The sequence below is a fragment of the Magallana gigas genome, chromosome 10 (genome assembly GCF_963853765.1).
Source record: "Magallana gigas chromosome 10, xbMagGiga1.1, whole genome shotgun sequence".
Classification (NCBI taxonomy): domain Eukaryota; kingdom Metazoa; phylum Mollusca; class Bivalvia; order Ostreida; family Ostreidae; genus Magallana; species Magallana gigas.
In genome coordinates this window covers 19846226-19918314 of record NC_088862.1, presented here as the reverse complement: position 1 = coordinate 19918314, position 72089 = coordinate 19846226, and the positions used below count along the sequence as shown (strand labels likewise).

Below are 72089 nucleotides of genomic sequence, written 5' to 3'. Positions count from 1 at the left end.
TTTAACATGGTCTATATAGCAAACCTAGGGTCAGCTATTTTGAATTGCAATGCATTAAGAATAACCTTTACTCAGAATGAAAAAAAAAATCCTTAGATGATAATGAAAAATAATCGACTCTGTAATAAATGTCTATAAACCTTTGATTGTAGTGTTATTTTTTAAATTTCAAATAAGTAGGACAATAACCTACTTTTTCAGTGAATGACCATTAATTTTGAACATCAAAAAATAAACAAATTTACGCAAAGTATTAAGTTTTCAGTGACAACTCAACCCCTGAGTAAAAATTGTTGAAAGTTTAGAGGTGACAATAAAATACATGTAAACACGTCAAAAAAGATATGAGTCTTCTTTAATTTCAAGAATATATATTTAGCTCACCTGAACCGAAAGTTCAAGTGAGCTTTTCTGATTACCGGTCGCCCGTTGTCCGTCCGTCTGTCTGTCCGTCTGTGAACTTTTCACCATTTGACTTCTACTCAAAAACAACAGGGCCATTTTTAACTAAACTTGGTACAAAGCATCCTTATCAATATGTGAAGGGGATTCTAAATTGTTAAAATGAAGGACGTAACCCTTTTTAAAAGGGGGATAATTGCGAAACACTGAGTATAGGGTGCGTGTCTTTAAATATCTTCTTCTCAAGAACCCCTGCACCAGAAATACCAATATATAAACAAAAGCTTGTATATATAGTGAAGATTCTAAATTGTAAAAAGCATGACCCCAGGACTAAAACTTGGGGCACAGACAGGGTTTAAAGTTTAACATATATACAGTTTGTGAGATAACCATGCAAGGGTCCTTAAATAGTGAAAATTCTAAATTGTAAAAGCCGTTACCCCGGACGAACACTGGAGCCCCAGAAGGGGTTCAAAGTTTAACATAGAAGTATATTGAGAAAAATGTTTAAATATCTTCCTCACAAGAACTACATTGCTACCATTTGTGAGATAACTACACAAACATTCTTAAAAAGTGTAGATTCTTAATTGTTAAAGCCAACCCCCAGACATTACTAGGGCCCCAGAAAGGGGTTGAAAGTTTATAATAGAAATAGCATATGCTATGAAAGGTGAGCGATGTGGCCCATGGGCCTCTTGTTAATTTTTTAATTAATTTTTTTGAAAACTCTTTATCAAATTCATTGAAAGGGGTATCATATTATTTCATTAAATTAATGGCTAATTGTAGCACAAATGAAATTGAAAAGTATTACTGGAATTTTTATGGAAGTAATGCATTACATTACAATTACCTGTAAATTGAAAAATGAGTGCATTTCAAATTACTTGCATTACTTTCAAAAACACGAAATGATTACAATCCATTACCACTGCACATAGCCATTACCCAAGGTCTGTATATTAGTATATTAGAAGTATGCATGTGTACAGAATCAAATAAACGTGAGTTAAATTGCATGGAGTAGGTCAAACTATTTATAGCCTCTATTGAGCACTGGTGCTTATCAGAGACATGCATTCCGGAACAGACCCAGTCTCAGTTATATGTTAAAATATGAGTAAAGATAATGCTTGCTTCTGTGATCTGTTCATTAGTTTCGTAAACTGTGATTTTTCTATGACACCTTAGTCACTTAGGTGGCTATTGCAGTTGATGTTCCCCGTTGTCGTGCGTTAACAGTTTTGCATTTTTAACTTCTTCTTGAAAACTTACAAGGCCAATTGTTACCATTTTTTAATGTGAAGCATTTCTATGGTAAGAGTAATCTCAATTGTGAAGTTCATGGGAGGGGGATGGGCACAGACGGGGCAAAAAAAATATGCAAAAAAAGCCAAATTTTCAAAAATCTTCTCTTCTCCTACACATGTTAGGAAAAAACTAAATGCATGGTTATAATGTCAATGAAACCCTCTACCAAAATTTGTGAAATTCATGGCCCCTGGATCAGGGGTTCATGCTATTGGTTTGGGCCACTAGAATGAAAAAAGTCCAGATTTTCTATTCTTAAACGCCCCCTCTACCGATTCCGGTTTCAATACACAACCGAAAAAGAAAGTTTACGGGGATTTTGCATTGCAAACAATATTAAGTACCCGGATGATAATGTTAAAATATTATTCGAGGTGTCCCGAGTATTTCCAAATGGAAAAAGATTATAGACTATAGAAATACATGTAATTATACTTTAAAGATGTAAAATTCCATCTTACGAGAATGACACGTATGCTGTACACTCTGCTAGTCATCAGGAGATTATAAACAGAACAATTCCTAGAACACCCGAGGGATCATATGCAGAATGCACCATCATAGTTAATGGAACAGAGCAGAAGTGTTCTGAATGGATTTATGACCAATCACAGTACATTCGAACTGTGACGTCAGATGTGAGTACAAAATTATATTAAATTATTTTATAGATGTAAATGAACCCTTGAGGTTAAAGAGACTTAGACACGATTTAAGATAAAAGTAAGTAACATTATTAACAGAAGAAAGCAACATTTAACTACAACAAATACCAATAAAATAGATATGTAAACAATAACAAGGCTCGAGCTTTGTTTACAAAACAAAGAATTCCAAATTCTGTATCTTGCTTATATCTCAATATTTGACTTTCAAATGACAAAACATTAAAAATACGCATAATAACCATTCTTGTTTTAATATTTTGAACTCTAATCGTGTCAAAGTCCCTTTAAAGTATACTTTTTTATGCTGTAAATAAAACTTTGAGAAATTTCGGAAGTGTGCCAGAACAGTATCGTCCTGTTCATATTTTTTTTAAAGGTTTGTGAACGAAAATGAGATCTTTACGGCAAACCAGTTTGTCATTATCGCAAAATGAACATAAGAAAAAAGTTGTTACATTTTTGTAACAACTTTTTTCGTATGTTCATTTTGTTCATGTATACATATAATGTATTTACATTGAGAAATATTAAATTGTCCTTTGCTTTTGCTAATAACTTTTCTAATCAAGGTTTGTCTGGCATTTGTCGTTGTTGTCATTGTTTGCAACAATAACTTTTAAGTACCTTCGGTAGAACATTGTCGCTAAGGTGAGCGAAATGGCTCATGTTATCTTTTAGTTTAACCTTGTGTGCGACAATATTTTCCTTCGTTCCCATCTCAAAACATCCTATTTGTTTGGATTTCTGGTGGCATCAGTGGTATCACAATTATCTGACATGTAAGTTCAATGTTCACGAGATATTACAAACTTGAATAATTTTAGTTGATAATTTTGCCCATCTTTTAAATGAAAACCGACATTTTTTAATCAAATGAACCTCAAATTATTCCAATTAAACCCTGGTGTATTGATAATTCCTTGAATCAAACGAAGTTTGAAGAAGCTCATGATACTTATATAAATATGATATTCAAGTGAACACCAATCAGTTATATTAAATTTATTTCCTCGATGAACCCAATGGATCACAAAACCAACAATAAAACAATGAAATGGCATATCTTAATATCCCAGTGTTCTTCTTTTAAATCCTTCTAAACATCAGTTATATACCCAATGCACTCTAGATATGGACCTATGTGTACATGTTATCAAATAAAATCCCAATAAACTACACTAAGGACGAATTGACACTAATATACTCACTTCCTGATTTTCAGGGATATGACTTCAATTTATTCTCTCTCTCTCTCTCTCTCTCTCTCTCTCTCTCTCTCTCTCATATACATTCATGTATCTTTATTTCTTTCAGCTTCGGACGTAGACCTATGCTGCTTGGTCTGTGCACATTGAGTGTTGTGGTTGTCTTTTCCATCCCGTTCTCCGTCAGTATCCCTATGTTTGCAGCTTTGAGATTTTTTGAAGGGCTGTGTGCAATGGCTTTCTACCAGGTTGCATTTGTAATAGGTAGAACGAGTTTTCTGCAATGTTTCAGTCACTGTTAAATTACAATCATCGTTGCAATTCTAATTACATCAACAGGAAAGAACCCTTGGTTTAATTTAATTTGTTATTTGATAGTTTATCGTTCTGTACTTCAATTCACACAGTAATAGAACTGGTCGGACCGGTAGACAGGGTCTTCGCCGCCAACCTATCTAAGATTCTGTGGTGCTTTGGAGAATTTCTTTTAATTCTACTGGTCTATTTTGAGAGAAATTGGTTTTATTTGATGTTGTGGCTTGCCATACCAACTATTCCACCTCTTGTATTTTGGATGTAAGTCTCTTTTCTTTCTTTTTTATACTAGTAAACAGTCTACAAATACATTATTGATGCTGAAGTCATCACTGTTGTTCATTTGAGTTTTGAATTTTTCATTATCCAATAATGTTTAAGGCTACTTGGTGTATTGGCGTATAAAATATGTACCTTATTTGTGTTCAAATCAAGACACAAAAAATCTGGTGGAGACAATTGGAAGACATGTAGAGAAAAGAAACTTTTGGCTATCACCTTATCAGATCGATATCAAATTGAATCATTTTATTATTACATGCCAATTAATGTGCGTTCTTTGCAAATTAAAATCAAAGTACTGAAGAACTGATGGGAGTTGATTTTATCGATTATTGTTTATTTAAAATCAATGATATGTTATTTTGCATGGCAAGTACTTTCCTATATGTATTTGAATTACGCACATTTTTTATAATATGAATTCTCCCATGCACAGGAATTTCGTGAAAACCCAAAATGAATCATGTTGTATATAATAATATTCAAAGATCTATTCCATCAAACTACGTATCAGTAATCGGAATAGTTATGAGAAATTGTTTGGATCGAAGCAATATTGAACTCTAGTCTCGTTCAACCAGACTCTTAGCTGTATCCGTTAATCACCGACAAGCAAGAGAGAATCGCTGCTTGTCGGAGATTTACAGAGACAGCCGAGCGTCTGGTTGAACGAGCTCTGGCGTAGGAATATATAAAATGTACGACTTCAAAAATTATCTAAATTGTTTGTATCATTTAAAAGCTGACTATTTACAAGGAATCTATAAATAAGTTTCCTTGAAAAACAATGCTTAAGAACTCAGTAGGTCCTACATCGAATTTATCGATTAGAACTAAATGATGTCAGCGGTGTTGATTTGTGCTTAGGTCCAAACACTGTTTCACTTTCGGTTTGCCTGAGTAACTGCATAGGAGAGTTGATTAAGATCAACTCCCAAGAAGCATATAAATTTGCAAATATTTTTTCTTTGAAATGATAATAAAGTATACCATCTTATTGTCAGCGTTGAATTGACCAAAATTAAGTTATTTTGTTTGTTTGTATTGTATTGACATTTTGTGGCATCTTTGTTGTTTATAAGCCCTGGTGTGATCATAGAGTCTCCAAGATGGCTGCTGGCTAGAGGAAAGATAGCTAAAGCTGCTCAAATACTGACAAAAATAGCCAGGACAAACAACGTGCAGAAGGAATTTGACGCCAGTAAAATAAAAAAGGAACCGGATCCCGGAATACGCGTCATACTACGTGAATTATTCCATTCAAAACTCCTACTTAAAAGACTGGCAATCATCACCAGCAACTGGTAATACAAAATGTATGAGTTGTCAAATTTAATTTTGAATATTGTACACAGGTACAAACAAAACGTCTCTGAGGATGAAAGCAATTGTTTGTTTTTCACTGTGATCTGAAAGAAGAAACATGCGAGTCAAATTAACGAAAGGTCTTTAAATCCGATCTCAAGATATCTTTTGACCATAAATAAGATCTTAAGAAGAATCTTGTGACTGCTTTATACTAAACAATTTGTTAATTAAATAATGTGTTTTTTTCAATCGGCGGCATATTTTATTTTAGTCAAATGTTATATCATAGCACATGGATCCTACTTGATTTGCATTTGGTTCCTAGCTTGAGGATCATGAAGCAATTTTTGACTTGAGTAAAAATTTGTACACTGTTAATCACATTGACAAAAAATTAAAGTGCTCTTAAAGATGTCTTGACATAACGTTGTTAGTTACAAATTTTAAAGGTTACCAGTATAATATAATAAATATTCATTATACGACTGACTAAAATGTTGACCTGAGTCTAAATTTGCTTTATTGTGACGATGCCTATTTACTAGACATGGCTTACAATTTTGTTTTAAACAATGTTTTACACAAAAATGATAAGACTTTGATTTTATATGTAGTTATGGACTTGGTTCTACCTTAATTAAATCATTAACCTCTCAATTTATGATTTATTTTACAGATATATATGTAATGTTAACAAGAAGATACTTTTGATAGATACAATACCGGTATATTCACAGGTTTGTGGTCTCCTTCATTTATTACGGGTTGACAATGAATGTTGATTCGCTTGGCGGGAATTTGTACGAGAACTTTGCACTCTTGGTGCTAGTCGAGCTGGCCGGATACTGTGTTGTCTTCTTTCTTAACTTCACCGGACGACGACCTGTACACTTGATGTCCATATTTGGTTGTGGTATTGCATCTATAGTGTCCGTCCTGCTAATTCAATTTTCAGAACAATGTACGTAACCATATTCAAACATTCAATCTCTATACTGTAGTGACCTCCATTTGTTTTAAAAGTTATTTTGTATATTTTATAAACTGTTCAGTCTCTCTCTCTCTCTCTCTCTCTCTCTCTCTCTCTCTCTCTCTCTCTCTCTCTCTCTCTCTCTCTCACACAATACATTCACATTCATACTAAACTTATTATTTTTTAATTCACAGCTCTTTACTGGCTTCACATATTGGTAGCTTTGGTTTCGAGGTTTGGAATTTCCGCGCTTTTCGCCGTTCTCTACGTGTACACGGGCGAATTGTTCCCTACAGTCATCAGAAGTATTGTGATGGGGACCGTCAGCATCGGAGCCAGAACCGGATCTATGATTTCTCCTTATTTGTACGACATTGTAAGTAAGACATTATATTCGTGGATCTCGTTGATTCTTCTCGTTTACCATTATGTACATCGACAGTGAACTGTGCAATAGATAACCGTCACTCCGACCATACAGGCATTAATATAAGGCATGCAATGATAACCCCACCAACAAGTGAAAAATAAAATCTACAAACATTGGCCTTCATGTGTTTAAATTATGCCAAATTATACAAAGTATATTGTTTATATATACCACAGTTTATTGATAAGAAAGCTTATTTACTGTTTTCTTAACCAAAACAAAATATCCTGTTCTAAAGATACGTTCGTTTTGCTTACAAAATTTCCAAAAAGTAACTATTTCATGACTTATCGCTTGTGTCCGTTAACAGACTAAGGGAAAGCTGGGTAAGATGCTGCCCCTGATTGTGTACGCGGTCCTGACTATCACTGTAGGACTGGTGTCCCTCAGACTGCCAGAGACAAACAAACGGAAACTGACTGAAACCGTGGAAGAGGCAGGGTAAAGGTTAACACAGTTATCTATGTATTAATTTAAGTAAAAACTATTACATTCGCAATTGGAAAACGTAGCTTACCTGATAAATACGGTTTCACAATTTGAGAACTATATTTGACAATCTGATACATATAGTTTACTCTTTGTAATAGTATAATTTACAATTCTTAACGGTAATTTAACGAATGTTTAAATATGTTAATTTATATTTATCAGAAAAATATTGTGTTAATATTTACAGACAGATAAACTCGAACTAGCATTCGTAAACAATAGTTAAATATGGATTACAGATAACAATTATAGTTTACAAATTGTTAACTATAGTTAGCAGTTCATTTTAAATATATTAATATATTTACAACATACGGATAAGTTGCTATTTCATAGGATCGCTTATTTTTTGTATGCAGAATATGATTTAAATTACAATGCAAATTATTTTACTTACATCAGTATAATATGGTAGAACTGCCATGATGGTTGTTGAAATTGTATAGACATGGAATCTTTAAGTTACTGCTTGATGTATCAATTTATCAAACATATAAATATAAACGTAAACAAAACATTTCGCATGATATACTGCAATAATAATAACAAATCTTAATTTTCCCGTTCAATCAATAAAAAGAAAATATTTATTTGGTATTTGTGTTATCTAATGCTTTTTCTCACCACGCAGCCTCACGGTGGACATCAGAACCAGTGAAGAGTTAGACCTAGATCGGGTACCGGCTGAGTAACTGGAGGTTGCCTGTCTGTAGCTCTAAGATACCGTGATATATCTGCTCTTTGTGTTGTTCAATCAATAAACGCATTTTCAAAATCTCGTTGTCTGCGTGGCATGTATACATGTGTGCCAGTTTGTTTTTTTTGTTAGCTCATCTGAACTGAAAGCTCAAGTACGCTATTCTGATCACATTTTGTCTGTCGTCTCTGTCTGTCTGACCCTCTGTAAACTTTTCACATTTTCAACATTTTCTCCATTACCACTGGGCCAAATTCAACCAAACTGAAGACAAAGCTTCCTTAGGCAAAGGGGATTTAAAGTTGTGAAAATTAGGGATCACGCTCTTTTACGAAGGGAGATAATGGGGGAATTATTGAAAATTTTGGAAGAAATTTTCAAAAATCTTCTCAAGAACTATTAGGCCAGGAAAGCTGAAAGCATCCTCAGAAAGTGCAGATTCAAAGTGGTGAAAATCATAACCCCTGGGCCACAACGGGGGGTCGAGTTTTCACATAGGAATATATAGAGTAAATATTTAAAAATCTCAGAAATTAATCAGCTAGGAAAGCTGAAATTTATGTGGAAGCATCCTCAAGTAGTGTTCAATGTTGTGAAAATCATGACCCTCGGGGGTAGGGTGGGGCCACAATGGGGGTCGAATTTTTACTTAGGAATATATAAAGTTAAATCTTTAAAATGTTCTTAAGAACCATTTGGCAAGAAAAGCTGAAACTCATATAAAAGCATCTTCAGGTAGTGTAGCTTCAAAGTTGCGAAAATCATAACTCCTGGGGGTAGGATGGGTCCACAACGGAGGTCGAATTTTCACATAGGAATATATAGAGTAAAAATTTAGAAGTTTTCTTCTCAGAAGCCAATTGGCAAGGAAAGCTGAAATTTGTGTTGAAGCATCCTCAAGTAGAGTAGATTCAAAGTTGTGAAAATCATGACCCTCAGAGGTAGGATTGGGCCACAATAGGGGGTCAGATTTTTACATAAGAATAGAATTTATATAGAAAAGTCTTTAAAAATCTTCTTCTCAGAAACCAATTAGCCAGGAAAGCTGAAACTTGTTTGTGTGAAAGCATCGTCAGGTAGTGAAGATTCAAGTTTGTTCAAATCATGATCCCCGGGGTTAGGATGGGGTCACAACGAGGGGATAAATTTTTATATAGGCATATATAGAGAAAATCTTTTTAAAAATGTTCTTTTCAAAACCCATTAGGCCAGGAAAGCCCAAATTAGCGTGGAAGCATCCTCAGATAGTATAGATGAATCAAGGGGGGCAAGTTTTTTTCCTGTTAGAAAAGGGACTAATCATAATAAAAATAAGAATATCCAGGGGGAAATGGATTTTTATTTATACAAGATCTACATGTATTGTACTACATTGTCCAGATAGTTTGTATTATAACTTCATTAAGGTGGAATAACACATCATCACAAAATGGCTGACCTCTGATCGAAACGACATTTCGTTTTATTAAAAGGATTTTATCGACGATAACATGTCACTTACTCCATAGCCTAGTGGATAAAGTGTCGGGCTTATGATCTTATGAACTTTTTAGATATTCATTTTTTATCCCCAAATTGTAAATTTTCACTTATTTGACACATGTACAGTTTATTTATGATTAAATCTTTGATAATCAAATAATTTAATGTTAATTTGATCGACTTTTTCCAGGTGTGTCATTCTACCTTTAGCTGATTTCTTCATACCTATTGTTCCTCGGGTGAGCGATGTGGCCATGTTTGTGTTTACATTTGTGTAATAAACACAATTTTATTATTTAGAAAAAATCCATAAAACTTGATCTTCCATTGTCTTGAATTGTTATAAAGGCAGTGTTTACGAATAAATATCCTCTGCAGATAAGCTGAATGGCTAATGTTATCAACATTGAATCAACTGGCTTCACAGTCTAAAAGCTGAACTTGTACAATCGCTCCTCTGCGTTAAGATAGAACGTATCGTAGAGAGCGGCTCTAAAAGTCTAATTTTACATGTTATTAGATTGCTGGCTTCTTTGCGTATCTTCTCAGTTAATATTTTATTCCTGATGATGTGGACAACCAAAGTCTCACAGGAGACGATTTTGTTGTTTCTTTTAGTTAATGTGCTTATGTACGTTAACTATAATTTAGTGAATTTTACTTAATTTTTATAATTAATTTATTAATTAGTTTAAAAAAAGATGTTAATATAAACAATAAAATGCTTTCTATGATGATCCATGCGGGTAATGAATGTAGCGATCATTGCAGAAAAAAATTACATAACCCGCTTATGTATTTTTTCTGCAATGGTCGCTACCTTCATATCTCGAATGATTCATCAAAGAAAGCATTTTATTGTGTAAGTATAATGATGAATAAAGTTTGCATTTTGGTTTTTATATGCCACAGGCGCATGATGCCGATTGAAAATGATTTTTATTAGCGGCAGTAGATAAAATAATGTTATCCAGCTGATGCGACGGGTTTAAATAAAGATGGCAGCGATGTGTACCTTGTGTATTATTAGGTAGACGGATTTTATTTTTTAATCAGTTGCATGTGCTATATGCCTAGAATTTTTTGTCTGGAACATAATACTGAACATTTCAGCAGTTTTTCTGAAATAGGTTTTACACGTTTTCGTTGACGTCGCAGAGTTGTGTTGCAAAAAATTGATAAAAAAAAAGTTGATATTAATGAAACAATATTTAATTCACAAAACCCTGATGTTTGTGGGTCATTTCTCTTGCCTTGACAATATTGCACACATGTAAGTTGATAAAACGATTCAGTTTGTAAAAGTTCTTCCTTATATTTATCTTTGTAAAAATAGGCCTTCGGTGTCCTTGCAATTTCTGTCTGCCCCCTTGAAATCAATGCAACGAATCTGTGACAAAAAAACTAGTTTTACTTGATTTCACGAAGAATCCCTCCGCCTTTCAAAGGAGTATTGCATATTAAATGTTATTCCATAAATAACTTGCTTTGTATAACATTGAAAATACATTTAAATTACATTTCTTTATTGTCCATTATCTAAAATACCGTAAAACAACAATCAACAACGTAAACTCCCATTTGCTAAGAATGTACTGAGGGTGATTCTGCCTGCGACGGTTGTTGAAAATGAGAGATAAAAAACAACATGTAAGTTGTATGACCCCTACATCACCAACATTTTGAAATTACTGAACTAAGTTCTCAACTCAAATTCATGAAAGACGAGTGCGTAATTCTGAGGTAATTTGATTCTCTCAGTTAGATGAGGAGATCCCGATTTCCCCAACATTCGTAATATGACGAGGCAACATGAATAATTACTGTATACTTAACCATTTTATGGTTGTTAGTTTTTAAACAAATTAACTATATATTGTGAAATTCAATACTCTAGTGCAACCAGCAATTCTCTGGAGGTTACTAGCATGCACCAAACACCAAACGACAGCGAGCACCTAAATTAGGGATTCTTTTAACTCCTAACACCCTTTGTGCCTTATATTTTTTCTCAAATTATTTTTGATGATTGTGATGATTACATGTATTGGGTTGTTTGTTTTACTTTTCAAGGGGGGGGGGTGCAACTACAATATTTGTTTTCCATCATTAAAAAATTATTCAAAAATATTCCATTCATACCATTGTCGTTCTGTTTAGTTAAGCCATCCGAAACCAAACTTTTCCAAAACAAATTCACTTAAACAATAAAATGCTTTCTTTGGTGATTCATTCGGGATATGAAGGTAGCGACATTGCAGGAAAAATACATAACCCGCGTTAGCAGGTTATGTAAATTTTTCCTGCAATGATCGCTAGCTTCATAACCCGCATGAATCATCAAAGAAAACATTTTATTGTTTATATTAACATCTTTCTTTAACTAATTAATAAACTGATTATGAAAAGTTAGTAAAATTCACTAAATTACTGTTAATGTACAAAAGTTCGTTAGCTAAAAGAAACAGCCAAATCGTCTCCTGCCAGACTTTGAGTCTGGCATCGTCATGATTATTTCGTGCAGTCCGGGATTTTACCAAGGTCGCTGTAGGTTCAAACCAATCGATAAACAGGGCGTGTCAATTTCAGTCCTGTCACTTTCAGCCGCTGGAGATTCGACCAATCGATAAATTGGGCGTGTAGATTTCAGTCTGGCGGTTTCTGTAGAGCTATGAATTAACTATAAGTTTCCGTAAGAAATAGAGGAAATTATGCTTGGTAGATGTAAATATAATGCTTTTAACAGCGCTACCCGTACAATAGATTACAATGCTTTTCTGCTGCGCGTTCAGTATGAAATAATCAAAGCTCGTGATATTCTGGTGGGTTTTTATCTACTTATATTTGCAATAGCATCAGAAGCAAGTTTTTCTCTTCAAGATATATCAATTGTAATAATTGTATTTTATAAATAATAATGATTTTAATCTTGAAGTGTGACCCTTGGTACTGATTTTCAAAATGTTCACCTGAAAATCGTATACATACAACTTTTATATTTTTGCCAGTTTATTACTGTAACGTACTGAATTGTTACAGAACAATTTTAAATCCATTGATCAATTCATTTCATTAAAATTACACTGAATTTGTCTTCGACTGTACGCAGAGCTACATATTCAATTTGTTTACTCGCTTCGACGAACAGCGCTACCCAAAACTGTACACTTCCGCTCCTACACTGTGCACCAGTAAAAATGACAAAGCTTGGAGTGATGACCCACTGCCTAAAGTCCATTTTTAAATAGTGGATACAAAGCTGTCCATTCTTAAAAATAATGAACAGACACACAAGTTACATGTAAACTCTTAACTCAGTGGATTGCTATAGGTAAGTTGGAAACAAAAATACGACACTTAATTTGCAAATAAAGAAACATTTTAATGGCCCAGATAACGCGATACAGCAGAAACAACAACTTCGAAAAACTAATATATTGTCAAATATCGTATTTATGTACTCCATTTCTCAGAATCACGAATCAAAAATCAATCCAGGTAATCACAATAGTTACTTGTTACCACAAATAACACCAGGTAATCACATCAGTTACTTGTTACCACAAATAACACCAGGAAATCACAATAGTTACTTGTTACCACAAATAACACTAGATATGAGTACACGGGCCGCCATCAGTTTTTTCTATTACAGAATAGACAGTTTTTGGCTTATATCCTTTACACTAATATTAAATTAACATTCTACTTAACCAGTACGCTTCTGCGCTCCTGTTTTTTTTTCTGATCAATTTTTACATATACTTGGCGGAATGTATGACAAGGCCAAATACGGAGAAGTGCGTTTTCATTTTTAAAAATCTATATATCAATTTGCAACCGTTTTAACCTAATGAACATATTACATCTTTTGAAATTATTAAAGAAGAAAGTACATATATTCAACACAAAATTGATTACAGACAAGGATATGGTGAATCGCAAAGAACAGTCAATATTTTTTGTGCAAAATCACCAATTAAAAGTATCGACTGACGTGTTCAACTATTCTTAGGATGTAGCTGAATTATTCAAAGACTTAGAGTGTTCATGTTTACCAACTAGATTACTTAACATATCCAATCATTAGATTACTTAACATATCTAATAATAACAGAACAACGGATTTTTTCATTAATATTTATAAAACATAAACAACATGTTTGTTATGATGCACATAAATAATTCTGACCATTGAAGATACAAATATTTATAACTTTAAAAAAACGACAAAAGATGCCATACCACTGTAACAGAAGTAAAAACCAACAGCAGATTAAAGTCCTCTTTACATTTCTACAATTGAAACTCTGTATATTTATGTTCAGTGTAGTTATTTGTACGACAGAAAATGCTTTAAAAAAACATTAAAAGCCGGTCAATCAAACTTATGACAAAAGCAATTTATATACCATCCAATGTACACTGCAATGGTGGTTTACTGCCCATGAAATTGAATATCTTCTTGTTTACTGAGAATGACAAAATGGAATAGTGATGGTGAAAACTGAGGTATATATATATATATATGTATCCATAAACTGAAATTGCCCTTGGAACAAGAAATGAGCTGATTGTGCAATTCCTTCCAAAAGAAAAAGAGAAAGGGCATTATCCTGAAGCAGTGAAAATTTGAATTACAATGGCAAACTCTAATTATAAAAAATATCATAGTTATATTACAAAATTTCCAAATCAAATTTTTGTAATGAAAGCAATACCTGCTGACTAACTTGTTCATTGGGAGTAGGGAGTTAAGGGGGTAACCTTTATTTAAAAATCCAGTTCATGATTGTCTTCAAATTAGGCATACCATGACATCCACTATGACAATATCTAATCATACATGTTATTTTGCTTTTTCCCATGCTTTAACATTCTTACACTAGTAAAACAAACAATAAACAAAACAAAAAAACCTACGGAATGAAAATTTGTAGGAAACTATTATAGATCGGGGGGTTTTATATAAAAAAGAATAACAAAAAAAAGTGAAAATTGCTTGCACTACAAAAATGACTGAGCAGATTGGTGAGAATTGTCTCCCGAAACAGCTAACACAGACCTCACAGTGCAAAAGAAAGAAAGCCAAGACTAAATCTGAAATAACAAAATAAATATCAACATTGATAATATCTCTCTCTATATATATATACACTTAAACATGAACACAATGGAATGATGCAAGCATGTGTTACGAATTCAGAGATTAATCTACTGTCTAGCTGAGGTTCAAACTAATGCACACTTGTTCTAAAGGATAACTTGTTCATAATCTACATACAGATTTGTTTCTACATGCAAACAAAAACTGTAAACATTTTCACATCATGTAGTCTTTTATGCTTTCCTACTGCTGTAAACAACATGTTCAGATTACACGTGTAGTTTTAGTTCATTTTCCGCAAGTTTTGTGTAACTGTAATATATATACATACATATAAAATCAAGGATACATAATCTGTACTGGCATAACACATGTATAGGTATAAATACACAATTCACTTCACAGAATTGCGGGTAAAAATCACAACACAGGCGTACAACGAAGAGCAAAAATCAACTACAAAATGAAACGCACAGGCATATGCCAATACCCATTCTTATCTTACTCTTTTCCTGTTTACATTCAGACAAAATTGTTCGTTATTGTATTAACAGTAGGAGAGTGTTTTGTTCCCATTAAATATAATACATGTTGTAGAAAAAAGTTCAAAAAATTGTGTTAATCAGTTTAGGAGAAGAAAAAGAAAAAAACAACAACAAACAAGAATTTAAAGTATTCTGTACCATCTTTTCATAGTTTATTTGGCTGATTTAAAGCAAGTAACCATTTAAAACCTAAATATTGTTAGGTGTTCTTATTGTGTAAAAACTAATTATAAAATAAAAACATATAAAACCGTATGCACTGTTTTCTTGTACAAAAGAATCTGGAATAATGATAAAGCTTTCTTACACCATATACCTATGCTTATAGCAACTATCATCTGGGTTTTCGTCATCCTACAACACTGAGCTTTTTGCATTGCAGTGTTGTATCACTGTTTTTTATTCTGCAACAAATAAGGAAAGTAAAGCACAAGGATCTTGATGTCTATGCAACTTTGGTTTCATTATCGGTAAATTGCACTCAGTGTATTGCTTTATTTACAAATATTTTTTACCAAAATGAAAGAAAGGATTAGGTATTGAAGAAACAGGTACATGAATTACTTTCACCCGCATCATCAAAGTGTTTACGGGCATTTTGTAAATTAATGAAAATCCATGAAATTGATGAAAATAAACAGCAGTTTGATATACCTGGTACAAAAAAAAAATCAGAAGTCACTTTGATTAATAAATACTCAGATCTGATGCACAATGACATCATCATCATCACAACCATTAATTACCACTTAATTAAATATTTGATTATGTTAATTAATGCCAACTCAGGACAGTTAGTTGCCAACAACTGTAATACTTTGTCATTTACAGTTGGAAATCATCCTTTATGCTTTTCCAAATATATTCCGATAAACATACTATTTAAGCATCATTTACATAAATGCACTGTACCTGCATACTTTTGGAGAGGAACAGTGTAGTTATAGATATATGTTATTTTATACATTTTAATCAAACAAAGTCAAAATTATGCTAACACTGCATGCATCATTTCATAAATAACCTAAATTTTAGGTTAACATTGAAACAAATACACCTGTATATCTTCATTAGGTTTCTTAACTTGGCATATCACATACAAAAACTGACTAGAGGCCAAAACTCATGGTCTTTAAGATGCTTTGCGACAGTTTCCAAAAACTATAGAAATTATATTAAGCTAAAAAGCCATTACACTGAAGGACTGTGCTTTACACCAAAATATTTCATATTCACTGATAAGTCCATCAATGATAAAAGATTGTACAATAAAAATAAAGAAGAACATTGGTAACGCACAAAGATGTGTTGTTAGGGGTCAAGAGGCCCATCAAGTGATCTGTGTCCTCAGGAATTAATGAACACATTGACACATTTTATGACCTTGATTATTCAATCCCAAATGTGCTTGTTTCTTCCACTGCTGTGACCAACTTTTCAAACAGCATTTCAGATGTAGTGTAAGCTGGTAAATCCAGTCGATTAAAGCATGTGTGTGCTCTGTAAAATTCAAAAGAAAAGTTAATGTTTTTTGACAAAGGGAAATGGAAAGGGTCTGAGATTTAACTTCATGTTTAAATACAGTGATTGTCAATAAGAATCAAAAATAACAATAACAAAAATAATGAGAATCAAAAATAAATTAGCCATGATGAAGGAGCACTCTGTACCGTTACATGTATACAAAAAGATACATCTTATCATTCAAAATCACTAGCAAAAAACCTTGATATGCTAACAATCAAACAATAAATTATTCCGCTAAACCTCTCCATCTCACAAAAAAAATGAGATATGCATGAGGGACCAGAAATCAATGCAAAATTTGACAAGGGGACAAGTTTTATGCTCATTATTATAACACAGTACAAACTGACCTTGGAAGGCTGCTAATTTTGCCCCATTTTTCAATACAAAATTTACGGGGTCCATTGCTTCCTCTCAAAGCTGCGAATCCCTCATATGGGATGCTGGAGGTGCCCGTCACAAACTGAACAACAAAACATCATTTACTCAATTATATGTTCTTTTAAAATTCACTCAATAATCTTTTACACAAAGTTTAACTACAGATATTTTTAAACAACTTTTTTTTTGGAAAGAATTTATACTAGGTGTTTCATCAAAATTTTATTCAATATTGAAACACCGAATGTGTTTTCAAAACTGTCAACCAGAATCTCAGACTGCAGTGATGTCATAGTCTACCTGCAGTAGCCTGAGTCTCCTCTCATTGTCAAACTTCTCTATGGCCTGCCAGAACCACTGAATCACTTGATGCTGGTCGTGGTACCCTGTCAACACAACACAACAATTTGTCAGGGCTGTGATACAAACTTCATGTCCCTGCATCGATGATTACAGGAAATCAGGAACAGTGATCTTCAAGTTTATCATTTACAGAGCTTTTAAAACTGACTTTTTCCCCAACCATCCTTGTATCTACAGTCGCACCTGTTTTAAACGGCCACTTGTGGGACAATGGCAAACAGGCGGCTTAAGACAGGTGGCCTCTTATTCCAGATTTCAAATTAATGAAAAAATAAACACCGAGTATATTCATTTTTGCTCTATTGCACAGATTTATTAACAGCATCTGTAATGGCTGCGTACACAGAGATGGTGAATGCACAGCTCCGATTGCTGAATAAACAGTTTATATTAATTTTGAATGGCCATTTTAATTTAATTTTTCCATCAAGGAATTAAGAGCAAAACATTTTCTGCTAAATACGCCCAAACAATAATTTTCAATTGATTAAATGCAGTAAACAATCAGAAGTAGCGTTTCCGTACAAAGGCTAAGTACTGAACTACGATAGCCAATGTTTAAGCTCTTAAAAAGTGTAAAAATTCTATTGGGGTGTATAATAAGCACCTCTGTAATTCTCTCAAAGAAATTTTCTAGAAAAAGTGTGTAATATCGGCAAATAATTGTACATGTAAAGCTGTTAAGCGCAAGACTGGCCATTTAATAACTTTGTAATGAAGAATATAAGTATATAAAGATGTACATGTATATAAAGACACAAAACAGGTGTTATAATCAATTATCTCATTAAATCTCAGCAGACTTCAAATAACACATTGAATTATTTGTCATTAACTCATTATCAGCTGTCAAAGTTTGGCTTTTTTCGATACAGGGTCACATGTCAGAGTCAGAAGTCATGTGACAATATAGACAAAATGGCCGTTGAAAACAGGCATGATTAAATCACGGGACCTTAAATCAGTTAAATTAAAGTGAGAAACGGGCGGGATTAAAACTGGCAGCTCATAGCCGCTGATAAAGGTGGCCGTAGCTGCAGGTGCAACTGTACTTGCATAATGCAAGTTTTATCTAAGAAAAGAATTTGACTTATCAAAAGTTACTGAGCTTGTTAAGTATGGCTGGCGCCCGTTACTTGGAGCCACAGACCTGATCTATACTCTGTGTTCTTCCTCCAGTCCTTCACATCTATCTCCACAGTCCCTGCTATCACTAACTCCAGCTCACGGGCATCAAACATGGAGATCAGTCGACTGTCTATCACCTACAGAGAACAATGGAAGTCACAACTAGAACATTACTGTAAGGTGGCCTGTGGCTTCACAGCCTGGTTGAGATAAAAGAACAAAAGTAAAAGCAATGTTTAAGTTACCGGTATTTTATTCTGCGGGGTAAGGTTTAATTGTCAAGAAAATTATAGCAGCTGCCATTCCACCATTTTTAATTATTAATAAAAAGATGTCTGGTTTTTATGGAAATGTTAGACCGAAATGGCATAAAGAATAAACATATAGAGTCAAGGACAGATAAGTTCACCGACCTCGTGGAATCCCCTGATGAGGCTCTCGGTCTGCTCAGTCACGCCCCGCTCCAGCCTCCATTTGGACATCCTCTCTATGTATTCCTTTTTGTTCCTCTCATTGACTGGGATCACCTTACCATTGGGCTTCAGTTCTCTCTCTGTTACCTATAAATGTGGAATCATTGTACAAAATAAATTAAAGCATCTACAATAAGGCGGCTTAAGGCCTCTTTAAGTGAGAATCTATGTCAGGTAATATATAAAGTTACATGTAATTTCCCATAGTATCATTCCCTTACATTACATGTCAGTGAAAGCCAAATGTTAGTCAAAGTATAATACTGAGGTCAATATCAATGTCAGTGGAATTGTATCAACAATTTTTACAGCAATTCAATTATGTATCTGAACAAGTGAAATCAAATACAGTATATAAAAACATTAAAACACTTCTTTTTATTAATTCATTACTTTCAATGGAAATAGAGAGTTTTTACTGCAATAAAGCTATAGCTAGTCCAGGGCCCTTTTCGTTTGTTACACTACAGTAGTCTGTACCTGTCCAAACACCTCCTCATTGACAGAGAAGGTCAGGTCCATGTCGACCTCTGAGATGTCATTCTCCTTGATCCACAGCAGACTCTGGTGGAACTCTGCGTCCAGTGTCTCCACGTCCGTCAATGACCATGGCCTGCATAAACAAAGCTTGTCAATCAGTGGATTCTATTCACCACAAGCAAACTCAAAATTTACTTAGAACATGGCCTAAGACATGAATTGTGAATTACCGTAATTAAAAAATCTTGGGATTATAGTTTAAACTCAATACATTTGTACATTAAAAGGAAAAGAAAGTAAAATGACTAAAGTATAAAGAATCCATTGTACTAACAGTCTGAGTAGGGCTTTGTAGAAGGGTCGAGTAAAGAAAGCATCCAGCAAGTACTGGTGAACCACTGCCAGGCCTAACACTCGGCCAGCGAAGCGGAACCTGTAAACAAACATCATTATCACTGCCAGGAAGTCAAGGCTCAGCTAGTCACTTAATGCTTTACCCTGATAAACTTTATATCAATGATTTAATGATGATAACAAAACTTGATGACTAAATATATTCTTTTAATACAAATAACACCTATTGGCATGAACATTTCCTTCACTTCTAATGTAAGAAGATTTAGTGTTCTCATTTGAAAATAATTGTCTACTTTTACAAACATCAGATGATAAATTTTGAAAGTCACCATTCATGTGCATCCTCGACAATTGTGGACATTGGACTAATCTGGACTGTGTAAGTATCATTGGCAGAATATTCAAACAGTCCATAGTAAGGATTGAACAGTTCACGGGACAGCAGGAAGAAGAACTCTCGAGATGGACCACCATAGTCCAACCTGTTAACAACCAGTCACAATAGGTTCATCATTTTCAGGGTCAATAGTTTGTAATTTCTTTGTGTTTTAAAGTATGCAGTCCTAACTAATGATAAAAAAATTTCTATACATCACACTGATCTATTTTCTTCTTTGTGTAAGAAATTAACCTAAATCTATTCATCTTAGGCTGATCTTAGTTTTGTTATGAAAGACATGATATACCATTGTTTGTGCTGCCTACTTAATCTTCACTGTCTACTCTAATGAAGGTCTCCCATTAACATCTTTCAATAAAGCTGCTTTCTAACTCTAGTGAAGTTTCTTTCAATATAACTAATTTTTATCTCAACAGATTTGAGGTAGAATCAATGTTCTTACCCTTCCTCTCCCACAAAAGTGATGTACAGCTTGCTTTTCTTAAGCATTTCTTTCTTTGTGATTCCCATGACTTTATTAAAGGCATCCTCTAAAACATGATCTCTTCTCACCATCAGTCTATTTCAAAAAAGAAGAGTAAAGTTTCAGTTAAACTATTGCAATGTTGTCATATTTAACTGCTTACAGATACATGTACATGTACATGTAGATGGTGAAAGTTCAGTTTCACAAGTAGCAAGAAAAGTGTTAACAATCTTCTTTATCCCTGTTTCTTTCTGTCCACCTTCATGATATGCTTCATCTGTATGTGTATATGTGCAATGTACACGTCCTTTTACTTGCACATCATAATTGTTACCAAGAAGAAAATGAACAGAAACTGCAAATAATTGGAATTTTTTCATATGCAAGATCGAATTTGTCTTTATATTATTATAATAAATATATATAGCAAATTTCACTTCAATATCTGCAACCTCTGTGAAGAAAATGAGCAGAAACTGTGAACTGTAACCACAGGGGCATCGTATCCGTTCTACACTGATAGTCTCGATGACATATATATAAATAATACACAAGGTGTATTATTTAATTTGTTATACTTTCATGTTAAATACTGAAATCTGATTGGTTTAGACGCAGTTCACAATTCTTTCTATTACCCTCAGCATTAGCAACGCACTTAGCAATGGGTAACATTAAAAATTGTTACATGCGCGAAAATTATATGCGTACGGTTCGCCGTAGAATTCACGTTATTTCTATGTAAAAGCAGTAAAGTTTTCTTTAAATTTAAGACATTCAGTATAACAAAATAAATAGTGCCTGTTTGGGAGGATAACAGTTGAAATTGACACCCCTCGAAAACCATTGTCAACCTCCGCTTCGCGTCGGTTGACAATGGTTTTCTCGGGGTGTCAATTTCAACTGTTACCCTCCCAAACAGGCACTATTTATATAATATGTCATCGAGTGTAGAACGGATACGATGCCCCTGTGCTGTAACTGTAAATAATTGGAATTTTGTCCAAGGGACATAACTATGTTGAAAATTGCTCGATCGTACCTAAAATAAAACGTGAAGTAGACATTATTATGATAAATCTGTATACCAAATTTCATTTCAATAATTTCAACCTCGGCAAAGAAAATGATTTGAAACTGTCGTTGGACTGACTGACAGACTGACCAACTGACAGTAGCAAAGCAATATGCCCTCTCTTCTTTGAAGGGGGCCATAATAAATTTAACAAAATGGCTTAGAAATGCATTTTGTAAATAAGTAGTCTAGCAACATCGAAAATATTTGGACAAGTATGATAACATTAAGTGAAAAAGAAACCGATATACAAGTAAATGGACGACAAAATGCTATACGACACATTTCAGGGAAACAGATAATACAGGGCATGTTTGGAGTCTGCAGATCGTTTGTTCTTAAGGAGAATTTTAAAAACAAAACTAGAAATACATGGAGAATGTGCACTCAGGGTACAAGTTCAAAGAAAATATTATTTTCAAACACATTTTCAGAATTGCATGTAGAACGTGAATAATAATGTGAATAAAGTGAAGGGTTTAACAACGATTTAAGGGCTGGCTATTTTTGATGTAGCATATAGTGGCGCCTGGCAAAGCCGCTTATATAAACTATAATGTTTCTCAAAGAATATATTTAGCATGCATTTGAATTTTAGGATACTGTTTGACAAAGGATCAATGATCAAAATACATACATTTGTCTGAAGAAATTACAGTGAACATAATTGAAGCATTGTCCTCAGTTTACGATATAATCGGACAACCCTCGTATTTGGCCACAGTTTCATTCAAAATCCACTTAATCTGATTTTGCTGATACATGTACAAATGTTTTTGTCAAAATATCTTCCATATACAAAGGCTCAAAACTATATCTTTATAGATGTGAATATTTTCACTTGTTATCATTTTAATTATTGGATCCCAATATGAAATATTATGAGTTGGTGACTTATAAATAAGTATAAAAAACATGTTTCTTTTTAAAAAATGCTAAGTAACAGTGGTAATTTTCTGAATATTCTGATGTAATTATCTCTACATTGAAAATTTTCACATTTTACAAAACCGGCACGTCAAAAAAGATTGGAAGTGAGAAAAAAATATGGAAGCTGCATGTAGTTCTCACTTGAGTTTTGAGGGTCCCTGTCCATAGCCCTTGCTTTCTAGCTTCCTGTAAAAGCTGCGTAACTTCGCCTGGAAATCTCTTTTGTAAGGAGCATGTACTCGCACGTTGGACCTCTGAATGTCTGTGAAACAAAAACATATTTCTGTCAGATGAAAATTTTTTTGTTAATCTAAAATATCTAGAATATCTAACATCTGATACAATATTTATACATGAATAAAAAGCCTGTCATATTTTGTTGTGGTCACTTACTGGGAGATCCTTGAGGAGTTTCCCCGGGGGAATCCCCCAAAGGGTTCGCTTGTAGAAGGTTCTGAGGCACATACGACATAATCTCATTTTCAAACAGACTGTTAAGAAAAAAATAAGATCTATCAAATTAATGATGTCATATGAATTTCCTCCTTGACAATGAAGAATATCTTTAACTAAGAATAATGTGGCACATTAAAGTCCTTTTGATATTTTGTGTAAGGGAGGTAACTGGACCTGAGCAGGATGATGAGGTCAACGTCATTACTGAGGCGGTCCAGGGCATCTGTCCCCTCCCCCCGGATCTTGTGGATCTTCTCTTTTAACCGGGTACTGTTGTTGTAGGAAGAGTATTTTTCCTGAAGAATTTCTCCAATGTTGGGCTGTCGCAAGAAGGCGACAACTTTGTCATTGTACGCTAAAAATAAAATCATAATTTATTAACTCACTGCATTTGAATTCTTGTAAACACTATCAGACATTTCTTTTATCTAGTGCATGAAAAAATCTAATAATTAACAAGTTTTATGGAACTAGACAATTTAACTAGACCCTATTAAGCAATGTTGAGAATGTCAAATATCATTCACATGGAACTTTCAACCGATGTGAAAATTCACAATCTGGAAGAGAACTGTTTTATCTGAGTGTTTGACTTCATGATTCAATAAGTTTTACTGTAAACTAATTTAATTTTTCAAAAATACATCATATATATTTTCAACATATATCATACATAGCTATATGTATATATGTAAGTTTTCTAGTCTGACATTTAAAAGTAGCATCTACTGTACAGAGTAACATTATAGATAAATCAAGCACAAATAGTTTTCTCTGATTATCTGTTTTTCTGTTGTTAACTATAAGATGGTTGTCTAGATATGCACATTACCACATACCATTCTGTCTTCTGAGATCTAGGGATACACATGTTCATAAAGTATTTGATAGAAAAATAATTTGAATTCATTTAGCTGCTGATATCATACTTTCATGTACCGTAATTTAGTTGAATCTGATTGGTTGAGAAATTTTTGATAAAAACTATTTTTCATCTGAATGAGAGAATCATGGGGGAAAATTTGCAATACATCCCTCACTAACATGCAATATTTGTAAAGTGGTTGAATTTTCAACAAGGACATTTCTGTGAAAGAGCTATTTCTTTTCAAACACAACTGAGCAAATTTAAAACAAGTCTATTGGAAGCATAAACCGGAAAATAAACTTCAGACTGACAGCAATTGATCTTATTTATGAGGCGAGGAATTTAGTTGATACAGACAGTATCCTGATCAATATGAGCTGACTCGGTTGTCCTTACCTGTGGGTACAACAGAAGGCTCCTCTGGGGGCTGAGTCCTTGGGGGAGGCATAGGCTGCAAATAAAAGTCAGTCAATTTAATCTCAGGTCAACTTCTAAAATAGTTCACAAATATCGAGTGAGGTTAACCATCAATACATACTGCCTGGCTTGTTCTGACAGGGCTGTCGCTGCCTTCTCGTCGCCCACGGTTACGAAATATTAATGAGGTGTGCAAGAAGTCTGTGTTGATAGGTGGGATGTCTGTCGGCAGTCGGGGGTCAATAAAGGTCGTAAGTTTCAAATTGTGGTCGATGAAAAACATCTGTGAAAGATCATTTAAGCTGAACATATTTTGTAAAATCAAATTCACCAAACATGTAATGAATGCTGTACATTTCTGAAGATGCAGTATTAACAAATTCCTGAAAGAATGAGATGAGATGAAAAATATAAAACAAATGGGTAAAGATTACATAATTTACATTTGACTTCATTTACAAGGCTTCGTCTTTGTACATATATGTAACATTTGTTGAAGAAACTTATCAATTTTTATGTCCAGAGAATTTTCTTATTTTTATCCATATCGGGAAGGAACTCACTGACCTTGCCCCCTCTGTCAAATTTCATCTCCCAGTTAGCTGGCAGTTCCTTTGAGTTGTCCGCAAAGTGATTCAGAAAACATACCAGATCTCGATTATGTTGATACCTAACAAAAAACAAGTTAAATGAAAATATCAAATTTAATAGATGCAATACTCATACAGGATACATTTAAACACAGTACATATTCATGTATTGGCTTGCAAAACTGAAAACTTAAAATGAAGGTGCATTTTTGTAAACGTTTGAAATACATTGTACAATTTATATTCTCTGTATAAACATTCTAAGACAGCCTTATTCACATGTTTTTCCTACCTTTCAAAATTGTGAAAATCTCGTCTTATTTTTGTAATCATGTGTTTCAGTGTTCCATTTCTGTTATATTCTGCCATTGCTCTCTGAAATAAAAAAAAAATTGCAAATGAGATTTTTTGACAATCTGTTTATCAGCTCATCTTAATTCTACTGAAAACATTTCAGGGTCATATGTCCATTATAAAATCTTTTAAAAGTAAAACATATCAAAATCAAAATGCTGTAGATAATATTGTTTACATCATTGCCCTGGAGAAGAGGCAGGAAATCTGAACGCATGAGGAACTTGACAGCTGGGACTCTGTTGTCGCTGGGGTCAGCAGTGGGGGGCTGTTGTGGGGGTGGGGGGGAGGTGACAGGCAGAGGCACCCTGGACTGAGCTGATGTCTGGGGGCTGTTATCACTACCGCCTGTAAATTTCACAAAGTTCAGTAACTCAACCAAGCAGAAAATATAGGTACCACTATTGTGGATTTGTTTACAAGTTACAGTTCTGACACGTTTATGATATCTTTATATAGGTAAAAAAAATTATAACCATTATAACCATAAGTTCTAAAATTTAAAAATGAATATCTATACTACATGTATCACAGAACATGTTCACAATCATAAATCATTTAATATATGATTGCTAAAACACTTGTTAATTTATATTGCGACATGGAGACTGACCTGAAGAAGTACTCTCTGCTGACGTTTCTTGTTCAGATCGAGGCTGGTTGATTGTTCGACGAATACTCTGATACCTGAAATAGAAATCAATGTAATACTATGTATTTTAGCACGTCTCATTTTTTAATGCAGAAGAATTCCAAATATTTGTATAACTTAATTTAAGTAATGATAAACATTAAATCCTTTAAGGCAGTCAGGGACCGTACATGTCCCCTGTCCCCACTTCAAGTACTGACCTTCTGTCCAGCTGCTGGCGCTGCTCAGAGCTGATGGTGGGGCGCCGCTGGATGGTTCTCTGACCATTCTGTGGTTTCTGCCAGGTGGTGGTCCTATTCGTGTGGTCTATGTAAAATATTCTACCATGGCTGTCAATACGGGCCTCCCAGCCTGCAATGGACAACAATTTAAATTGTATAAAAATAGTATCACTTTTTCAATATTAAAGACCATTTAATTAATCAATACATTACTTTTTTTACCTCATGTGGCAGTATCCTATAAACAACAGTATTTTTATACAGTATACTCCATATAAAATTATGATAAAAGTTTGGCGTTTGCGATTGTATATACAGTACTTGTGATTTAATAGAAAACAGCAGAATCGCTGAAATACATTGCAAGTACATAAAATCAATAATCTACAGATACAGTACAAGTCCACAATGTGAAGTGTCTTAGTTACCAGGAGGGAAAGTGTTGTGATACAGTAACCAGACAAGGTGGTGTGTGTCTTACCTGGGGGGAGGGGCTGGTCCCCTGGGGGTGGGTCCACACGGTGGTACCTCTTTCTGGCAGGGAGCTTGGGTAATGGGGACTGACTGCCCTCTGTTACAATAAATTGTAGTCATGAAATGAGGAGACAAAGCTTGATTATATCAGTTCACTCTTACTAATACTAAATATATTTGTTCTTTGCAAAACGTTTTTAAAGTCTATTTTATTTCAGATATCAGTCCATGTTTTTATTTCTGATGACAAAAATCTGTACAAAACGTCTTGATTCGATCATATAATGTTGTTTTTTACTGTAGTTTATATAAAGTGTCTGAAGCTTTGATATTTCTATTAAGATCTTTTCATCTTTGAAGTTTAAATTTAAATTCATAGTTTTCATGTTCATGATGATATACAGAACTGAATCTCTTTGATCAAAATGAAAAAAGAAAGCAGTGAAGACATTCACAGACTTTGAGACTGTACACACATGATACCTTTTGGTGTAGATGGAGTGGCTGGTGGCTTTGGTTCCGATTTGTTGGTTGACTGCCTGAGTTGCCAAACCGATGACCTTGAATTTGATTCTGGTTTAGGGCTAGCCCCGGCTTTGGCACTAGAGGGTTTACTAGACTGTGGTCTGGGTGAGTTGCTAGGCGTGGCACTCCCTGTAACCAGGGGTAACGGTTTATCTGGTTTATCACTGGTTGTCTGATTTTCACAACCAACATCAGTTGATAACACAGCACCTGAATCTTCCTCAGAATCTGGCTTTGTTTTCTCTTTTTGCTTCTGGGTCCATAGTTGTAGCTGCTGAACGATTTGTTCACGGTTTTGTTGTTTCTCTTCTTCAGATAACACACGACTGCGGGCATTTCTTGGAATTATGCGGGGTGGGGTACCAGAGTCTGATACCGAACTGGTAGACCTGTCGAGGGGGGCCCTCAAGGGGGTATTAACAAACATCTCATTATTTCTAAAGTTCCTTTCAGTGGGTACCGCAATACTGTGTCTACTTGCATATTTCCTTTGTTCGGCAACCGAATCACTGTATGAAGTTTGCATAGAAGGACTTGGACTTGTGCGTGGACTGCATTCCACAGAGCGACTGACTGGACTTGAATTCCTGAATCGGTTGGGAGATACTGCACTTTCAATTCCTGGTGTTTTCGCTACCTGTGAAAACACAGAGTTATTCTGTGACATTTGCCTGGCTGGTAATTTAGTCACAACACATCTAGGTTTATTATGCAAATCAGAATCAGATCTTGTAGTCTTTGGACGGGATCTCCTCCCTGCGTCCACTTCATCATTTGTATCTCCTAATGGAGTTGAGATTTCCGCCTCATCTGTGTTGGCTGGTTTTGCTACTTCTGGACCTTCTCCAGATGTTTCCAAGTTTTCCGTACTGCTGAAACTAGTTGTCTCTCCTTCCTCTATTTCAGTTTCTAACCCCTGTTGCTGGGAACTAGTTTGAGAAACAGTTATTGGACTATAGGTGCGGGGTGGCAAGGGTGGAGGTTCTAAAGTATTACATGACCTTGAACTATCAGCACTGGGGGGCCTGGGGGTGGGGGTTTCTGTTGGTGACTCTGACCCAGTTTCTGGTGGAATTTGGACTGCACCCACTCCACTACCTGGGAACAGAGGTCTTTCCCCCCGTTCAGGTGTTCTAGGTGGTATGGGTGGGGCATCACTAGACCTATAACGAGGGGGCAAGGGGGGAGCCTTGTATGTCCTCGGGGGGAGCACAGGTGGCTTAGAAGGTAAATCATTCATCACTAAATTTACCTCACTGTCTAAAGAGCAATCTAAGACTTCTGGTGTTACTTCTTCCTTGTTTTTGGCACAATTGAAAATTTCTGGTAAAGTTTCACCATTTGCATTCACAGTCTGAGGGGAAACATCAGACCCACTCGAAGTTTCTCCACTAGATGGCACTGAAGATGACAATCCTGAACTAATATCACATGTTCCTCCCTGATTTAATTCCTCAGCCTGAGTATCCTCTGTCTCCTCAGAAGAATTGCACACTATGTCTGGTATTGTTGGTACATGATTATCGTCACTTCCATTCTGAACATTTTCACTTTCAGTCTCGTTTATATCATTGTCTTCAATATCACCACTGATACGGTCCCTTAACAACTGTGTCAAAGATATCCCAGAATCCTCCTGGTCATCTATCAAGTCATCCTTGGACACAGAACCATTCTCAGAGACAGCTTCTGCATTTTCAAGGTTTCCATTTTCTTGATACGTTTTGCCTTGTAATTCTCCTTTGCCGTTCTTCAGGCCATCTTGTAATTCTTGATATAAATATCAAAAAGAGACAAATTTGTAAATATTCTCTAAAGACTGAGCTTACAACTTAATCTTTCAAATTATTGCAATCAAATGACAACGATTTATCAAATTTTATAAATCCTGCAAAAGAGACTCTTAAGACCAAAAAGATATAAACAATAACTCAATTGAATGGAAACAATACAATTTGGACAGCCTTTTGACAGGGACTGAATGTTCTCCTGTCTAGGACTATTCAAGTCTTACCAGATCTACACTCATGGTCTATTATGTCTTACCAGACCTACACTCCAGGTCTTACCAGACCTACACTCCAGGTCTTACCAGATCTACACTTCAGGTCTATCATGTTTTACCAGATCTACACTCCAGGTCTATCATGTCTTACCAGATCTACACTCATGGTCTATTATGTCTTACCAGACCTACACTCCAGGTCTTACCAGACCTACACTCCAGGTCTTACCAGATCTACACTCCAGGTCTATCATGTCTTACCAGATCTACACTCATGGTCTATTATGTCTTACCAGACCTACACTCCAGGTCTTACCAGATCTACACTTCAGGTCTTACCAGATCTACACTCCAGGTCTATGACATCGGCCTCAAACTTCAGCGTCCCACTCACACTGTCTGTAGGAGTCCTCTTATTTAGGTCAAGGCTGAATTCAGCTGGCCTATAACAAGTTAACATGAATGGTCAAATACCAATAACATGCAACCAATAGTAGAAAGGGGATCAAAAGGGGGACAATCCAACATAACAATTCAAATAACAGATACTAATACATTTAAACCTTCTTATCACATACACAATGAGGCTGAGGAAAAACTATCTGATATTTGGAGATATTTCATCTAAAATAATTTAACAATGGTTAGGACCTCAAACCCACTTCCACATACCGGTAGTACATTCGTGTTATTTGATATAACAAGATACCAATGTGTAAAACTTGCTAAATAATCTTAACAATAAAAATACACAAACAGGAATAACTCAAAAATATAGATTGCTTTCTCCATGTTCTCTGCTATATCTCGTGTAAAAACCTTTTAATTCTAAAATGGACTAAAATGGTGTCTCCGTTACTGCACTACACAGCTGTAACAAACAATGAGTAGCTCTAATTCAATCTTTAAAAGCACAATCATTAGGGTTTTAGCTTACAAGAAATTTTTTCTGCAGTTATTACAGTATAAATAAAAGGTTTCAAGAAAAGACCTTCACCTCCAAAATCCAATAACAAAAAAAATCTCTTTAAATCCATAAACATTTGCTGGGGTACCCTTACAAAGCTTTGAATGAATCCTGTACCTACCAGTTAGATCAGTGAAGCTTATTCTAGTGAACATTAAGGAAGTAATGTGTATATGACTTGGATAAGTGTGTAAGTAGTGTCAAACAAGAGGATGGAAAAGATAACGCTTCCTGATCCTGTTCAATGATGACAGATATCTTACAATAATCAAGGTCACGCTTCTTATGTGAGAATGACAGCACAAAGCATGACTTTAACTCAAAGGTAACTCTTTCAAACTCCATCTTACAATGTTTTATTGATTATGAGTTATTTTTCACATGCATGGGTTCTATTTTTAGATTTGAACAGTGTAACTATGTTACCAGTAAATGTACAAGTATGTAGCAGGAAGGAAAAATGATAATGTTTACTATAAAGTATATCATGTGTGACTCAATGAATAAATGAAGTCTGCCACTCATTTTCTTCATTTGCATAATAATATTATTGGAGTACAATGAGTAACTCATAAAGTTAGTACATATAAATTATTTTGTTTTTAAATTCAGCTTTGACTTCCATTATGGATTGTAGATACCAGTATTAATGATAAAAAAATCTCTGCAATGAGTTTAAAGTTAATCATTTGCTTGCCTTATTTAAAGAATGCATCAAAGACTATGAATAAAGTAAACAATTCTAATTTTATTTTCTGATAAATTAGTTTAAAATATGAATGTTTAGAGGCTGTCACAGAAAATTAAACTTTCTCCAACATTTTTATTCACAGAATTAAGATCCACATCAAATATAATATCCAAGAGTACTAGATAATTCATTTTGTTTGACATTATGCTCTGGCACAAGATACCCAAAATTACAAGTACCGGTAAATTCTATTAGTAGGACTCTCTCTACATGTCAGTATTGTTTAGGCCGACACTTACTCTTGATCCACTTTGTCGATCACTCTCTGTACAGCCAGTGTGGCCTTCCCCAAGAATCTGTTGATGGAGGGACGACTCTTGGAAAACTTATCCTTGATCTCAAAATCCAGGATATCGGTGGGGATGGACTCAAAGGAAAAAGTCTGCAAGATATCAACAATCATAGATTGCAAATAATGAATAACAGTTCACATTTTTACATTCTTAACACCATGAAGTTTGCATTTTTTTTTTTTATGTATTCTAAGTAAAATGACATTACATGTACAATCTATTACTTTAGAACGAACATGAATATAGGGCAATCTCATTGTTTCATAGTTTTAAAACCTACCATGTATTTACCATCCAATTATTTAAGGTTTCTAGAGAAGTTTTTGATTTCATATGCCTCAATAAGCACAAATTGTAGTTATCTTGAATAAAAAAAGTATATATAGCGAATTTGCTATAATTATTATAACAAATTCTTTATACAGATTTAATGAATTGAGGTTCCAGGGTTTCTAGGAAGTTGCTATAACAGACTGTACTCTGAAAGACATTCCTCCATACATATACAATGTACAATGTACCAGTAACTACCAGTATCTACTTTTTTTCATTAAGAAAAATTACTCGAGTATTCACTTACGCAGCTTTTTGACATTTATCATATTCACACAAATAATTAAGAATAACAAATTCTTTGACCTTGCCCCCCCCCCCCCTTACCTCTTCTCCCCCTTTACTGACTACTGATTACTGACCTGGTCCCCTAACTCATTCCTTCTCCTCCCACACAAAGACTACTGACCTAGCTTCCTCACCCCTTCTCCTCCCACAAATAGACTACTGACATGGAACCTTATGTCACCCTTTTTCCTCTAGCACACAGACTACTTACTTGGTAATCTACCTCACTCCTTCTTCTCCCACACACAGACTACTGACCTGGCCCCTCCATGCAGGATTGGTGGTAGAACTACACACACTGGTGCGTACATCTTTTACATGGTGACTCATCTGGGGACACATTCTTCCTGGAAGTACTGACATCTTTACGTAAGGGTCAGGGTTGAAAAACATTCCCTTCTTTAAGTTCACTGCTTCAATATCTACCAAGCATTGAAATTGGATGTCAGTATTTTCCTTTACATTTTTACCATAATGGTTATAACATGTAATTCTTTGATAATGAGCTTATTAAGAATATGATTTTTCATTTCATTTCTTCTTGTTCTTTTATCATATTGTCATCAAAATATTAGATTTTCGTCTGGCTCAGTTAAGCTATAAACATAGTAATTACCAGTATTAGTACATGCAAAAGTACATGCAATTCTGTTATAAAAAAAGTACATGTACTAGTAATCTCTAAAGATCTAAAGAATACTCTATCTGCAGTCTATTCTGGACCAGCAATGTGCTCTACTTGCTATCTATTCTAGGTCAATAATGGGCTTTACTTTTAATTAATATTAGGTCAGCAATGTGCTTTACCTGTAATCTATTCTAGATCAGTAATGGGCTTTATCTGTGATTAATACAAGGTAAGCAATGTGCTTTACCTGTGATCTTGAGTTTGATCTTCCTGTTATTATCTCGAGGGCTGACTCCATTCTTCTCTGTCACCTCCTTAAACACATAATTCTGAATCTTAACATTTTCATTTTAACACCAATTTTTGAATCCAAATGAATTTCATCAACATTTCTAAGTAAAGAAAAATTAATTTTGTATGACCATGGCAGGGTAATAGCAGATAACAGATTTAGGGAATTATTTTGCCCCCCCCCCCCCCCCCCTCCCAATATTCTTAACAACTCCAAAAGATAAAGTAAAAGATATATCCAAACCAACTCTTAATCAATAAAAAAATTTAAGTTCATTAAAGATTAAGAACACCACTTGTATAACTTTCGTTTTTTTTTTATCAGTTTCTTTTTTATCTGCAGTTTTAGTAACTCTACATTTTTGTCTAACTGGTATCCATTTAACCAGGGTGATTAAAACCTTCCCCCTTCTTCTTACACATGTACAGAGAAGGGGGATGGTTTTAATCAGACGGACATTTTAGTATCTAAAAATTCAATTATCCTTATTAAACTGTATATCTACATGTATGTTCAGTACTCATAAGAAAGAAAACATGTACATTGCAAATTTGTAATACAGGTACTTATACAATTTCAAATGAACCATACTCATATTACAATTTATGCCTATAAAACAATATGGATAAAGCAAAATAAATCTACAAGCTAAAGTCCCCTTGACTTCACTGTAACAGAATTTCTTTGTATTCAAAAATACAAAGTAGTAAGACTTTTTTGATGAATGCTCTCTGTACAGGGTGACACTTTAGAGACAGCATGGAGGCCTAACCTACCTTGGGGGTAGCTGGTTTCACAACTTTAACTGATGGGCTGGTGGCCACAAGGTCCTGGTTACTGCCCAAGTAGTACTTGAAGCAAATCTTGGTTTCATCTGCAGACACAAACAAGAGGCATTGCAAGTTCTCTTTTGTCATTAACCATAGCAAATTTTTTCTCATTCAAGTCAAATTTATTATAATTATAAAACAGACTTGTACCCCTTATAAACAATGACAAGTAATGTAAAATATCACTAAAAACAATACAGAATTAGAATGAAAATTCTAAGAATAATTTCATATCTGAAAGTATTGTACATAAATTTGAAAGTATGAATCATAATCATGATTATATATCTTCTTTAGTCATATTTTTTCAAATATCAGAACCCAATTTTTGAATGATTGTACAGAAGAACATTAAGGATGCACTGACAGCCAGCACGTACCTGTGGTAAAATTGTGCATGATGTCAGACAAATCCCACTGGAGATCCCCTGTCTGTCCACCATTTCCTCCCCGATTCTTCATGTCCAGGAACTTTGATGGATCTGTCTCTCCTGTGAAGAAAACAATTCATGAAGTACATGTTAGTGATCAAGTAGTGTTACAATGTTCACTAAAGTGCACACTGGTTCAGTACTACTCTTTTGCAAGGTAGAATGATATAGTTTGGCAAAGTTTTTGTTTTCAAATAATTAAATGAACTTATCATGCTTATTGAAACAATTACTGTTACATCATATTTCACCAAACTATATTTAAATGTAATGTAAACAAAAACATGGCACTAGCCTTATTTACATGACCAAGATGAGGGACCTCTGTTTCTTGCTTACATACCTCGACATCTCACATTGAAATTTTTGCTGACCATTTGTAAATTATGCTCAGATCAAATAATGACAATCAAGCATGTCTCTCTAGCTTTTTCTTTTTCCTGCTCATTAGTTTACATGGCTTGTTATGCAAGCTGCTCACACATTTAAATGCCATGAAAATCGTACCTGATTGGTAAAGTCCTATCCAATCGTCTGCACCAATCTCTTCCTTAATGTCCCAGCTGACCTTGACACTACATATTTTACTGAGGTTAAGGATATTCTTATCCACAGCAAGATAAGAAAGCAATCCCGGAGATTCTGCAGCCAGATCAGATTCACTGTTGCTTCGTTCCCGTACATGTCTGTACTCAAATGACTGCTTTGCGAGTGGGGAGGGAGGTGAGGGAAGGGAGAGATCGTCCGCTGCTCCAAACAGAGGACCTTTGGAGGACTTGGCCTCTGCCATGACAAGCTACCTCCTCTATCAATCAGATTGAAATACTCTCTCTATCTCTTCAATTTGAGGGGAAAGTCCATTCATCTCTCTGCAACACTATCAACCCATGTCCAAAATTTGATGTTGTCCTCAAATTCTAGAGAAAAGAGATAGTAAATAATTTTTCAACATTATATATGTTCTTTACATAATCTTCTTACATTTGTATCATTTTTTATGTAACAATTAAAACTTACAAAGAATTTTTTACTCTTAAAAACTTTACCAAAGTACTCCTCACAATTTATACTGAATATTTCTGCAGTGCTAGAAAACTTTGTTTACTAGACAGTGTTAATACCATTATCCATTACCAATGTTACCATAAATAAATATAAATACACTATGTGTATTCAACCATTAGTTGCCAGGAAAAAGTATCAAAATCATTAATAAGGCCAGATAAACATCTGATATTTCAGACTATCTAGTACAACCATTTCTTGTCAGTCATTTTGTCAACACATAAAATTATATAGGCCTACGAAAAATGATGTAACGATGCACTGGCGAGAAATGATACTTGGCGAGAACTGGTCGCACAGCAGTAGTCTATGTTTGGAAGTCTGCAAAGATACCGCGGGTAAATGTATTTTGTTCACATAAAAATGAAAGCGAATCTGAAAAATCAAAATGTTTCACCTCTTCATAAAAACCTGCATGACCATATAAAATCAAATATGATGATTTCGGTGCACATGTTGTTTACATCAATACATTATGTACATGGCAGAGTTTCTTAAGGCCTACATGGCATTTCATTCATAAATTTGAGGAGCTTCCACTTGCAGAATTCAGTCTTCTGTCACTATATGAACATGCAATGTGTTGCATCAAATCCACGCTGTATTTTGGTTAACTATATTATGTGTGAGATTTTACTTCGTTTTGATATCCAGAGGTACTGTATAAAATCTTCAGAGGAGGGGAAGGGTTCAGCAGGTGCTTCTATATAAATATGAGCTATTTCTAAAATTATATACATACCTCTACGTTTCATTGAAGTTTAACATTTTATTTTCAGACTTTCCCGTTTCAAAAATATAAACAACACACTACAGTTGATCTTTATAAAATACAAATTCATCCGTTAGCTAAGATCCTTTTCCTGTTGTTGACATATTGAACTAAGCATTTTGGGATAAAATAATAATGGCGGCATGTCTATAGTGTGGACCATCTCAAAACACGTTTTCATAGAAATAATGATAAAACTATACTCTGTGATTATCACATATCAGGTGAATACCACAGCGCTCCACAATCTTAGTCTTGTAAAATAATAATTAAATACGTCTCGAGGCAAAACCCATATAATCTATTTATTCCGGAAAGATGAACCAAAATTGATTCCAACTAATATACAGTACGTTGTTCAAAACCGCGCGTAAAGTTGCAACACGACTGTCATTATCCGATTATGGACAACATGAATATACAACTTTTCCATCAGAGACTGGGGGAATTAGAAAAACATTTACATTGCAGTGTGTGGTATGTATATGCATATATAGTAAAAAAAAAAAGCAACAAAACATTATTTATCAACTATAATTAAAGATAAACAATTGAACAGTAACTATATAGGAAGTAGCGATTGCTCTAATTAAGTGGCATATATATCGATATGGTAGTACCCGGGTGGTAGCTAATAAACAGCTATAACCAGACAAATATTGCCTCTGCTAGGGTCTAAAGCTGGGTCCCTCTGGCATACAACATAATACAAATCCAGCACTCTTTCATTAGAGTTAAAGGATTAACTACTAGCCTGAGAGCTTATAGTACAGTGAGGTTGCCTTTAACGAATCGTCTCCGTTAACGAATCACTTTCAGATAAACAATTCTATATTTTTCTATTAAAGGTTCAATACTTAACTTAACATATCCTGTCATGTAGAGTTATTATTGTTTTAATTATTTATCATGAAATTATTAAATTTTATCTTGTTTTATGTCGTAATTTCTAAACAAACATGAACAAGCTTTTTGAAGACGCAGACAAAAAGCATGCGTGCAGCTGACTACTTTCACTTTTCGGTTGAGCTCTGATGTGAACGGCTCGTTGTATGTAAGCATATTTGGTACAGATGTTTGATAAAATTACCTGTCTACAAGCACTGAAAGCGTCAAACATTTTCTTAATCAGAGAAAAATTATATTAGCTATAATGTTTTGGGTAGTCAGGGTTCCAATAACGAATCACCGAGATGCGGGGATCATGGAGGGATTATGTCAAAATTAATTGATACCGCTACGATTATTTGCACATCTGCTTCAATAAAAAAAACCCAGAAACAACAATAAAAGATTTTAAAAACACATCTCATTCCCATTTTCTAGAACATTTTCCCATTCGATTATGATTTCAACCATATTTTGGTTTCCCCAATTCCCTGTATTAATACGGATATTTATTGATTAAAAACCCATGCCTTACAAATTAAAGTTACTCGTATTTGATGTCATTTAGTAGTTTATTTCCTAAAAATATTATTTTCTTTGAACATGGATCCAGTTTGCAGATTCACTATACTTTTTTTATTTTTGTTTTAAAAATATTTCATAAGTACAAACGATCGTTGATTCCATACATGTACATGTACAGGTTATGGAAAATATTTATTTTCCTTGAACACCTATCCAGTTTGCACATTCAGTCATTCACTATATATTTCTAGATTTGTTTTAAAATAGTTCATAGTACAAATGATCGCCGATTCAAAACGTCTGTCTTCCCGGTATTCGTTCTTCCATTTCTATCGGTGGAGGTTTCTTTTTTTTTTGCTGGATGTCAATACTGGGTCCTGTTTTGTTTTTGGTTGCTTAACTATACAATCACTTAACACATTTCTAGGCAATTTTGTGTATTTTATTTTTTTTTACTTTAAAATCGCCCTAGGATATGTTTCTCGATCTTTTAAAACCTTTTTTATAACTAGTTACCGTGTGTATTCAAACTTCAACTTTTCTTACGTACGTGCTAAAAAATCTTTAAAAAATTCGGAATGGCTAAATTTTTTAAATAAATAAAAAAAAAGGCAGAAATTTAAATTCATTTTTTTCTTCTTTTTTTTTTTTTTTTGAATTTTTTTATTCCATGAGATTTTTTCCTCGCGATATTCTTCAAGTGTTTGTAAATAAATGGGGTTTTTTAAGTATCGTTGCCCCGTATGAAAAATTTATGATGTAGTACATATATGTTTCAAAAAACCAATCTGATACAGTATTTAATCAATATCGACACATAATTTCAATGCAAATAACTTAAACCCGTTGCGACACAAACTTCATCATTCTGTGAGTTCTATGAACTGAATAATGTCACTTGTCTATGCAATTTTGGGAAAATCCTCGTATATGTCGTATGTCGGTTTTTTCTCGATCCATTTACATTCCATTGTATATTTCTTTGTAATTTCATGAAAAGATTTTCATATACACGTATCTCATAAAATTAACAATATTGATGACTTACAATGACTAAAAACTAAATGATTTTTAATAAATTGGTGGATCAAAGTTTACAAATCATGCGGTCATTTTTTTTACCATTGAATTCATTGTTATTTTTGCATGAATTGTCGGTTTCAATAGAATGAACACTTCACTCAAAATGAAAAAAATATTAGCCTTTCCATTTTTCTTATTCACGCTTTAAAGCATATTAAAACTTTAAAAAAATATTTCGACACTGTCCCTAACAAAAAATAATCAGCTGTATATCACGTGATTCGGTAATGGAGAAAATGATCCGCTAAAGGAGAAAACATCGTTTATCAAAGTACGGCGATAATTTTTGTTTAATCATTGGTTGTTGGGAAAGAAATATATGATGTTATGAGTCAAGTATGGTACAATAAAACAATGTTGTATTATGAATTTAACTCGGGCTTGGTTACGTACTATCAACGCGAATTTACTGAGTGATTCGTTAAAGGCGACCTCACTGTAGGACATTTTGTAGGAATACATGTACCATGATAAATTTACATCTACCAAGTATTATTCCCTCTATTTCTTACGGAAACTTATAGTTAATTCATATATAGCTCAGTTATTGGGATGGCCAAAAATGTCAATGGGACTATGGCCCCACAGTTATTAATTTTAATGGGCCATTTTCATAATAAAAGGGCCATCTATTTATTCATTGGGGCCATTTTGTAAAATTGAAATTATCAAGGACCAACTTAGAGCAAAACAACTTCTATAAAATTTAAAAACTTAACCAACTGGTTAAATTTCATTTATTTGATGTGTTAATACATTTCACTGATGCAATTTTTGTTATGGTGTTTGCTTAATGATAAATAAAATCAGTCTCTGTACTTCTGTGTTTTTTGGAGGTATTAGTCAAACCCTTTGACCAAATTATTACCAGTATGTAGAGAATCTTTCAAACTTTGAAGATAACTGTAGGGAACGGTTTTTCTTATTATTTAAACATTAATTTTGCGAGTTATTAAATAATTACAAGTTACAACTAATTGTAGTATCGACACTTAAATAAATAAACATCGGTTGTAATTTTCAATGCAGTGTGGTTGCATCACCCGTATTTATAACCCCTACATTAACGATAAGCATGGTAAGACAGTCGTGAGTTTTAATAATCACAACAGGGATTAATTGAGGCTGTGAAAACGTCTTTTCAATTAGATAATCATCATTTTACTGCATTTGGGGTTAGTTTACATAATTGAGAACTCAGATACTGGGCGACTTCAACTTCTCTTTCGGAGGAAATTCTGGAATAATCTACCACGCATAAAAGAGTGGAAACGTTTTTATTGGTTGTTTATTTCTGATTTACCAAACAAATGTATTAAAAGATGATTAGCTAAGTCGTACAGACTAAATTTCCAGCGGACATCGCTAAAACTTTTATAACCGATGAGAGATTTGAATGCGCACTTCGGCGCGTAGAGTAATTGATTAAATGCGCCATTTTTCTCTTAATTGCGACTATGGCGCGTGGCGCAGGTCCTTCCCAATCACTGATAGCTCTATAGAAACAGCCAGACTGAAATCTACACGACCCGTTTATTGATTGGTCGAAATCTACAGCGGCTGAAACTGACAAAAAAGTGACAGGACAGAAATTGACACGCCCAGTTTATGATTGGTTGAAACCTACAACTACCTAAGAAAAATCACGGACTGCACGAAATAACCATGATGATGTCAGATTCAAAGTTTCACAAGAGACGATTTGGTTGTTTCTTTTAGCTAACATATACTTAATATGTACATTTACAGTAATTTAGTTAATTTTTACTTTTTACGCTCAATTTAATAATTAGTTAATAATAAGATGTTAATATAAACAACAAAATGCTTTCTTTAATGATTCATGCGGGTTATGAAGGTAGCGATTATTGCAGAAAAAATTTACATAACCCGCTAACACGGGTTATGTATTTTTTCTGCAATGTCGCTACCTTCATATCCCGAATGAATCACCAAAGAAAGCATTTTATTGTTTAAATAATGTGCGAGTACCCATTGTTGCCGAGTGCCCATTATTGCGGATTGTTATAAAACAGCAAGATTTCCACTATCTATTTGCTGTTTTTAGCTACAAACCAAAATAAATAAATAATAGAATTTTTAAGACACTATAAGAGTTGGGATTGGAGAAAATTTACTTCAAACATCTTGGAACTCACCTTAACAAAGGTAAGCCCATGGAAACGTATCACATTTGTATCCGTGCGATGACACATGCCACTAAATGTTTGACTTGTAATCCACTTTGATGACAGGACATTTTTTGTTTAGGTCCAAATTTGAAGAATATTTACCTCCGTATTATGATATTTGACAAAAATAAGCAAGATATCATTTCTACTACACAATATATAAGAAAGAAAACGAGCGTCTGCTTGCTTTTAAGATGCCATTTTGTTTCCAACCTGAGGCGGATCAAAGATTTATCCACATGCACCTGTGGTGTAAATCAGAAGCGTTGCTATTAACTTTCACACACATTATTTCGTTTACTGGACACACTAAAACTTATTTTTAAAAGGCTTTTTGATAAATAAACAATGCATTTATTTAATTTTTAATCATTTGTCCTGAGACACATGAAGCACATGTTCCTCCATTTGTGTGCATGTGGCCGCAGGGACATCAAGAAGAATATTGCTTATAATATGATTGAATTGCGTTTATGATATGATTTTTTATGTTATATTATTACATTTTATCTTATATTGTTAGATTCTTTTAAAATTTTGACCTTTTTACTGATGAATTACTGGAAAATAACGAAAAGATATGAGCGGCAATAATGGGTACTCGAACTTCCTGTAAATCGAAGGTCATGGACAGGGTTTAATTTTAGCCAGAAGTAAGTCGATATTGATGAGAATAAAATAAAATATATTCCTCAAATTAAATAAATGAACAGTGCAGAGATTTGCCTAGAAATTTTTACATGACAGCGTACATGAAGAGAGTAATAGAGAAAACTTGTGCATTCTTTGGCAGTAATGGGTACTTGCAGGTTACCTCAGATTCATCATGTACCATACAGCTTTAGTCTTTGCTTACTATCAAGAGTGAAAAAATAATTGTTAATGAATTTGTAAAATATACATGTACCTGCTAATTATTGCAATGACCTAAAGATGATTTATATTATCTATAATTTCTAAAGATTATGAATAAAGAATTGATTTGGGCTAAAACATTAGAACTTTCAAATCTTTATTCCAGTGTTTACAATCATGAATTCCTATGTAAGGTATTTCAATCAAATATAACAGCAAAATTCAGAGCTCATGCACTGTCAGCACAATTTGTTTTATTAGTAAATAAAGTGTGTCGCCATGTTTCTTCCTGCTACTATCATGTGTAAAAGGTTGTTTCATTAAGCACTTGGCAAACAGTAATTCCTTCATTGTTGTGTAAATGGGATAGGAGATATAATGACGAACTGAGAACTCCTGGTTTGAACCTAGACCTCCCTGAACGTGCTGAATCTCCAGTTAAGGTCTACATGTAGGTGCTCTACCAACTTATTCTATCTGGTGCTGCCAATTGAATCTGAGTGACAATCATATGCAGTAGAAAAAAAGTTGGAAAAAAGGGACTGTCTGTCAATTCTATTCGGTTTTATCATCATAAGTTTGTATTTTTTTTTTTTATTATTCTTTTATTATTTTTTTCTTTGTAGTAACTGTATACCAGATATGCCATGGGTGCTGGGAGACTGTGAACACCTTTACTGCAGGTAAAATTGAGAAAATTATCATAGTTTGAATTATATTACCTGTCACAATAATTTTCGGGATCATTGTGAAGTTAATCAAAATGATAGTTTCAGGGATACATGAATTCATGCAGGACAATTACAGTAATAATTGTTCTTAGAATTCAATAGAAACTAAAGTTATTAAAATTATGTTGATCCAAAATTTAAACATGTTAAACATATAGCTTTATATAGTTTTTATACATAAAACATATCTTTTTTGTCAAACTCTTGAAAAATAATACCACTGTAAATGAACTACGGTAGTAAAATATAAGCTTGTTAGAGTAAAGGAAAAGGATATTTCCCACCTTGTTACATCTGTTGCAGACAATGCTGTGATGACCTGCTGGGTCAGTGCTGTGTTATTTGTGGGATACCTGTACACGTGAAGGATGCTCGTATGCACAGACTGGTGTCCAATATTGTGGAACAGTTCAAAATAATGAATCGCATCCTCCAAGAGAACTTCTTGGTCCAGGAATCAGGTTCTTTTTTTTAAAAAAATTAAGATATACCGGTAATTTCAATGTCATATTGTGTATATAAAGATTTCAGTTGTTTTTTTTTTTTTTAGTTATGGGTAAAAAGAAGCAATAATATGTTAATTCACATAGAAATAAGCCACTATGAAGTTTTAAGTCTATTTATTTTGGCCATGTAGACAGTATTTGAAAATAATATTTGTCATGATATGATAGCTATTATTTGTGTGTTGAGAAGAAAGTAAACATTCATGAAGAAGTAAAACAGCTAGGAAAGTTACATTATTTTTTTTCTAAACTAACAATAAATTAAAGAGTTTATAGAAAGAAAAGAAAAAGTTAAAGACCTGTACTGTAAAAATGATTGGGTATGGATATTTTGACATTTTTAATATTTTGTTGGCCTTGATGGGTAGATGAAAATAAGTGTTATAGGACCCTTGGGCTACCAAAGATGATATTATTTTGTATCGATGTAGGAATCGCCAAGGCAGGAGAGACGACTAATTGTGACTTTCATACGGATCACTCAAATTCAAGCAACAACACAAGTACAAACATTTCCAGTGAATTTCAATATAATCTGAATGATGCTGCAGGCAGTCCAGAACTTTTCGGTCCAGACAGTCCCATCAAACTGTCCAACCATACAGATTCCCCTGCCAAGAGAGGTAACAGAACATCAGATGAAATTACAATTGAATCATAGTATATAGTGTGAAGACTTGCATAAATATTATGCAAACTTATTGACTTATTGTAGAACAACTTGAAGAAGCAAGCAATCTACATGCAAGACATGTTCCAGAAACTGGTGAGGAACTGGCCATCAACCTTTTATTCACTGGAGACAATTCTTCCTTATCTGGCAATTGTCAAGGGACAGAGTCAAAACCTGTAAACAAAAGCAATGAGAATATTATACAGAACTGTAGGACAGCAGCTAGAAAAATCAATGGGGCCAAGCAAAATATCCAGTTTATCACCAGGTGCTTCCAAGTTAATATTTTTGTAATGTAAGGTACCAATATTGAAGACTACTTAAAGTGAGGACAGAATTTTGCAATTTCCTCCATTTTGCAAATCGTGAAAATAATAAATTATGAACGCCAAACTTAAATTATGATATTATGTAGTACACAATGGTCAGAAACATAATAGCGAGAGTTTTAAATCAGGTAGGAGTACTTCTTGTGATTTTACACAGATATTAATTCCTCTCATTTAATTAGAAATCTACAGTAATGAAAACTTTTACACAGAAGGATACGATTATTAATTTGAATGATGTGTGATTGTTGATAATTTTGTGGAATTAATGGGCTTTTTGAATTTGAAATTTCAGAAAGAAAACAATCAAAAGAAGTTTAAAAAGGAGTCTTGGGAAGGAGAATACTCACATGTCATCTCCATCTTCCAGAAAGTGCTCAAGCACCACCCCTTTTCAACTAGGTAGCCCTAGTCATTTGAACTTGTCTTTCAATAATGTTTGGCAAGGAAGCCCTCACAACATTGACAAGAAAAATGCCAAGGGGGAAACAAGTCTTCAAGTGGCATGTATAAAGGTACCACTCTATTGTTGAATATTTTTAAATTGCACATTAGTCATTACCTTGTTAGTTATTTGATGGCTCTGTACCTAAGTGTATGTTTGGTTAATTTGATTATTTTTTAGGGGGATTTGCAGCGAGTGGAAAGACTGCTATCTTCTGGAGCAAATCCAAACACTCGAGACCACGCAGGATGGACACCTCTGGTAATTAAATATTTTGTCTAAAAGTGAAATTGAGCCCTAACATGTCTATTGCATGCTATTTCAAAAGTTAAAAATAAGAAGATTTATCTGTTTCCTACAAATGATAATCAACTAGTATATAAATTTTTTAATCACCATCTTTTCCTATGGCACTTGTAAGTGCCATAGGAAAAGATGGTGATTAAAAAATTTATATACTAGTAATTATTTTTATGTCCCTCTTCGAAGAAGGGAGGGTATATTGCTTTGCTGCTGTCTGTCCGTCCATCGGTCCACCAACAGTTTCCATTCATTTTCTTCGCAGAGGATGAACATATTGAAATGAAATTTAGTATACAGATTTATCTTGATAATATCTAGGTCTAGTTCGATGTTGGGTATGATCGAGCAATTTTCGACAGAGTTATGGCCCTTGGACATAGGAAAATTCTAGTTATTTGCAGTTTCCGCTCATTTTCTTCGCAGAGGATGAACGTATTGAAATGAAATTTGGTATATAGGTTTATCATGATAACATCTAGGTCAAACTTGATATTGGGTACGATCAAGCAATTTTTGACAGAGACAGAGATTTTTGGACATAGAAAAATTCCAGTTATTTGCAGTTTACGTTTATTTTCTTCGCAGAGGATGCACATATTAAGATGAAATTTGGTATACAGATTTATCCAAATAATTTCTAGGTCAAGTTTGATTTTTGGTATGATCGAGCAATTTTCGACAGTTATGCCTCTTTGCAATCACCAGTTATTTGCAGTTTCTGCTAATTTTTTTTTGCAGAGAATGAACATATGATAGAGCAATTTTCGACAGAGTTATGCCCCTTTGGACGTAGAAACATTATATTTATTTGCAGTGTTTGTTCATTTTCTTCGCAGAAGTTTATATATATATACACATATTGAAATGAAATTTGGTATACAGATTAATTATGATAATATCTAGGTAAAGTTCGATATTGGGTACGATTGTGCAATTTTAGACAGAGGTATGCCCATTGGACTTATAAAAATTCCAGTTATTTGCAGTTTACGTTCATTTTCATTGTGGATGTTTCCAAGGAGAGGGCATAAGTGTTTCACAAACATCTCTTGTTTGCTTTTGAATTTATTATGAATTTAAACTATAGCATGAAGCTTGTCAACATGGCCATGCAGAGATAGCTGCGAGACTTTTAAGTGCTGGAGCATTGGTAGACGTTCCAGGTACAGAGAATGAGACTCCACTACATGACGCTGTCCGACATCTGAAGACAGACTGTGTGACTCTGCTGGTCAGACACGGAGCATCTATAAACACAAGGTTACACATAAGCTACATGTACAATTACAACAAAAATTATAACTTGGTTCGTAGTCCAATTTTGTTTTGTGGGATGGTCGAAGTTCTTTTCCTTCTTTTTAAAAATCATATCATATTTTAATGAAAAAAAATTAAAAGTGATTTAGATAATCATCTGAAAACTTTCTCAGATTAATGTGAGCAATATTTTACTTTTTAAAAAATATATTTTTTCATTTACATGTATATACACTGTACACTTTACAGCGTATGAAAAAAAATTAATGTTAGAGTTTAATTAGATTATGAATTATGATATTTGGTAGTTTAAGACTTTTTTGACTGTTATACCCAAGTTCTGAAGGAGAGGGGGTACACTTGACAGAGACTGCAATTCATAATTTTTTACCTGGCTAAGAAAACATTTCTTTGCAGATTTTAATAGAATATATATTGAATTAAAAATGTACCAATTTTCAGTGAGTTTGAACCATTATTTCCAAAGTTATAGACGTTGTATGTTGCTAAACTGTACTTATTCATGGTTAAAAAATTGTATCAAAATGCACTGTAAATGAGACAGGTTTCATATTGGCAAGTTTAAATGGCCTTACAATGTTAAAATACATTAAATAAAGGATTGCAATTAATTTCTTTAAAAAATTCAGCATTATGTAGAAATCAGTTTAAAAAAATGTGATGTTTGATTGTTTACGTAATAATCTTCAAATTAAAACAAAAATTACACGGATTTTGCGAGCGATATAATGATGTGTTGAGTGACAACACTATTGGGTTCACGAGTTGCAGTAAAACAAGCATTTTCATTGGCCGTTTTAGTACCCGCCCACTCTTACCTGCTAACGTCATATTGATAATTTATGCACCAACTGCCAAATGTGTATTTAAACTTTGTATCAGAAGTGCAAAAACTAAATCAATGCAATAATTGATGAAGAGTTCTCACAATAATCACTTCTTGTTTTTTATGGTGTAAACAATTATCAAAACCACACTGTTTAAACAGGTTCGATCCCTAGTTCATTCGTCAGTATAATGCTTCATCGATAAATTAAATAATTTTTAATGCATTATTTTAAGATTAGGCAGTATTTATCTTGTTTTAGCTTATTCCAAAGAATTCACAACAGATACTGACAATAAATATTACATAAATTGCATTTCAATTGAACTTGAAAAGATCAAAGACACACTTCTACAAGTGTTTTCAAAACATACACAAAACTTGATATTTACGGCATGTAAAGATGTTCAAATTTGAACTGATCTGTGGTTAACTTTGTTTTGTAACTGACTCAGTCTGTTGAAACATTCATTTTATTACAGTTCCTCAATATTCTTCAGACAATATAATATTTACTACTGATGTTGATGCTTTACTTGCTGCTGACTTTCTCTCAAACACGCTAAACGACCTCGGATTGTGAAATTCACGTGTAGATCGAGTCACCATTTTACAGTTTTACATGAATATAAACAAACCACACTTCTTCATTTTACATAACTGGTGACTGTTTATAAATTTTCAGTACAGATTTATTGTAAACAAAAAGGTGTAAAATGATTTTAATAGATTTAACGGCATGTCAACTTGAATTTCTTCGTGGATTTACAATTTGCAACAAGCTTTTTGTGAGGAAAAAAACACTCTGTCCAACTCATGCAATTTTCCACATTTGATACATTATGAACAGTAACATAAAATTTATTTGTTCACTTAACATTTTCTGACAAATTTCTTCACAATAAATTGAATAGCATTATTCGATTAGCGAAGTACAATCTGTGACTTTAATCTATATGCGCCAATCCTTGCGTTAAGATAACTTTTTCCTTTTTTCACTAATATTATTTACACGTCATAAACATCGTCCAGTTTGTTCTCAAATAATTCTATATGTAATTTTAAAGTTGCGCAAATACAACTTTATGTTAAGTTTTCTTTTTCCAACATTTCTCCCCACATGTTAACATCATATTCTCAATATGCATTTGATAAATGGGTGGGTCAATATGAATGGGCCAATCAGAATTTTTGTTCCGAATCGCAATTGAAACACACATCGATTAGGAAGTGTCATCACTCAACACAATGCAACATCAGCCGTAGCGTGTACTTTTGATTTGCAATAAATGTTGACTTTGGCTTATTCTGTATATTCACATCAGAGCTGGGGCATATTTTGTTGTATATAATGCCTTCACTAGTGAGCTTTGTCTCACAGATAATTTATTGTATTATGCCTTTTTTGTACAGAAATATTAACGGACTCTCCCCGTTAGACCTGTCTGGTGGTCACTCTGACTTAATGGAGGTTTTACACACTGAAGTCCAAGGTGTGATCACCCCCCTCACACTACAGGTTTGATATGGACTTTTTTGTTGACATTTTTATCTTTTTATGCATGTAGTACATGCACACTGCTGTATTGAGCGTCTGTATCTGGTTGTAGGTTGATCCCCTTGTTTACCAGAGTCCATGTTTCCTTGGTACAGGCTTATCTCGGGAGCAGAGGAGTACTCTACAGAAGTGTGCCTCCAAACTACAGGCCAGGGTCGTGGAGGGATTTTGTCCAGAGGGTAGGGAACAGTTATTGTGTTTAAGTGTTTTGTGGCCTGTGGAAATGTATTGTATACTATGTGAGAATATTTGAAGATTTTCATACATCATTTATTTCCTTAAATATCACTCACATTGTGAGTTTTTTAATTGGTTTAAAACAAATACTGAATGCAGCATCCATTGTTTTTAAAGCCATTTGTTCTAAAATGAGGGGTTGGCAATGAATCATGTTCGTTGGTAATTTTCATTCTTCAGAAAAAAATGTCAATAAAGGTATAAAAACAAAAGTTTCTGTATACAAATGTGTGTAAAATAAAGGTTAACGTGACTGAAAATATATTTACATGTATCTATCTCTCTGCCAGTGACCCATGTAGTGAGTGGCTGTAACAATGAGGGCCTGTGTCCCCGCACTATCAAGTACTTACAAGGTGTACTCTCTGGCCGATGGATAGTCAACATGGAATGTAGGTATCTTTACTCCCCTTTGAGTAATTCTCTATCTCTGTGAAGACACTTTTCAACCACCAGCCACATGATTTTAATCTTTATAAAGTACCTGGATACATGTATAGTGCCCGTTTTTAAAATATTGTTCTGTATAGTTATAATTTCTGCGACCTTTATCAAGTACAAGTTTAACTGTTGAGATCTTAAAGGGGCATGGTCATGATTTTGGTCAAATTTATTTTTTTCCAATTTAAATGTTTACAATGCTTTAGTAAGGCATTTCAAATAAGCAACTAAAATTGGAGTGTCATTTATTGAGTTATAAGCAAGTTACAGGGCTTGCATTAAAAAAAGCAATTCTTTGCTAAGTAAACAAAGCTTTTGTTAACCAGGTTTTCCAACGGAAAAATCCGGTTATTGAAATGGTGAAAATGGCGGGCGGGCGGCTGCCAAAAGGGTACCCTCATTGTACGGATAACTCCTCCTACAGTTTTCAAGATAGGAAGTTGTTCTTTTGCAGATCAATTGTACATATATCAGAGGTGTGCATATTGCTAGCATTTTGATTTCTGATAATTAATCGAAAAAATACCAGCTTTTGAACTTAGTCATTTTTTGGCAAAATATTGCATATAGGGTACCCTCATTGTACGGATAACTCCTCCTACAGTTTTCAAGATAGGAAGTTGTTCTTTTGCAGATCAATTGTACATATATCAGAGGTGTGCATATTGCTAGCATTTTGATTTCTGATAATTTATCGAAAAAATACCAGCTTTTGAACTTAGTCATTTTTTGGCAAAATATTGCATATAGGGTACCCTCATTGTACGGATAACTCCTCCTACAGTTTTCAAGATAGGAAGTTGTTCTTTTGCAGATCAATTGTACATATATCAGAGGTGTGCATATTGCTAGGATTTTGATTTATGATAATTTATGAAAAAATACTAGCTTTTGAACTTAGTCATTTTTTGGCAAAATATTGCATATAGGGTACCCTCATTGTACGGATAACTCCTCCTACAGTTCTCAAGATAGGAAGTTGTTCTTTTGCAGATCAATTGTACATATTTCAGAGGTGTGCATATTGCTAGCATTTTGATTTCCGATAATTTATGGAAAAAAACACTAGCTTTTGAACTTAGTCATTTTTTGGCAAAATGTTGCATATACATGTAGGGTACTCCATTTCACTGGATAAGGGTTGACATGGATTATGGATACAGTTTACATAAAAGAAAACCCGGTTTGCTGTCACATTGACAGCTTTTCACTTGTTTACATTTTGAATGTTGAAGTAAAATTTTAGTTTAAGACCTTTATTGAATGTGTGAAATGTTAGGAACTTTTTATTTATGCTTAAAACGAATTAGAAGATGGAAAAATCAGCTTGAAAATGATTTTTATTGCTATTTAGAATCTATATTATAAACAAAAACAGGGCATAAGCATTGTCTACATGACAAAGAATTGATAGCTCTGTATTTTGCTTATAACTGCACGACTGACTCTTAAATTTCATTTGATCATTAGTCTAAGAAATGCATTCCTAAAGCATTGTAAATAATAAAAACAGAAAAATAAAATTTGACCAAAATTGTGACCATGCCCATAAGAAAGATGCAATACTGTAAGTCAACTTTTATTCCTGTAGACTTTATTTCGCGATTTACTGGGAATAAACTAGTTCGCAACCACTAATTTTTGCGACTTAATCATTCCGGACCCTTGTTCTAAAAACAGCTATACGAAAAGGACTGGTTCACAGTGAGAAATATTTCTGACGAGGCTCTTGTGAACCTCGTTAGAATTTCTTGCACTCACATAAAAGTCGGTTTATTGTATTTTGATGTGTTGTTTACATGTTGAAGGGGTAGAAATGAGTCTTGAATATGGATCAAAGCTGGTGGAGGAGGCGTTTGAGATTCCAGGCACCAGTACCGACCCTCAATCTGGAGCAGCTCAAAAAGGGCGGATCAACAGACAGAAACAGGTGAGTAATTACAATCAACCAATCAGTTAAATAAGATAGAATAATGCTCAATGAATTAATGCATCACTAGATTTACATCTATTTTACTGCTATAGACAAGAGGTAGCAAAATATACTTTCGAGACAGCCTGATAGCATTGAAATTTTAGTATTATTTTATTTCCATATTACAATACACTAAGGGTTTTGATCCTGTACAAAACGAAACACTCTCTGGCTTACTTGTATGTCTCTGTCATTGACTTCAATCATTTTCATATTCTCTTAGTTTGTCTTTCTATAGTTATATGATGTTTCAAAATAACTTTTTACTTTACAAACAGCTTCCTGGGTTATTTGATGGGTGCCAATTTTACTTCTATGGACACTTTGAATACCCCACTCCAGATAGAGAGGATCTGGTCAGCCTGGTGAAGTTAGGCGGGGGACAAGTAATCCAGCGTGAACCCAAACCTGGTCACATCCCCGAGACACAGCTGACCACACCCTACCACGCCCCCGCAGGCTCCGAGACTTGCTGTATATACATTGTCCATGACAACAGGGCCGCATTCCAGCCCATTACAACAAGTGTTTTGTGTACAGTGAGGGCTGCATGGATAATGGACTGTATCAGTCAGTTCAGATTGATCAATGTTGGCTCCGATTGTTGATTTGTTGTCACTGTTATTGTGCAGCTTAGTTATGGAATGTGATTGTAATGCAATGTACTGGTACATTTTTAATTAAGTGTCGCTCGTCTGTGAGATTGGATTATTCTATCAATAAAAGATGTACACTATGAGTTGTTTACACTAATAGTACTCTATACTGTTGAAGAATGTTGAACAATTTACTTTTTTAGCTCGCCTGAGCTTTTCTATTCAAAATTTCTCTATTGAATTGAACATATTTCATTGATTAAATCAAATGGATTGGACACAAGTTTCTAAATAACTTCGGTAGTCTTCTCCTTTTGTCTGTAGTCATTGCTGTTGTTGTCGTTGTTAACTTTTCACATTTTCATCTTCTTCTACAGAGCTACTGGGCTGATTTCAACCAAAACTTATTCCCACTTGGCCAACATTCTGAAATTTTCAATTCCCACCTGGCCAACATTTGATTTTCACACTTGAATTATCAGGAGATATAGTCTGTTTTCTTATGTAAATGTATTGTTATCAATTACCTGAGAATAGTTCGATGAAAACAAATAAGCTATAGCATTAGAATTTGCCTACAACTTGATACTCGGAATAAATCAATAAAAACCAAAGAATATTTTTTCAAAAATATGTAGATCAGCAATTTTCTGCAAGATCAAGACATAAAACATTTTATATGTATAACCAATACTGGTATTTGCATAATTGAAACGTTTATGTAATTAATTATGATAAACTGTTTAAATTGGATGTTTAATTACTTAAATGAGATCAATCAGCAGTTTTTTAAAGAATAAACTAGAAACGTATAATACTATGTTGTATTATAATATTATAAAATTACAGTACAAATCATTACACATGCACCAAAATTGCTACATGTGAAATGTAAAGGTTACCATTTACCTGTAATTTTAATTATTTACATGGGAGCTTGTCACTGCATTAATCAAAATTAATAGCTCCCTGTGAACCAATTACTGTGCTCAGTTAGTTTCTGGAGACACAAATTGGTGTTGACAGAGCTGTTAAAGCTGTTAAAGCTCCAAGTAGAAGGGCATTTAATTCAGCCACTGATTGGTTTATGGTAAATACTCAATTTGAATGGATTTGCTTGACTGCTGTGGCTCAAGTAGCACAGCTGCAAACCCAATATACAGGTACATGTATTGTTTACATGAAAGGATACCACCAAGGACATTTATCCTCTGTAAACATGCCTATTTGGCAGTGATATCATTGTGGTAAAAAAACATTAAATGAATTTATTTTCAATTGGATTTTTGATTGTTATTACCGGTAAAGCGACCATTCTCATCTAAAAACCAAATCCTACTTCAGTTGGATAGGTTATATTAAAGAGAGCATTTGCACGTAAAATTGTATTATTAAAGCTTTCTCACAGTGTGTTGATAAGCTTGATTCCTGAATGATAGCTATGAAAGAGAGCAGTTACATGTAATTTTTAAACTTAAAAACAGTTCTTAAATATTAATTTTGATAAAAATGAACTTGTTTTTTTTTGGAAATGTTTAGTTTTAAAACAAGTACTAGTATTTTGATCTATTTGATTCCCAAGTGTAATTGAAGAGAGCATTCACATGTAATTTGTTTATGGTATATCATTCTTTTCCTTTGAAATGTGTTTGGTTTATCAGAGAGATCATTTACATGTAAATTAAGAGAGCATAATGTGCAAGGCCAGGCACGTAGCATCGTTTTTGAAAGTGGGGGGGCCAGACCCATCCAAAAAATCTTGACAAGCAAAAAAAAAAAAAAAAAAAAGGGGAAAAAAAAGGAAATTTAAAGTTTTCCAAAAATCTTCAAAATCCTAATCCGTGGGGGGGGGGGGGGGGGACTCAACTATACTTCCAAAAAAAAATCTTCCCTACCAAAAAATTTTTCCCTCCAAATCTTGAAAATCCTAATCCGGGGGCGGGGGGGGGGGGGGGGGGGGGGTATAGTCACTTCATTTTGACTACTCATTTCCTTATTTTCATATCAATTTTTTACTAACTTCCAAAAAAGTGGGGGGGCCAACTCCATTATGATTCATTTTTTTATATGTTCATTTTAAAAAATTTGTTGCTGCGAGAAAAAGTGGGGGGGCCAGGCCCCCCCTGGCCCCCCCTGATGCTACGTGCCTGCAAGGTAATTTATATTTTAAGCTTTATATATAGTTATAACTCAAATATTCCAGAAATACATGTATAGACTGTTCACTAATACTGTTAAAAGGCCTCTGTTTCAGAGTGTACTTGACATCAATAGCCCATGTAATGTACAGTGAGGCTCTTTGAAGGTGTCATTGAGAACACAATATTTTTGGCCAAAGAAGTTATTCACATGTGAATCTAATAGCACATCCATTTTAAAATTTGTGTTTATCTAACCACCATCAAACAAATGACCAATACTCATATTACATTTGAATTCTAAACATGAATTTAACAAAACACAACAAAAGAGATGAAGCATGTTTATTAAAATGAAGTTAGCATACACCCAAACTCCAAAATCCGTAAAACAAAAGAAAAGAAATAAACAAACGTGAGTAAAATGCGAATAAAATGATGGTTTTATACACTATCTAAAAATAAAATGCGACTTAAATGAGTTTAATACATTATACATGTATATCAAGGGAATTATAATGCAAATAAAATTATGGTTCTATACACTATCAAAAATTGCTCTTTTATGACAAAATGTTTTAAGATTGCTAAATTGCAGGATATGTCATAATTTATCATTACATAATAGTTAAAGGTCAAATGTCTTTATTAATTTATTTATTTATTTATGCTTTTTGTTTGAATTTTGTTTAAGGGTCGTTTTTTTGTTTCTTTTGTCTTCTTTTTAGCGCTGTGTATTGATAAAAGCTACAATTCCTACAATTTTTAATGGAAAGTATCATGCAGTTATACACGCACAGTATATACATGTACTAAAATGCTACATAAACAAACAGGTCACACGGAACTTTATTTACCTACGTTTTTGCACCTACATTTTAATTGACCTCTTTAATATAATGATTATGTAAACGGAATATTTTTGGCCTTCTTTTTCTAACGGATAACCCTCTGTCAGTATATGAATGTTTATAATATTAGAAAAGAAGAGATGATTGAGTTTTAATGGCGTTACTATGTTATAATGGTGCGATATTTTCAGCTGAAGTAACAGGAGAGAAAATTTATGCAATACATACGTGTTGGTTTTATATGTTTCCAAAATTATCGATAGTATACCAACACACTATATTCTTATGCTTTTAAAAAAAAACTAAGCCATTGATTCCACGGGAGAGTGGTTTATAAACAATTCTGATTTATCTTTTAATCTTATTCCCTATGACACATAAATTCCTGAGAACTATTTGACAAGAAATACAGATAAAAAAGATAGGGTTACGTGGAATCAGCTACAGAATTCTCCAATTTTGTTTATATTATGCAGGGTGTGTAGATTCGAAAATTAAATGAACTGGAATAAAAGTCGCCAATAGCTACAATGTACGTGTACTCTGCTGGCAAGGAAAAAAAACCATATTGGGGTAACAAATACACACAGGTCTAAATTTGAGACCTTTTACATGCAAACAAAGTATAAATTATAATTCAGTTAATACGAGTAAAAATGAAAAATACCTTATATGAATACAAACCAAACTGTCAACTTAATGACCTCTTTTTTATTGACACAAAAGCTTTGAAACCATATTTACGGAAGATTTTTTTAGCGTTCGTAAATATGAACAAGAGGCCCATGGGCCACATCGCTCACCTGAGGAACAATAGGCATGATAAGATCAGCTTAATGAAGTCATAATACAAAATATCGACAATGTGGTATAATTTTTCTTGATCCTGTATAAATAACACTCTATTTTCCCCAGGGATATTGTTATGTTTATAATCAAGTCCTTTTTCTAACAGGATGATTTTATAGCCATATCACATGTTGAGCATTGCAGTTCTGAAGAAGGTCCTAAAAAAATTGTTTATATATATGATATAAACCTACATCAAACTCTGAACCCCTTGTGAGGCCCAAGAATCGTCCTGGGGCCAGAGTCTAAACAATTTTAAAGAATCAGCAATATGTCAAAATGCTTGCAAATAAGTAAACAATATGTAATAACATTATTACAGCTTTTGTGAATAATAAAAATGTTTTCCTTTGTACAATTGGATCCCCAATGTGGCCCCACCCTACTCCTCAAGATTTTGATTTAAACGAATTTGAATCTACTCTATCTGAAGTTACAGCTCTTCTAAGCAAATGGTTTTTTAGAAGATTTTTAAAGATTTTTCTCTATATATTCCAGTAAAAATGTGTCCTCCCCTCCCCCCCCCCCCCCTTGTGACCCCATGCTAACCCCGGGGATCGTGATTTGAACACATTTGAATTTACCCTACCTGAGGATGCTTCCATACAAGTTTCAGCTTTCCTGGCTGATTGGTTTTGAGAAGATTTTTAAAGATTTACTCTATATATTTCCATGTAAAAATTCGACCCCCCCTCATTGTGGCCCCACCCTACCCCCGGGACTCATGATTTTCACAACGTTGAATCTACACTACCTGAGAATGCTTCCACATAAGTTTCAGTTTTCCTGGCTGATTGGTTTTGAGAAGAAGAATTTATAAGATTTACTCTATATATTCCCATGTAAAAATTCGACCCCCCCATTGTGGCCCCACCCTACCCCCGGGGCACATGATTTTCACAACTTTGAATCTACACTACCTGAGAATGCTTCCACATAAGTTTCAGCTTTCCTGGTTGATTGGTTTCTGAGAAGAAGATTTTTAAACATGTTCTCTATATATTCCTATGTAAAAATTCGACCCCTGCCCCCCTTGTGGCCCCACCCTACCCCCAGGGATCATGCTTTTCACAACTTTGAATCTACATAACCTGAGGATGCTTCCACATAAGTTTTAGCTTTCCTGGTTGATTGGTTTCTGAGAAGAAGATTTTTTAAAGATTTACTCTGTATATTCCCATGTAAAATATTGACCCACCCTACCCTCGGGGGCCATGATTTTCACAACATGGAATCTACACTACCTGAGGATGCTTCCACATAAGTTTCAGCTTTCCTGGCTGAATGCTTTCTGAGAAGATTTTTAAAGATTTACTCTATATATTCCCATGTAAAAATTCGACCCCCATTGTGGCTCCACCCTATCCCCGGGGCTCATAATTTTCACAAATTGAATCTACACTACCTGAGGATGCTTCCACACAAGTTCTTTCCTGGCCAAACGATTTTTGAGAAGATTTTTGAAAAATTCACGAAAATTTTCAATAATTTCTAATTATCTCCCCCTTGTAAAAGGGCGTGGTTCTTAATTTTTTACAACTTTGAATCCCCTTTGCCTAAGGATGCTATGTGCCAAGTTTTCTTAAAATTGGCCCAGTGGTTCTTGAGAAGATGTTGAAAATGTGAAAAGTTTACGGACAGACAGACGGACGACAGACAAAATGTGATCAGAATAGCTCACTTGAGCTTTCAGCTCAGTAGAGTTAAAAAATGCAACTGCTAAGAAACCCCCCATATCAAAGCCACTTTGTGCTCTCACTTTTTATCAAAGTAATCAAATTTCTTTAGAATTGAACGATCAGTTGGCGCCGCCTCCCTTTTGTAACTAAAAAACTCAAAGTGAAAATAAGAAATGTAGTCAAAGCTTTGATTTACAAATCGTAACCTGCGATATTTTTATCTTTCTCAAAACCCCACATGATACTAATCAAATGACGCACCCTTATTAGCACATAGGACTTCGTGGTGCAGACAGATGTAATAAATGCAAGCAAGCTATCTATGATTTTGCAGGTAAATTATCGCATAGGAATGATAAACACTTTCCTATTGTATTTCATCTGAAAGCGGAAATGATTGCAATTTAGATAAGGGTCTCTGAATTCAGTTTTAGATTTATGTCCTTATTATACCATAGGGTGAACTTTCATTACAGAAACAATGCGCTTTGGTTTATAATGTTCGACCAATATTTGAACGACAGAAGTCGAGTCACAAGCGAGATAGATTCTTTGTCCCGTGATAAGTTTTGTTGTACTTTAAAAAAATACCAATTCTGAAAACCAAAATGACTCGTAACATTAAATACGGGAACTGTTCAACACCCCCCCCCCCCCACCCTTTCAATTGTTGATGCCTAAACATTAAAGACACTAAAATAGGAAAAATTTAATAAAAATTTTGACCATAACTTTAATCGCAAGAAAAGAATTATATATTTTCTCAATATTTAATAAAAATATTTTGACAAATAAGTGTTTTTAGAATATATGCTTATATATGTTTGTATTCCCGGAAATGATCAGGCTGACAGAGAAAATATCGGAAGAATCGACGAATTAATACAGTGCACGTAACTCAATGATCACGCAAGCATTTATGCGTGATAAATTAAATCCAAAAGACATTAATTAATCAAGGTCCTCTAAGTTATAAAAAAAACACCTATTAAAAATCTCGGAACATAAATATAAACTAACATAATTATACTTTTCACATGCAACGTGTCAGTATCGGATACTTCATCTTTTTTTCTGAAACCAAATGAAATTCTCATGTGAAAAATTAACGTAAACCTACATATACTTGGTACTTAGCTTTATTACGGCATTGTCTAAACACATGAGAATGTGTTTGTGTGTGTTTTGATATGTACAGTACTTTAAAAAGTTGGCCATTATTGTGACAGTTGATATTTTTTTTAAATTGATATTTTAACTATATTGCAACTGTGCGTAGACTTTTAGCAATATCAACACACACACACACCCACCCACCCACCCACCCACACACACACTCTCTCTCTCTCTCTCTCTCTCTCTCTCTCTTAAGCTTGATTTGTCGTTGTTGTTGTTTGTAGTTAGAAATCTTTCTGACTACAGGACATTGCATTATGATCGCCAGAAATGTAATGTGAAATGCATAAAAAGGTGTACACAAACTATCGTTGTAGATATAATATTACCAGTTCATTCATTATTCTGCGTCACAAAGTTTTAAGTAAATAAATGTTACGCAGTTGGACAGAACTAACGACAAAAGGCGATGATTTTTGAGACGGAAAAATGAACTGATGGAACAATTATAGTTAGCAGCTCCTTAAGCTCTTGCCAAAGATGAACTCGATTTGCACAATCTTGTCCTGAAAAATAAACCATATAGATATTAGAAATATTACATATGTTCCATAAGAACATTTAATATAATAATGGGTCCTTATATAATTCAATATCACACTTTTACATAACTTGTTTTCAATAAAATTCAACGTGAGTAGCTCCGTTGGGGTTACCATGATACTAATTCATCTAAATGATTTTTTAATTGATACATTTATGATAATGACATCCCATCAAATATTTTGTTTTTACTTCAGATTGAAAAAAAAAATGTTTTGAAAATGAAACTTTTACTATTATAATTCTAATCTACACAAAATTCGTATTTTTGTAATTTTCAAAGAAAGAAGCTTACTTTTTTCTGTTATATTTAAGCATTTGAACAATGGAGGTCGTGCACTCCTTCCAGACTGATCGGTGGAGTACACCGGGAACATCAAATTCTCGAAGAATAGTCTCTGAAAAAAAAACAAAATAAAAACAACTATTACCCTGAAGGAGGTGGTTCTCAAGGAAAGGAAATATAGATTTTATTAGGACGTAGTGTAGATTTGCAATACAAACCTTTGATCTTTTTCATTCTTATTTCATCTAGTTTCTTTCCGAATTCTTTACTGAAATATCCTGCATCCAGCTCTTGTCCTGTGTAAAGTCTTTTAACAAGTGACCTTGCCATCAAAGAAGGGCCTGCGTTGCCCATCATCTTGAAATTACGGCTGTTTAAAACGTCTTCAATGCCTGTAGAAAGAAACATTTTTTTAAATAAAATAATAAATCATTGAACCAGATGTCCAGAGAATTGAAAAATTGATTGAATATGCATATTTGCATACACATGTAAATTCATACCTTCATCTGTGTCAGGAATGGTCGAATCTTCAAACTGTGAAAAGAAAGAAATAATTGTCATACTCGCTCAAAAGCTAGGAGTGTTGCAGTTAGATGATTGTTAATGTATATTGATCCTCACATTTGCGTTTGATGAATCAGTATTAAAAAGACTTCTTCTTGCGCCAACGTCTGCAGTATAAAAAGCAGATTCCTCTTCTGTCATCGGAGACGTTTTTGGAGTGGGAAGGTTTACATGATTATCTCTAACCTGTAAACAACCGAAACGAGATTTTTGATGACACTATAGAGGTTTCGTGGCTATGTAAAATACTTTTATTGCAGACTAATATATATTAATATCTTTGAAGGATATTGATGATTGATATTTGTTTTCTATTAGAGTCTTTTACAAAAATATTCAAAAATTGTTATGTAGAAAATATATGAAAGACAATGTAAAAGATATAAGAAGGACAAGATTTACTAGTACTTAAATGCCTTGCAGCCTTAGCTTCTTTTTTGTACTATAAAGATTTCGTTTGTATTAAAGCGGAGCACCGCTCGTAAATGGCTCTGTTCGCCATATTTCTTTTTTTCTTTTTCATCACCCCTATCCCTACAACCCATTCGGTTGCGACGAAATTATCAAAATTTACGGACTTTTTTCAAGCCAGGAGAATACTAACATCCAATAAACAGGTCAAATCAACAGAGTATGCACATAAAATAAGAAATTTATGCATAACATACAAAGACTACAAAAGGAATATTTTACATCGGCTACGGTTCTGGTGTGTAATCGGGTGTAAAGAAATCAAAGGGATCAGATCTCATAATTTATAATTCCATGCTTTTGATTCTGTAAACTAATGACCATGATTATGTTTATCTATCTAGTCTATATTCTTTAAAAACTGATCAATCTCATTTATGTAATTATACATCCAATTTAAACATTTTATAAATGTTCACTAAAATGTTTTAATCATGCATGTACCAGTATAAGTTTATACATATAAAAGGTTTTATGTAATTATCTTGGAGAAAATTGCTGATATATATTTTTTGCAAAAAATTTTAGATATGGTTATTTTTATATATTCATTCTGATTATTTGCAAAATGACTGCTTTTTTAAATAAATAACATAACAGATATAAAGAATATTTATGTTTCAATTAGTATCAAAAGTATGTAATATATATTTCATTTAGTATTACCAGTATTTTCTAAAAATTTTATGCATCATATTTTATTATTTTTAGGATGGATCTCTACACCAAATAAGTGTAGGAGATTTTCGTTGCATTTGTTACTAATAGTAGGCTATCGTTTATTTGTTTTCATCAAACTATTCTCAGATAATTTATTACAAATATATTCACTTGTAAAAACAGACTATAATGTTGGCTAAGTGGGAATAAACCTATACATCTGTGTGACGGTGCCAATTACGAGCAGTGTAAAGCTTAAAGAAAGAATCTAGTTATAAAATCGTTTACATACCGTAATGTGCAAAGGTTCTACTTTTTGTATTGGTGACTTTTTCTTCTGCTAAAACATAATAATGATTAAATATGCATGTCGATACAAGTCATCTTGATTTCATGTACATATAAAACGATATATTTATTCATTTTCCTAAACCGACATTGCATATTCATCTTTCCTTTTAATCGAATATTTTTTGTTTGTTGTTGATTAAAGTCGATTTGCAACAAAATGAATGACATCCGTGCGCTCGATTATTACATTTTTTTGTTAAAATTGCTGTTTTTCTCCTTTTATACGCTACTAATCTGGACCTGTAGGGGCGACAAAAGTGAAACGAGCAACTCAAATTTAGTCTGTTTTATCTAAAACCAAATCAGATTTTGTTTTAAATTGCGGCATACAAGTCAATTTATTCTTTAAAAATAATGTTTTAATTATTCGAGAGATTATGGACAACTTCTCAAAATTATAAAGCAATTACCCCCATGCCACATGACTATAAATGGAAGTTTTATTTTATGGAAACTCCGTCTTAAGTGCACGTTTGCATGTTTAGGATTTTTTAAATGTATATTGTACGTGTATAAATTGTGTGGCAGTTACTCTCTAAAAAGTTCTTTTTAAAATCTTAGTCTTACATTGATTGTGACCTCCCCCAATCTGGTGAATGGAGACTTCGGTGACTTTGGTGACTTCTCAATTCTCTGAAAATATGAAAATATTGATAGTGTTCATAGCAAATGTTGTTTAAAGAGGCTGGGAGGTTAAAAACAATTAACCATCAGATCTACATAAAGTTTTAAAATATGATTTGTTTAGCTATAAACTACCTTAAGAAAATTTCCATTTATTTTATTCTACTAACGTTTCCTATATTTTTATATATAGCTCTTCTTTTAAAGAAGAGCAATACAGTACAAATAGCCACGACCAAATTTTGTGAGGAAAATTAGTACCGTTAGATTCTCCATGCAATTTACTACTGATATCGTCTCTTTACTTGCCTCAGACTTTCACCTTAACACCCTACCCGACTTTGGAAAATGAAGTTGTTAACTGTTAAATTTATATCGAGATCGAGAGTCCCAATTTTTACATGGAAACAATTGCATCAATTCAATTAACGGGGCTGGTGATGGTGTTTTTAAAAAAGGCTATCAGTGAAAGGCGAGTAAAAAGACGATATCGTTTTTTGTGCTCAATGAATACACATTTTTTTCAATAAGTTGCACTGTAGCTCCGAATTTTTCCATCAGAATTTTTTCAGACCGGGAGAGCTACAGACCTGCAGCTACATGTAACTCTTAATGCGACGTTTGGGTCGTGTAACTAGTTGCATGTTTTATTTGTGGAAAACATATTGTCCATAAATTGAGTATCAGTTGCTCTCTGTGAAGTTCTGTATGAAAATTAAGTCTTACTTTGCTTGTTTCTTCCCCGAATCTAGTAGTAGGAGACTTTGGAGACTTCTCAGTTCTCTGAAATGATGAAAACATTAAGTGTGTTCATTCACGATGTTGTTTAAATGTGCTTGGTAAATTTCAAATTGTTGTAATACACAAACAAATAAAGCCCAAAAGTGTTTGCTAGAATATCTACCTTTTTTGAAAGGAGTTTTGAAGACTTTGAAGACGGGGTACATGTACTAAGTTGACGTTCTTTATGTTCCTGTAAAATGTTTGATTACGGTTTATATATTTATATATAAAGGATTATATAAATTTCACTCATAAACATATATTCTGCAAAGCTAGGTATGAAAGTGATTTATTTCATTATTAGGTGAATAACATTTTGCAGGCAGGCAGGGGCGGATCTAGAAATATTAATTGAAGAAGGGAGTTGGGATTTGAAGAATGGTAAACTGATGTTGTGGAGGCTTCAAGGCTTATTTGTTGGATTTTTCCTATGAAAATTCAATGATACTTAATGTCAATTACAATGGGGGAGGTAGGTTGTGTAAATACCCCCCCCCCCCCCGCCCCTTTATCTGCACATAATGCGACTTTTGGGTCGTGTTATTAGTTGCATGTTCTATTTGTGGAAAACATAATGTCCATGAATTGTGTATCGGCTGCTCTCTTGGAAGTTCTGTATGAAAATTAAGTCTTACTTTGCTTGTTTCTTCCCCGAATCGGGTAGTAGGAGACTTTGGAGACTTCTCAGTTCTCTAAAATGATGAAAACATTGAATGTGTTCATTCATGATGTTGTTTAAATGTACTTAATTCAATTCAAATTGTTGTAATACACAAATAAAGCCCAAAAGAGTTTGCTAGAGTATCTAGTTTTTTTGAAAGGAGTTTTGGAGACTTTGAAGACGGGGAACATGTACTAAGTTGACGTTCTTTATGTTTCTGTAAAATGTTTGATTACGGTGTAAAGGATTATATAAATTTCACTCATTAACATATTCTGCAAAGCTACGTATGAAAGTGATTTATTTCACTATTTGTAAAATTACATTGCAAGAAGAAGGGGTGGATCCAGAAATATTAATTAAAGAAGGGAGTTCGGATTTGAAGAAAGGTACACTGTCAGTAGTCTGTAGTTGTGGAGGCTTCAAGACTTATTTGTTGGATTTTTCCTATGAAAATTCAATGATACTTAATTTCAATTTCAATGATGAATGAAGGTTGTGTAATCCCCCCCCCCCCCCCCCCCCGGCTTTATCCGCGCATAATGCGACTTTTGATTCGTGTAACTACTTGCATGTTTTATTTGTGGAAAACATATTGTCCATAAATTGAGTACTAGCTGCTCTCTAAGAAGTTCTGTATATAAATTAGGTCTTACTTTGCTTGTTTCTTTCCCGAATCTGGTAGTAGGAGACTTTGGAGACTTTGGAGACTTCTCAGTTCTCTGAAATGATGAAAACATTGAGTGTGTTCATTCACGATGTTGTTTAAATGTAATTCAAATTGTTGTAATACACAAATGAAGCCCAAAAGTGTCTGCTAGAATATCTATTTTTTTTTAAAGGAGTTTTGGAGACTTTGAAGACGGGGAACATGTACTAAGTTGACGTTCTTTATGTTTCTGTAAAATGTTTGATTACGGTGTAAAGGATTATATAAATTTCACTCATTAACATATTCTGCAAAGCTACGTATGAAAATGATTTATTTCATTATTTGGTAAATTACATTGCAAGAAGAAGAGGCGGATCCAGAAAAATTAATTAAAGAAGGGAGTTGGGATTTGAAGAAGGGTACACTGTCTGTAGTATGTAGTTGTGGAGGCTTCAAAACTTATTTGTTGGATTTTTCCTATGAAAATTCAATGATACTTAATTTCAATTTCAATGGTGAAGGGAGGTTGTGTACCCCCCCCCCCCCCTCCCCCGCTTTATCCGCGCATAATGCGACTTTTGATTCGTGTAACTACTTGCATCTTTTATTTGTGGAAAACATACTGTCCATAAATTGAGTACTAGCTGCTCTCTGAGAAGTTCTGTATGAAAATTAAGTCTTACTTTGCTTGTTTCTTTCTCGAATCTAGTAGTAGGAGACTTTGGAGACTTTGGAGACTTCTCAGTACTCTGAAATGATGAAAACATTGTGTTCATTCACGATGTTGTTTAAATGTGCTTGGTAAATTTCAAATTGTTGTAATACACAAATGAAGCCCAAAAGTGTTTGCTAGAATATCTACTTTTTTTGAAAGGAGTTTTGGAGACTTTGAAGACGGGGAACATGTACTAAGTTGACGTTCTTTATGTTTCTGTAAAATGTTTGATTACGGTGTAAAGGATTATATAAATTTCACTTATTAACATATTCTGCAAAGCTACGTATGAAAGTGATTTATTTCACTATTTGTAAAATTACATTGCAAGAAGAAGGGGTGGATCCAGAAATATTAATTAAAGAAGGGAGTTGGGATTTGAAGAAAGGTACACTGTCAGTAGTCTGTAGTTGTGGAGGCTTCAAGACTTATTTGTTGGATTTTTCCTATGAAAATTCAATGATACTTAATTTCAATTTTAATGATGAATGAAGGTTGTGTAATCCCCCCCCCCCCCGGCTTTATCCGCGCATAATGCGACTTTTGATTCGTGTAACTACTTGCATGTTTTATTTGTGGAAAACATATTGTCCATAAATTGAGTACTAGCTGCTCTCTAAGAAGTTCTGTATATAAATTAGGTCTTACTTTGCTTGTTTCTTTCCCGAATCTGGTAGTAGGAGACTTTGGAGACTTTGGAGACTTTGGAGACTTCTCAGTTCTCTGAAATGATGAAAACATTGAGTGTGTTCATTCACGATGTTGTTTAAATGTACTTAGTTCAATTCAAATTGTTGTAATACACAAATGAAGCACAAAAGGGTCTGCTAGAATATCTATTTTTTTTAAAGGAGTTTTGGAGACTTTGAAGACGGGGAACATGTACTAAGTTGACGTTCTTTATGTTTCTGTAAAATGTTTGATTACGGTGTAAAGGATTATATAAATTTCACTCATTAACATATTCTGCAAAGCTACGTATGAAAATGATTTATTTCATTATTTGGTAAATTACATTGCAAGAAGAAGGGGTGGATCCAGAAAAATTAATTAAAGAAGGGAGTTGGGATTTGAAGAAAGGTACACTGTCTGTAGTCTGTAGTTGTGGAGGCTTCAAGACTTATTTGTTGGATTTTTCCTATGAAAATTCAATGATACTTAATTTCAATTTCAATGGTGAAGGGAGGTTGTGTAACCCCCCCCCCCCCCCCCCCGGCTTTATCCGCGCATAATGCGACTTTTGGTTTGTGTAACTACTTGCATCTTTTATTTGTGGAAAACATATTGTCCATAAATTAAGTACTAGCTGCTCTCTGAGAAGTTCTATATAAAAATTAAGTTTAATTTTGCTTGTTTCTTTCCCGAATCTAGTAGTAGGAGACTTTGGAGACTTTGGAGACTTCTCAGTACTCTGAAATGATGAAAACATTGTGTTCATTCACGATGTTGTTTAAATGTGCTTGGTAAATTTCAAATTGTCATATACAAACAAATTAAAATATATATATATATATATAATCACAGCAGCAGCTTTACAATAAACATTTAAAAATTTCTCCAAAGGTACAGTATTCATCAAATGAAAAGTCTTACAATCCATCACTTATGGTAATATGCATTAATCTACCTATTCTTCAAATTTCACTTACAATGAAGGTTGAATCAGGTAAGCTTGGAGCGGAACCAATCTTTAGTATCTGTGAAAAGTAATTAGAATTTTTATTGTCACAAAAGAATTATATAAAATGGTTTTACGTAAACTTGTTTAAGACTCTAAGTTTAAATCACTTCTGCTTTCTTTCATGCTTTAAATGATGTAAAACAGAGACTAAGATTTGGAAAACCTGCTAAATCACCGACCAGGTGGTGGACTTGCATGGTGGTCTTTGTATGGTAGTTTAATATTTATATATTCCATGCAAAGAACGAGCAACAATAGGCATGATAAGATCAGCTTAATGGAGTCATAATACAAAATATCTGGACAATGTGGTATAATACATGTCGTTCCTGTATAAATAAAAATCTATTTTCCCCCTGGATATTGTTATGTTTATAATCAAGTCCTTTTTCTAACAGGATGATTTTATAGTCATATCACACGTTGAGCATTGCAGTTCTAATAAAGATCCTAAACAACTGTTTATATATGGGATATAAACCTACATAAAACTCTGAACCCCTTGTGAGGCCCAAGAATCGTCCAGGGGCCAGGGTCTAAACAATTTTAAAGAATCAGCAATATGTCAAAATGCTTGCAAATAAGTAAACCATATGTGATAACATTACAGTTTTTGTGAATAATAAAAATGTTTTCCTTTGTACAATTGGATCCCCAATGTGGCCCCACCCTACTCCTCAAGATTTTGATTTGAACGAATTTGAATCTATACTATCTGAAGTTGCTTCCACTAAAGTTACAGCTTTTCTAAGCAAATGCTTTTTTTTAAAGTAGATTTTTAAAGATTTTTCTCTATACATGTATATTCCTCTAAAAATGTGTCATCCCCACCCCCCTTGTGACCCCATGCTACCCCCGGGGATCGTGATTTGAACACATTTGAATTTAGCTTTCCTGGCTGAATGGTTTCTGAGAATAAGATTTGTGAAAATTTAACGAAAATTTTCAATAATTTTTAATTTTCTCCCCTCGTAAATATTTGATATTTTCTTGCTTTTGAGAATGGCAATGCTCAATATGTGATATAACTATGAAATCATCCAGTTACAAAAGGGGATCAACATAAGAACATCTGTAGAAAAGTTTTGAAATCTTTTAAATTGGGATCTATTTTACTCATTCATTGTCCCAATATTTTGGATATGACTTCATAAAGTTGATTTCATTCTGTCTATTGTTGCTCAGGTAACATGGAACTTGCTGAACAGCTTCGAAATGTCAAACTACAGATAAGTTTACACTTTTTTGCGTCTGGTGGACATATATTTGAGAAAAATTATTTTTTTACATTCTGATTGTTTTAATCATCAGGTTCGTTATCGGGTTCTGTGTATAGTGAATAATGAGGCTGGTATGAAGTCAGTAATATTATCGTGCATTAATTGTATCACTTGTATCATTGCTTTTATCATTTCTAATAAATATATAAGTTTGGTATAAAAATTGTGTCAAGCACTATGTTGTATATTTTATCGGCAGTTTTGGGCTTTTTTGGGGGGGGTATTATTACAATCGAATTCGTCATCGAGTTTGGGCTGTTAAATTCAACTGTTCGGTTTGGGGTACAGAAGACGATATTGTGCATAACAGTGCATTGCTTTCACAAATTTCTACCAGCGAATACTGAATGGACTTGGCGTATATCCTATATTTAATATACATGGTCTCAACATTTTGGCATTCTCAATTAAAGAGGTTAAATGAACCGGTAGGGGACGCGTATTGCTTATGCAATACTAATACTCTCAGAATGCTTGCTATATTATAAATTCTAAAACTTCTATTTTAGACAAAAATGCGAGTGCCATGTATATAATTTTTGTATACTCTATTTTAAGTTTACACGATTCATGGTTATATGTATGGAACGGGGACAGAAATATTTGCAAGAACTTAATGGTTCTCGATCCTTTTTTAATAAAATATGGTCATATCAAAAACAAAAAAATGTTTGAATTAAACATTTTCATTCGACCAAATCCTGTAAAAGAATATAAGAAAATTGTATATAAGCATTACATAATACCAATAAAATAAATCATAATTTTGGCTAAATGCATAAGTGTACAGGGGATATATGTTCCTTAATAGTATCACAAGTAATAGCTTTCCAAAAAGCTTGCCTGACTAAACAAAATCATTTACTGGAAGCATGTATCTATTTTATTAGAAATGAATTTTAATTTTCGCTGCTGTTTATAAATTCATAAGCGGAACGGGCAGATTTAAGATATAATTTCAGTATTTTTCGTCGATCTAGTACATTTACATGTGGAAATTATTGTTTTCAAACAATGCTGCATTTGTACCCACGGTGTGCTCTGAGGGGGTAAAAATTATGAATGCGACATTAGGGGTGATTTCACCATGTATCGGACACCCTTGGATTTTTCTCTTTGATTACGCATCAATTATAGTCCAAATATAAAAAAAAAAACTTGTTTTAAAAGTTACAGGTTTTCCCCTTGCTTTATTATTGGAGAAAAAATGTTAAAATTGTTAAAAACGTAGAAAATAAAGCAAATTAATGAAGTGTTGAACGTTAGGGTTAGGATCGGACAATATTTACCAAGTATCGGACTACTATACAGTAGAGATTAAAATTAAAAATAACAAAATATTCTGGTTTTAATGCGCAAATACAGAGGTTCGGAAAAATAAATTTATTCAATTGCTATTCAGATTTCTTTTAATGTAAATCCTCGAATCTACAGTCAGGAATTTAAACTAATGTTTTGAAGGAATATTTATCACGAGGGTTCTTTATCGTGCCAGCACCTATAGGAACTTTGGATTAAAAAGGCAGTATATCCATAAAACTCGAATTTTAAGTGGTCTGAGGAAAATGTTTGTATCAATTATTTTTGAAATTTTTATTTTACTATACATTTAAAGTATATCACAAGGAATGGGCACCTAACATGTTAATTATTAGAAAAAAATCATGCATTGAAAACTGTCCGATGCATGGTTAATTTGTGTCCGATCCATGGTGAAATGAATATATGGAGCAAAAATGACTTTGGCATTAATTGTTCAAATTTCTAAGACTTATTTTAATCAAATTTTATTTCAAACCTTACTTCTTTCTAATTATTTTAGGTAGAGGGTGCATTTTCACTAATTCACAATCAAATGCACAACATTCAAATAATGCGTTTGTGTAAAATCTTCGTAACTAAATTTTCAATGATGGCGTATTTTACGTCATTTTCCGATGCCGATATTGCTATTTATTTGACAATGTGACTGTCAAATTCTTAATGATAATAAAGTTCATTAGTTCTAATTTAAGGATATATGAAACAACACATGAGCGCATGCACATTTATTTGTATATTTTTAACCAAAGTTGTTCGATCCAAGGTATGTTAACTCAACTATGGCGCGAAGTCCTGCTGACCTTTCACGCAGATTTCCGATGTTTCCATTGATCCATGGAAAGGGGGTCAAATGAAATGTTTGACATTTGTTTTGTAACAACGATAAATATTACACTTTAGACAGAATGATTTAGAAGAAATATATTCGAATAAACATACACACTTGATTACTAATAATTATTTAATGTACATGAAGTGAGACACGCGAATTATACCCTTTTTAAGATGAATGAAATCGCCCAATTGAATCAAAATCGGGGTACGCCCCGCTTTAGCGATTTGGTCCCACCAGTAAATATTCCAGCTATATAAATTTATGTGTATTTTAATCCAGACTAGAGATTTTTTGTTGATAATGATAATCCAATCATTGCTTAAATTCTACCGTAGTAAACAAAAGGTAACAATTTGTTGAGATGACACCCCTCTCTCCTTTCCACCGTGTAAACACATAGCTTAATATCTATTTATAACTCATGGACTACACGCATGCAAGGTTAATCTCCTTTTCTACTTGAAAACGCTTGCCCACGGTTGCATTTTACATCTCATATAACATTTTCATTAATTGTGAATGTACGTGTTGCCACATTTAACATGCATCGGTTTATCCTTTTTATAAAAATTTTGATATTGCGAGCTCCCACTGCCAGCACTGTTTCGGAGAATGCAACTGTCAAACCTGAAATATGACTGACGTCACAACGTCAGGCAATTATATGATAATTTATCAAACGTTTACGGCATAAGATTATGGATGTGACATTATGGCGCGAAGTAAAAGCTATCCTGTTTTACTAAATGAGGGGGAGTTGTTTCAAATCTATTATATGTTGTGTCATTTGTAAACAAGATATTTACTTTAAGTCGAATGTTTTGGAAACTAAATGGTGAATATAATTATTATATACACTGATATTGTTTAACCAGCTGAAATGTTTGCGTATATATTTATCATGACAACTATTCAAGGTAAATGAAATTGTCCTATTAATTGAGTAAAATGGGGGTCCACGCCTCTGCAAATTTAACAGAACTGAACTAATATTCCCAACAATGTGAATATTTCTTTACTTTTTTCTGTGTGTTAGCAATCCAATATCAATTACTACTTTTCCTATGGTAGACTAAGGTGCAATGACGCCAACCCCCAATCCCCAATCCCCCACCGTTCCAACGTTCTACCATAATTTAATCAGGATTGCATGTGTTGATAATGCTACATGTAGCTCCCATTGCCCAGAATGTAACTTTTTATGTAAATTCATTTAAAAACTTACCTTTCCACTTTCCTTTTTCACTTTTTTCATGGAATTTGCAGACTCGGTTTTCTTTGGACAAGTTTTCTTCCTTTCATCTTTATCTTCTTTGTTTTTGCTTTGCACTGATTTGGAAGTCTTGCTAATTTTATTCATTTTCACACGTGATTTTAAATCAGCCTTTGTAAAATTGTCCTCTCTAATAAAAATTTTCCGTACCATTTAATTTTCACTATTCTTCCAACTTCTGGGTTTTTATCAAGTAATTTGAATTTCGGTACCCAGTGTTCTTTATCATCATACGAATTGGAATTGTTTCCTGTCCATTTCAGGAGTGCATAGGGGATCTTTTTCCCGTTCTTTGTCATTCTTGCGTTCAAACTAACTAAATAAGCTGTTAGCGGAATAATCGAAATTGGTGAAAGTGTCAAACAACAGTTTCTTACTTTATACTTGGTCGGTGGGCGGGATTAGTATCCTGTTGCCTGCCCATTCACTTTAATCACCTCTGGTATAACTGTTTTCAAATGATCTATATATCTGTTACATTTCTCCACTGTAACTGTCTCCCAGAATTTTAAAATTCCTTGAATCAATTCTTCTTCTTTTGTTGGCTTAATATACTTGCGAATGTATTCCTTCATTTCATGCCACAAATTTTCAATTGGATTTAAATCTGGACTTTCTGAAAAAAAAAGAATGAGAGAGAGAGAGGTTAGAAGTAAAAAAAAAATTGTCCTCTCTAATTAGGAAAATAGAATATTTGTTTTAAATAAGTATTGTTAAGTACTGTTTAACGTGGCATAACAGTAGAATGAAATAGGATATATGCAATTTGAAACTTAAATTTGCATTGGAACGAAATATATTCTCTTTGAAATTGCCCTTCATATTTTAAATTTCTTAATATAAAACCGGACTAATTTTAGGAATGTGTTAAATATGCGAGTTTAATGCCTCCTCCTCCTCCTTAAAAAAAAAAAGTCTTTAGTGGGACAAAAGTAAACTCAACTCACTTGACTTATATCACTGAACAAATGTAGTTGTAAATGTGATCTAACCTGCAGGAGTTTTCCACCAATTTATGTTGTTTTCTTCCATGAACATTTTTGCTGTTCTAGATGTGTGTTTTGGATCATTGTCTTGCATAAAACGATGAGCATTCGGGAATTTTTCTTTGATAAAAGGAATAAGTGTTTTTGCGAGAATGTCAACATACAAATCTGCGTTCATTATGCCATTGAAGATACACACGTGTGTTTTACCACGTCGACTTATGCCTGCCCATACGTGCACTTTTAACG

The 72089-nt window shown here is 33.8% G+C and overlaps 4 protein-coding genes and 1 long non-coding RNA gene across 17 annotated transcripts in view; 2 read left to right on the top strand and 3 right to left on the bottom strand.

Moving 5' to 3' along the window:
* LOC105318777 (organic cation transporter protein) overlaps positions 1-8167 on the top strand; it is a 16188-nt gene extending 8021 nt beyond the window's left edge. Inside the window, exons 11-19 of one of the 2 annotated variants that reach the window (XM_066073182.1) lie at positions 2162-2357; positions 3066-3166; positions 3702-3856; positions 4000-4168; positions 5272-5493; positions 6235-6458; positions 6665-6846; positions 7211-7341; positions 8024-8167. In XM_066073182.1, coding sequence (XP_065929254.1) covers positions 2162-2357; positions 3066-3166; positions 3702-3856; positions 4000-4168; positions 5272-5493; positions 6235-6458; positions 6665-6846; positions 7211-7341; positions 8024-8084 — 1441 coding nt within the window. In that variant the 3' untranslated portion in view covers positions 8085-8167. Of the gene's footprint in view, positions 1-2161; positions 2358-3065; positions 3167-3701; positions 3857-3999; positions 4169-5271; positions 5494-6234; positions 6459-6664; positions 6847-7210; positions 7348-8023 lie in introns of both variants that reach the window. The other variant, XM_066073183.1, reaches the window with a different exon arrangement.
* Positions 8168-14607: 6440 nt separating this feature from the next.
* Positions 14608-36144, bottom strand: LOC105324606 (E3 ubiquitin-protein ligase HECW2). 2 transcript variants are annotated; one of them, XM_011423723.4, is made up of 29 exons: positions 35986-36144; positions 34686-35095; positions 34128-34238; positions 33694-33791; positions 32873-32939; positions 32256-32419; positions 31323-31465; positions 29705-29808; positions 27319-29130; positions 26843-26932; positions 26341-26491; positions 26102-26175; positions 25667-25836; positions 25427-25509; positions 25112-25214; positions 24666-24827; positions 24524-24578; positions 23434-23614; positions 23197-23294; positions 22945-23065; positions 20775-20891; positions 20262-20414; positions 19910-20008; positions 19576-19708; positions 19036-19182; positions 18645-18759; positions 17432-17517; positions 17101-17213; positions 14608-16723 (listed from the first exon to the last, which is right to left on the bottom strand). In XM_011423723.4, the coding sequence occupies exons 2-29, from the start codon at positions 34966-34968 to the stop codon at positions 16612-16614; spliced, it is 5145 nt and encodes a 1714-aa protein (XP_011422025.3). In that variant the 5' UTR covers positions 34969-35095; positions 35986-36144; the 3' UTR covers positions 14608-16611. The 2 variants fall into 2 exon arrangements, with proteins under 2 accessions (XP_011422025.3, XP_065929979.1); XM_066073907.1 differs by lacking the exons at positions 29705-29808; positions 31323-31465; positions 32256-32419; ... (3 more) ...; positions 34686-35095; positions 35986-36144 and adding an exon at positions 29485-29599.
* On the top strand, positions 30507-51599 carry LOC105324607 (BRCA1-associated RING domain protein 1). Of its 4 annotated transcripts, none has more exons than XM_011423725.4 (13): positions 30507-30657; positions 42185-42241; positions 42593-42750; positions 43227-43418; positions 43511-43736; positions 44093-44312; positions 44423-44503; positions 45633-45805; positions 48063-48168; positions 48260-48386; positions 48735-48836; positions 50694-50815; positions 51139-51599. In XM_011423725.4, exons 1-13 carry the CDS (start codon positions 30626-30628, stop codon positions 51466-51468), a joined length of 1926 nt encoding a protein of 641 aa, XP_011422027.3. In that variant the 5' UTR covers positions 30507-30625; the 3' UTR covers positions 51469-51599. The 4 variants fall into 4 exon arrangements, with proteins under 4 accessions (XP_011422027.3, XP_011422028.3, XP_011422026.3 ...); XM_011423726.4 differs by lacking the exon at positions 30507-30657 and adding an exon at positions 34131-34267; XM_011423724.4 differs by lacking the exon at positions 30507-30657 and adding an exon at positions 36248-36492.
* Positions 51600-58293: 6694 nt separating this feature from the next.
* On the bottom strand, positions 58294-65671 carry LOC117683521 (proteoglycan 4). Of its 8 annotated transcripts, none has more exons than XM_066073899.1 (13): positions 65111-65670; positions 64431-64496; positions 63752-63817; positions 63070-63126; positions 62556-62624; positions 62378-62434; positions 61595-61660; positions 60969-61016; positions 59603-59731; positions 59482-59515; positions 59197-59370; positions 58988-59090; positions 58294-58655 (listed from the first exon to the last, which is right to left on the bottom strand). In XM_066073899.1, exons 1-13 carry the CDS (start codon positions 65201-65203, stop codon positions 58613-58615), a joined length of 1005 nt encoding a protein of 334 aa, XP_065929971.1. In that variant the 5' UTR covers positions 65204-65670; the 3' UTR covers positions 58294-58612. The 8 variants fall into 8 exon arrangements, with proteins under 8 accessions (XP_065929971.1, XP_065929972.1, XP_065929975.1 ...); XM_066073900.1 differs by having other exon boundaries at positions 60969-61013; XM_066073903.1 differs by lacking the exon at positions 59603-59731 and having other exon boundaries at positions 65111-65671.
* Positions 65672-66111: 440 nt separating this feature from the next.
* The window catches only part of LOC136272395 (uncharacterized), a 6719-nt gene continuing 741 nt past the window's right edge, over positions 66112-72089 (bottom strand). Inside the window, exons 1-3 of the long non-coding RNA XR_010710400.1 lie at positions 71847-72089; positions 70807-71470; positions 66112-66159 (exon numbers count right to left, since the gene is read on the bottom strand). The exon at positions 71847-72089 is cut by the window's right edge and continues 741 nt beyond it. This is a non-coding gene — a long non-coding RNA (uncharacterized lncRNA). The remainder of the gene's footprint in view (positions 66160-70806; positions 71471-71846) is intronic.

Coding starts and splice junctions, on each gene's coding strand:
- LOC105324606 (XM_011423723.4), bottom strand. CDS start 34,968: ATGGCAGAGGCCAAGTCCTCCAAAGGTCCTCTGTTTGGAGCAGCGGAC. Junction 25,837..26,101: donor AGCAGAGAGTACTTCTTCAG/GTCAGTCTCCAT, acceptor TGAAATTTACAG/GCGGTAGTGATAACAGCCCC. Junction 17,214..17,431: donor GGAGACTCAGGCTACTGCAG/GTAGACTATGAC, acceptor TTTGTTGTTCAG/TTTGTGACGGGCACCTCCAG.
- LOC105324607 (XM_011423724.4), top strand. CDS start 36,419: ATGGACAACATGAATATACAACTTTTCCATCAGAGACTGGGGGAATTA. Junction 45,806..48,062: donor GGAGCATCTATAAACACAAG/GTTACACATAAG, acceptor TTTTTTGTACAG/AAATATTAACGGACTCTCCC. Junction 48,169..48,259: donor TCACCCCCCTCACACTACAG/GTTTGATATGGA, acceptor ATCTGGTTGTAG/GTTGATCCCCTTGTTTACCA.
- LOC117683521 (XM_066073899.1), bottom strand. CDS start 65,203: ATGTTTTCATCATTTCAGAGAACTGAGAAGTCTCCAAAGTCTCCAAAG. Junction 63,127..63,751: donor TCGGGAAAGAAACAAGCAAA/GTAAGACCTAAT, acceptor TCATCATTTTAG/AGAACTGAGAAGTCTCCAAA. Junction 62,625..63,069: donor TCGGGGAAGAAACAAGCAAA/GTAAGACTTAAT, acceptor AACATTTTACAG/GAACATAAAGAACGTCAACT.